Raw genomic sequence first — 72089 nt, 5'->3', positions numbered from 1 at the left:
GTAGATGGTTTCTTACTAAGCTCTTGAGCTTACAGATACTTCTTTTCCTTATACTACAGATAAAGGTAAAGGAAGGATGGATTAGCGGAGGCTGGAGGACAATGCTACGAAGATGTGTGTGGACAGGAACTTAGAATGAAGACCCTTGGGAACTAGCAAATTTAAAGAATTAGAACCTTTTGTTCTTTTTAATGTTTATGCACCTTTAGATTGGTTAAGAATTCTGAATTGTGAAACCATGCTTATGCCATGCCTAGGACACTAGTTAGCTTATTGATGAGTAGTAAATCATGCATAATGTTAGTGAAGACCAATTACAATGTTCTCTAGACATTTTAGGTTTATTATATTGAGTTGTGTATAATTGAGCTCTGAAATCAGAGTTCTGCAGCGAAATCAGAAACTCCAATCGATCGACCGATCGATTGGAGGGACCTCAATCGATCGGTTGATCGATTGAGAGCTAATTTCGCGAACAGTAAGCTTCTGGATCGACCAACCGATCGATTGGACTAAGTTCAATCGATCAGCCGATTGATCGGAGCTATTGTCGCGAACAGTAAGCTTCTGGATCGATCAGCCAATCGATCCGGTAGTGTGCCGTCGCGAACAGAGAGCTTTGGAATCGATCACTGGATCGATTGGCAAGCCTGGATCGATCAGTCAATCGATCCAGAAGTTACCCCCGTGCACAGTAGCATGTTGAATCGATCAGTGGATTGATCCAATAGCTTTCAATCGATTGAGTTCGATCCCAATCGATTGGGGAGCTGGGTTTCGACCAAGAAACCTTGTAGTTCAGTTCCTTGACCATAAGGGATGTAAGATATGACAGGTACATCATAGATTATACCCCTTAGCACATGAATAAAAAAAAATAGTAATTGAGTATTAGCTCCAGATTTGTGGTAGCAACTAGCAAAGTTTTATTTAGTGCAGCTTTCCGCACCTAGACTAACGCAAAGGTCAGGGAGTAAGTTAGCACAACATAATGTGACGGTCCGGCCTCGCAGCCTAGTTAGTAGGAGGGGGGTCGTTACAAAGCTAAACAGTTGAAAGTCCTGGTGAGTAAAGACATGCACGAGGAAATCCAGATGGATCAAGGCTGATCGGACATCTGGTGTTGGAAAGACCAAGTAGGTCAAAGGGATTGACCGGATACTTGGCACGAGGAGAAAAGTCCAAGTGAGTCAAAGGGATTGACCAGACACTTAGTGAGCGAGTCCTAGCAGGTCAAGGGTGGTCGGATGCTAGGCACGATGAACCAACAGGTCATGGTTGACCGAATGTTGGTTTAGGGGACTTTAGACTTGATTTTGGGAGAAATCATGAGCTGGATCGATCAGCCGATCGATTGGCTCATGCCAAATCGATCGGCTGATCGATTGGGAGAGTCTTCGCGACAAGCCTCCTCCCAATCGATCAGTGGATCGATTGGGAGAAGTGCGCGATCGCATAGAACAGCTCTGGATCGATCAGCCGATCGATCCAGAGCCCCCAAATCGATCAGCCGATCGATCCAGAGCCCCCAAATCGATCAGTAGATCGATTGGGAGGCACGATTTCACGCGATGGGACCTGGATCGATTGACCGATCGATCCAGGCGATTCCCAAGAGCACAGAGGCGCTCTGGATCGATCAGTCGATCGATCCAAAGCCTCCCCAATCGATTGGGAGTAATCCGATCGATTGGGATCCGACCGTCGGCGCTGGATAAAGACGTTGGCGTGCGATTTTGTCGTCAGTTCTCTCAGCCTTCTTCTCCACGAGCACAACGATCCTCTAGGGGTTTTCTCCAGAGCTCACCTCTAGTCTTGAAGCTTCATGGAGTAGCGCTTCCAAGGTCAAGAGGCATCCCAAGCAAGAGGAAGAAGCTAGCTAGGGCTTATTGTACACAATCTTGTAAGATTTACTTGTATTTGCTTCTTCTTCTCTTCTTGTTTGTTGTGTGAGTTTGTAAAGGCTTCTCCGCCTTCGGTAGTCATCGTAAAGGAGTGTTTTCATAGTGGAGAGTGCTCGTGTGTGTGGATCCTTGGATTAGTCACCTCATCTTGAGGTGGATACCAATTAAATCCTTTGTGTTAGCGTTGTATGTATTGTTTCTTGTATTTCCGCTGCATATCACTGAAGAAACAAGCAACGAAGAGCACGAGATTGCGCCGAGCTATTCACCTCCTAGCTACATAATCGGTCCCAACACCAATGAGTCACGAATGACTTTAGGATTAAGCAAAAACAAAACCCTAAACTCAAGTTCAGAGTTTAGGGTTGGGTAATTGATTAGCCCAAGGCCAATCGATTAGGTAGATTGCCTAATCAATTGAGACATATTCCAATAGATTAGTTTGATAGCCTAATGAAGTTTTCGCGAAGCATAGTAAGACTCTGAATTGATTGTCTAATCAAGTAGGGCTTATGTTAATCAATTAGGGGAATCAATTAAGGGTGTTTATGCATGAGAATAGAAGAGCTTGGAATCGATTGGGGTAATTAATTTGGGCTTCACCAATCGATTAGGGTAATTGATTAAAGCCTGTTCGTAAGAGCACAATATGTATTTGAATCGGTTAGGAAATTGATTGAAAGACTCTTATAAGAATAGAAAGCTTCTGAATTAATTGGGCAATTGATTAGAAGCCGTCGAATCAATTGGTATAACTCACCAATCGATTAGTTAAGCAAAAAAGAGTTGTTCTTTAGGCTTTGAAAGGTCGAGCTTGTAGGATCAGAAAGATGCTAGAGGGGGGGGGGGGGCTGAATAGCGTTCATCGAAAAAATTATGAATTAAAAATAAGTACGCAGTGGAAAGGGAAACAAAAGACAATGCTAATAAAGCGAAGTTTTACTTGGTTCAGAGGCTTCGACAACTCCTACTCCAAGACTCGCACTCGTCGAGTGCTTTCGTTGGACAATCACTATCAGTTTATAAAAAGTGTTACAAGAGTTGAGCACAAGAACTGAAAATAAAAGTTACCGACCAACAGAAAGGAAACAAAATGTAGTCTCTCATTCCGCGAACTTTGAAGCAACTTTTCGATGTTGTCAGAGCCTTTTCGGAGCAACACGCAAGAGTGAAACTTATAGTAGTTGTTATTTTGAAGCTTGTGGCCGAAGCTCTTTATATAGGCCCATTTCGGGTGCCTGGAACCCCTCCGGGAACCTAGACCACGTGGTTCGGCCAGTTGACATGCTCCATATCATCTTATGGATGAATTTTACGGTCCAAGCGTCTGGACAAACTCCGGGCACTCAGATCACCAGGGCACCCCAGGCACTCGCCTAAGAGAGACTGGTCCGGGCACCCGGATCCCCTTTTTTAGTTCATTTTCCTGCAAAAAATGATTAGTCCTGGTAACACAAATCGGTGTATCCTGCAAAACAAAGTTAGTGCAATTCAGCAGATAGGAGTAGTAATTAGATCCTATCTTCTCGAGACTAGGATATAGTCGAGATCTCAACTTAGGTTTTCTAAATGAACCTAAATTGGATTGACGCCTACAGTTCTCTTAATGGGTAACATGTCCTCATTGGATCTCTCCTCCAGTTGCTTACCTTCACTTACCAACTGCAATCACTTTACTTGCTTTTGACCCACCAGGTCTTCCCACTAGTTGTCAAGTCCGTAGACTCAACTGGACTTCGGCCAGTTGTCAGGTCCCATGGACTCAACCAGACTTCCCGCTAGATATCGGGCCCCGCAGACCTATCTAGACTTCCTACCAATGATCGGGTCTTGTGGACCTAGCTAGATTTCAGCTTGATGTCAAGTCCTTCAGACTAGTCAACTCTTGCACACTTGGTAGAAAGGTTAGACAAACAATACATCTAACTTTAACAAATTTGTTATACATCAAAACTATATTATTAATGTAACCTACACCAACAGAGTTGATGTGACAATCGATTGGGGGCAAACATAATCAATTAGGTGGCATCGAAGTAATCCTAAAATAGGAGTTTCACAAAGATTTGAAGTGTGACTTGTTTTGGCCAGTTCTTGGGTGTTTGGAGAAAAAGTGTTGCTGTATTTTCCACCACCAAGAGGCAATCCAAAGTAAGAAAAGAGCAAACAACGCAAGGTTCATGTTGTAAAATCATTTTCGATTTCCATTGTAAACTAGTTTATGTTTCTTGATTGTATTCTTATGCTTGAGCTTATACAAGACTTCTTTGCCTCCGAGAATGAGGTTTTCATAGTGCATCGGTAAGAGTGAAGAGTGGACCTTTGGATTAGTCACGTCAAAGAGGTGGATACCAATTAAAATGAAGGTGCTAACATTACTTCAAATTTTCTACTACAAATCAAATTCAAAAAAGCGATCGAAGCTATTCACCCACTCTAGATCTACATGTCCTAACAAGAAGTCTTAACCGGAGGTTAAACTATGGAAAATTCTAACTAGAGGTTATGCAATGGGAAGTTCTAGTGGGGATAGGTAGTAAATACCTAGTTGAGAACTAGGTAGTGCAAGTTCTAGAGGGGTTAAGCAATGAAAACCTAGTTGGGAACTGTTAGGACACTTCGAGAGCTAGAGGGAGGTGATTAGCTCCAATCATTTTATTAATGATTTGTTACAACCGAAAACTCGAAGCAATCGCTAACACTAGGATTTACTTTGTATCCACCTATTTGATGTGACTAATCCAAGGATTTATATAGTGCAGATACTCCACTATGAAAAATACTCCTTTTTGGAAATAATTTGGAGATAGAGAAACCTCGTATAAGTTCAGAACAAGAATGCAATGAAAGTAAGAAGTAAATACACAATATAAATGAAAACTTTGCTTGCTTGATTTCTTATTTCTTGTAAATGCCTCTTGAAACTTGAAAAATGTAGCAACACTTGTCTTCCACAAATAAATCACTGGCGATGAAGAGTGGAGAAGAAGAAGTTCATTAGAATCCTTGTGAATGCCTTTATATCCATGAATAGAGTTCCCAATCGATTGACCTTATACTCAGTCGATTGCCATATCAGATCCGAAAAAATCCAGCCGTCCAAATATCACAACAACTCTTTTTTATTTTTCCCAATTGATTACGAGGATTCAATCGATCATTTGATTGATTCAGAAATCCACTGTTTGCTCATGAACTTCTTCCAATCAATCAGCCAATTGATTCATTATTTATCACTGATTCTGTCTGAAGGCTATGAGATGGCACGCTGGCTCCGATGGATGGTTAGTCGAAGAGCAATAAGTTTCTCATGATTTGAAGGAACTCCTCAATGATCCTGTGCACAATTAAGCGAGCCAACAAAACGTTAGTGACCTAAGACCGGGATGAAAATCCCTGACTAGGTTCTTCGACGCTCAAGTCAGTCTCCTTTCTTGAAAGTGGAAGAAGAACAATGGAGAAAGTTCAAGAAAGTAGGACTTTAGATGCAAATATTTGTGTACCTTGCTAGGGGAGAGGATTCACCCTTTTATACCACCTCATATAACCTCTATGATCATGAGGTGACCCTCGGTTTGTTAGAGTTTATTAAGTGATAGAAGAAAGTACAACCTGAGTGTTTCATGATAGTTCAGAGGAATCTTTTTTCTATCCACAGATGTACCTCTTTTATCGTTTATGTTCTGCACCATTACTGAAGTTGTTGAAGGAGAACTCTGTTATAACTGACTCATTAGTGGGAAACCAATTAGTTTTTAAAGGATATTTCAAGAAATATTCCCTGACAATTATGATTGGTTGTCACAATGTTGTCTGATGTTTGTCTGCTGAATGTATCTCAGCCGCTCCACCAGACTGACCGCGTGCTACTTGTTATTGTATTAATCTGCGACCATACATTAAATATTGTAAAAACTTGCTCAGAAACTAATATAATACTCTTATTATGTCATAAGTTCACCTGAGGAGTCATATAATGAAGCACATATGTTAGAACTATATTTCAAGGGTACTATATTTGTTGGATCGAGATCACGCTAGAGGGGGGGGGGTGAATAGCGTGCGTGGCTATTTCTTTCGATTCGTAAAACACACGAGTAAAAATGCAGCAGAATAAAGAAATAATAAACACAGAGAGACAAGGAGATTTACTTCGTTCGGAGCCTAAGGCGACTCCTACTCGAAGGCCCGCGATCCTTGATCGCTTTCCGTGGGCAACAACTATAAGCACGATAAAGATATTACAGACTAAGTACAATTCAAAGTAGTGAACAGATTATACCGACAACAAAAGACTAAATCTAAGGCTCCGGGTTGTCGGGGTGTCGTTGCAGCACTTTCTGGATCGAGTCGTTAGCATCTTGTCGCAGGGAGATTGCTTAGAAGATTGTTGTATTCGTTGTTTTTTAGCTGCTCCCTTGACCCTCTTTATATATGATATTCCGGGCGCCTGGATCCATTCCGGGCGCCTGGAGTGTAACGTGGCCAACCAACCAGGATGCTCCATGTGGCGAAGTCGCGGTAGGGATAAAGTTTGGTCCCGGGCGCACGGACCTGTTCCGGGCGCTCGGACCTCCGGGCGCCCGGATCCATCCCGGGCGCCCGGACCACCTTTTTCCAGCAATTCCTTCTCCTGCAAAACAAGGTTAGTCCGAGCAATTGCATACCCTACAAGACAACGTTAGAAACTGATATTCCATACTAAAAAAAAAGCTGACAGTCTTCGAACTGTCCGAGTCTGACTTCGGATTTCCAACCGGAAACCCTAGGTCGACCCGACGCCTACTGTTCCCTCTACGGGGAACGCGTCCTCACCTACTCCACTCAGGAGATTTACCTTTTGCCAGTCAATCCTCCAGATTGACTGGACTTTTGCTCAGCACTCGACGCTTCCGGACTTCCTGCTGGACATCCGCTTCCCGGCTAGTCCAGTCTTTCACCTGGTTCGCGACACCAGGACTTTCCACCTAGGGTTATCACCCCCTAGGACTTTTGCCTGAAGTCATCGACCTGCCAAGACTTTCCGCATAGGGTTACCACCCCTTATGACCTAGGATTACCGCCCCCTAGGGTTTTCCCTTGCCTAACCGCAGCTAGGACTTTCCTGAAACACTCAGCAAAAGCTGTCAGATCACAACGCACCTTAACTTTGAATCCTTTGTCATTATCAAAACTCGGGTTCGATCATCGGATGCTTCCCGCACCAACAATCTCCCCCTTTTTGATTATGGCAACACGTAATTCAAAGTTAAGTTAAAATTATGCAGCACAAGAAACAAGATAAGCAAGATAAGCATGATAGCAAAAATAGGCATAAACATAGCTCCCTTTAAAATATTTTCTTTGAATTTATTTCTTTCTTTGAATTTCTCTACTCTCCCCCTTTGCCATACATCAAAAATGAGCCAGTTTTGAAAAACCTAATTTTCAACTTCAGAAATTTGTTAACAGAGTTTTCAACTTCAGAAATTTGTAAAAACAATTTTTTTTAACTTCAGAAATTTTAAAACTTTTCAACGTCAAAAGTTTGCTAACAAGATTTTCAACTTCAGAAATTTTTAAAAAATTTTAACTTCAGAAATTTTCTAATAAAATTTTCAACTTTAAAGATTTTCAAGCAGAATTTTCAATTTAAAAAAAAATTTCTTGAAAGAAGATATTCAGGTTTTTAAGCTCAAATTTCCAAATTTTGAAATTTCCAAATTTCGAAGAGGTTTCAGCTTAAATAAGGTATCAGAGCCCTACAGTCCTAGCATGAGTAAAGATTTGTTTTGATCAGGTATCAGATCCCTTAAGTACAGACATGCTTAAACTTATTATTTCTTCCATCAACTGTTTAACCGTTTAGCTACTTACTGATTGCCTAGAGGGCAACAGTGTTCACTTGGTTAGTCAAGTCAAGTCAATTGATCCAGTTAGATTGTATTTAGGCTGGAAGACTTGATTTGATTACTGTTAATCATGTATTTAACGCCCAGACTCATATTGATGCACAGAAATAAGCATTCTTGAGTCCAGGCTGTACCCTATGCATCTCACACCGTTCTATGTTTTACAAATACAATCAAGGTAAACCTAGGTGTTTGTGAGATGCTCTAGCTGAGTCCTGGGGGAACATGATTTCTAGGGGGAAATCCTAGGCTACATCCATCTTTCGAAAGTCTAGCAAAGTGGGGATTTTGGAAAATCAGTTTTTCCTTGAAGTTATAAAAAATAAGTAAGAATATAAAGTTATAGTATCTATTCTACCCAACACATACCTATTTGTCTTCTTAGTGAGCTGAACTCAAGTTCAGGTAAGGGTTTTGTGAAAATGTCAGCTAGGTTTGATTTTGACTCAACATAGTTGAGTATAATATCACCCTTAGCTACATGATCCCTTACAAAATGATGCTTCACCTCTATATGTTTAGTCCTTGAGTGATGAATTGTGTTTTTTGTTAGATTTATTGAACTTATATTATCAATTGAAAATTTTGTTTTATTATATTCTAGTTGATAGTCTTTAAGAGTGTGCATCATCCATAGCAATTGAGATGCGCATTCACCTAAGGCTATATATTCAGCTTCAGTGGTAGATAAAGCAACACAATATTGCTTTCTACTTGACCAACTTACAAGACATTGCCCTAGAAATTGACAACTGCCACTTGTGCTTTTTCTATCTAACTTGCATCCAGCGTAATCTGAGTCAGAATAGCCAAGAAGGTCAATGGTGCAAGTTCTAGGGTACCAGAGTCTTATATTTAGAGTACCTTTAATGTACCTAAGTATTCTTTTAACATGGGTTAAGTGTGACTCTTTTGCACAGGATTGGTATCTTGCGCACATACCTATAGCAAACAATATATCAGGTCGGCTTGCAGTTAGGTACAGTAAACTACCTATTACACTTCTATAATATTTTGGGTCTACTGGTTTTCCTACTGGGTCAGAGTCAATGTTGATGTTGGTTGCCATTGGAGTATTTATTATTTTTGAATTTTCCATGCAGAATTTTTTAATTAATTCCTTAGCATATTTAGTTTGATAAATGTAAATTCCATCTTTAGTTTGTTTTATTTGTAAGCCTAAGAAAAAATTAAGTTCACCAACCATACTCATTTCAAATTCATTTTCTATTAATCTAACAAATTCTTTTAGAAATTTAGAGTTAGTGGATCCAAAAATTATATCATCAACATAGATTTGGGCTATGAAGATGTCTTTTTCTACAGTTTTTACAAATAGAGTTGAATCTATTTGACCTTGGTTGAAGCCTTTGGATATTAAGTGATTGGATAACCATTCATACCATGCCCTAGGGGCTTGTTTAAGTCCATACAAGGCCTTTTTTAACTTAAATACATGATTAGGATTGTTTAAGTCTTCAAATCCTGGGGGTTGGCTTACATAGACCTCTTCTTTGATGAAACCATTTAAAAAGGCTGACTTAACATCCATTTGGTATAATTTAAATCTTTTATTTGCTGCATAAGCTAATAACATTCGAATGGATTCGAGTCTAGCTACCGGTGCATAGGTTTCATCATAGTCTAATCCTTCAACTTGACTAAACCCTTTGGCTACTAGTCTGGCTTTGTTTCTTATGATATCACCCTGATCATCCAACTTATTTCTAAAAACCCATTTGGTGTCTATTATTGATTTATCTATGGGTTTAGGTACAAGGTCCCAGACTTGGTTTCTCTCAAATTGGGCTAATTCCTCCTGCATAGCTATGATCCAGTCCGGGTCAGGTAGTGCTTCTTCTATTGTTTTAGGTTCGATTTTAGAAATTAGGGCAATCTGACTATGAATTCTATAGGAAGATCTAGTTCTGACTCCTAGGTTTGGATCACCCAAAATTTGGTCAGGTGGGTGAGAAGTACTGGCCCTAGTTGGTCTTATAATCGGGTCAGGGGTTGGTTCCTCTGGTTTATTAAGATTTGGTTGAATTTCATCATCTTCTATATTTCTTGGATCAAGATTCTCATTTATATTTGGTAGATTATTTTCTTCATCAAATATTATATTAGTTGTTTCTTCAACTTTTAGAGTGTTTTGATTGTAGACTCTATAGGCTCTACTATTTGAGGAGTATCCTAAAAATATTCCTGGGTTAGATTTGGGTGTGAATTTTCCTAAATAATCTTTAGTGTTTAAAATGTGAACTTTACACCCAAATATTTTTAAATAATTTAAGTTAGGAATTTTATGATAATATAGTTCATAAGGGGTTTTCTTGTGAAATTTGTTGATTAAAATTCTGTTTTGAATATGATTTGCAGTATTGCTTCAGCCCAAAATTGATGATTTAAATTATATTCATTTAACATAGTTCTAGCGGCTTCTTGTAGTGTTCTATTTTTACGTTCCACTAGACCATTTTGCTGAGGGGTTCTAGGACATGAAAATTCATGTAGGTATCCATTTATTTTACAAAATTGAGTAAATATATGATTTTCAAATTCTCCCCCGTGATCACTTCTTATTCTTTTAATTTTAGTATCTTTTCATTTTCTATTATGCAATACTTCATAGGTTTCATATTTTGTTTTAGGAATCTTACCCATGTAAACCTAGAGTAGTCATCAATTATTACTAAGCAATCTGGTTCTTGCTTAGTGACTTGGCTCCATGTGAATCAAATAGGTCAAGGTGAAGGAGCTCAAGTAACGAGTTGGTTCTTTCTAGATTTGTTGATTTGTGTGTTGACTTAGTTTGTTTTCCTTGTTGACAAGCATTACAGATTGAGTTTTCAATGAATTTTAGTTTGGGCAAACCTCTAACTAGACCATTATGACTCATTTTTGAAATGAGTCTAGTGTGAGTGTGACCCAGTCTTCTGTGCCACAAGTCAGTTTCCTCTTCCTGTGTTATAAAACACTTTATTGAGGATGTGGGTAGATTAATTGAGTACATATTGTTTTTCCTAAGTCCCTTAAGTGTGATTTCAGGATTTTCAATATTTTTGACTAAACACCTAGCTTTGTCAAAAGTGACTAAGTATCCGCTATCACACAATTGGCTTATACTTAGTAAGTTGAAATTGAAATTTTCAACTAACAAAACTTTTCTAATAATAAAATCGGAGTTGAGTTCGATATTACCTCTTCCGATTACCTTAAGTTGACCATTGTTGCCGAATGCAACTGATCCTAAATTTTTTAGTTTGAGCTTTGAAAACTTCAATTTATCTCCAGTCATATGTCTGGAACATCCACTATCCAACATCCATTGATCCAACTCCTACACATAAAGTGAATGAATTGGTTTCTTGTTAATGGATAGAAAGATAGTTTGACTGAAGTAGACTCCTTAGAATTTTATCTTACCCAGGCTAAGTTAACAATAATATTGTTATAATTGTTTTGAAAAGTGTTTTAATGTTTAATTTAAAAGATTTTTGAAAGATGAGTTTTAAAATAATTTTGAAATTGGGTTTAAAATAATTTTGAAATTGGGTTTAAAATAATTTTGAAATAATTTTGTTGAATTAACTTGATTTAAGTCAATTTTAATTTAGTCATCTCACCCGATCTAAATTTTCAATCAGGGAACCCTATAATTGTTGTGAGATGAATTGAGGTTCAGTTTAAGGAATTGGTTTAACTTTGTGTTAGATTCAGGTTTAGCTTTGGGTTTAACAAGTAAGCATTCTTTGGATAAACTTCTGGGCTATGGTGAGTCACAAGGAACTCATTAAAGTAACCATGCCTTCGAGGTTTTCCAAATAGTCCTACCCATTGAGCTTAATACTAAACCTTGGTCTAACTAGTTAGGATCCATTTAAGGGTAGCTTCGGTCAGTTCTACTTGGCCAAATGCACCAGGTCGAAGCCATATCTTCCTAGACATGCGATGCCCAAGCTTCTCTAACGTACTATCATCCAAAAAACTTCACCAGTATCTTGGGTCAAGTTAAACCTAGCCCTATTTTATCTAACCTTAATTACCCTGCCGGGTAGTCTACTTTTGGTTACCCTTATCGGGTTGATTAAGTTTGGAGGTGCCAGATAATCTGGAGCCTTCCTTTGGATTTTAATTTGATTTAATTAAATTCGAATTTAACTTTAATTTCGATATTTTAATTTCGAATTTTGAATTTAATTTTTGAATTTATAATTTAATTTCGAATTTTGAATTTAATTTTTGAATTTATAATTTAATTTCGAATTTTGAATTTGAATTTATAATTTAATTTCGAATTTTGAATTTAATTTTTGAATTTATAATTTAATTTCGAATTTTGAATTTAATTTTCAAATTTTGAATTTAATTTTTGAATTTATAATTTAATTTCGAATTTTGAATTTGAATTTTCGAATTTTGAATTTAATTTTTGAATTTATAATTTAATTTTGAATTTTGAATTTATAATTTAATTTCGAATTTTGAATTTATAGGTTAATTTTGAATTTTGAATTTATATTTTTAATATCGTTTTTCTTTTTGCTCCCCCTGGATCACGACCTCGATATGGTCTATCGAGGTAGTGTATTTGATCCTTCGGGACCCAGTATTGACTAAGTCCAACTTGATTGATCAATTTAGACTTGGGGACCCATGCTTGGACTGAGTTACTATTTTGTTTGTTTATTAAGGATAAGTAAGATTTATATTTACTTTTATATCCCAGCCCAGTTCTATTGTAAATGACCCTTTGTGTCCCAAGAATTAAGTCCAAGTTCTTGGAGCCCAAAGAAAACCGTTCTAAGGTAGTTTTTAAATCTTTAACCTGATTTTTTAGACTTGAATTTTCTTCCTCAAGTTTTTGAACTTGAGTTGGAAATTCAGTCTGACTCTGGTCAGGTAAGGGTTTAGTGTCAGCCCCTTCTTTAAGGACAGTTACTTCCTTTAGAAGTGACTTAACTTTCAGGTTTGACTTAGCTAATTTGCGCAATAAGTAACTAACTAAAATGTTTAACCGGGAGATACTTACAGCGGGGCCTGGTCCTTCGGAAACGGATACGGATCCGTGGCTTTGCTCGGACTCCGCCTCAGACTCGCTCTCGCTTCCGGATTCGACGATTTGGTCCCGGGCCATTAATGCGAGTAGACTCGTCTGTTCGAGCTCGTCGTCGTCGTCCTCCGATGAAGATTCGTCCCATGTTGCCTTAAGGACCTTTTTCCTTCTTTGCTTTTTGACCTCCTTCAGGTTAGGGCAGTTGGATTTGATGTGCCCTTTTTGGTTGCACCCGTAGCATGTCACTTCAAACTTCATTTTTGAGTTCTGTGAACCTTCCTTCGTTTTCACTGCCTTTTTTAGATCTCTTTTGTTGAAGCCCTTCGTCTTGTAGAGCTTCTTTACGAGGTTTACCAGCTCGGTTGTAATTTCAATGTCTTCATCGTCTGAGTCTGGTTCAACTTCCGACTCCGGCTCCGTTCTTCGTCGTGATCTCGGCTCCCGTGTTCGACTTGTACCTGCAACCAACGCAATACCTTTCTCGGTTGGCTGTGCATTAGTCTGCTCATGAAGTTCAAACTCACAAAATAATTCTTCTAATTTTATTGAAGACAAGTCCTTGGAAACTTTGTAGGCATCTACCATTGATGCCCACAATGTGTTCCTTGGAAACGAGTTTAAAACATACCTTATGACGTCCCGATTCTCTATCTTCTGTCCGATTCCGTGAAGAGAATTGAGGATGTCTTGGATTCTCGCATGTAGAGAACTCGCCGTCTCGCCTTCCTGCATCTTTAGATTATATAATTTATTAAGTAAAAGATCTCTTTTACTTACCTTGGTGTCGTTAGTGCCTTCGTGGAGTTCGACTAGCTTTTCCCAGAGCTCCTTTGCGGAAGAGAACGGGTCGACCCTATTGAGTTCTTCTTTGGTAAGGCCGCACTGGAGGGTGCAGGTAGCTTTGGCGTCGGCTTCCACCTTTTTGATTAGAGAGGTGTCCCACTTCTCGCAGGGGGTTGGTTTGCCGTCGTCATCGGAAGGTAGCTGAAGTCCCGTCTTAATGATCATCCATGTTTCGAACTGGATCTTCAGATACGTCTCCATTCTTCCCTTCCAGTAGCCGAAATCATCTCCGGAGAATAGTGGAGGACGAACAGTACTGAACCCCTCTTGTTGAGCCATTTGTAATATGCAACAAAAACAAAAATATATGTTCCAAGACTAAGTCTTGGATTAGTAGTGCGGGAATAAAGAATAGTAATAATTACGAGCTCGAGTGGTGTTGCACCAACTTCGGGCAAAAGCCGATTCGATAAAAGAATTAGAATAAAGCTATAAGGCTAGATTCTAATTGACTCCGAAAAATATAAAATCGAAAGAAAATTTTGTTTTGAAAGGTGGTTGCACCAATTCAAAACAACCCCGCTCTGATACCAATTGTTGGATCGAGATCACGCTAGAGGGGGGTGAATAGCGTGCGTGGCTATTTCTTTCGATTCGTAAAACACACGAGTAAAAACGCAGCGGAATAAAGAAATAATAAACACAGAGAGACAAGGAGATTTACTTCGTTCGGAGCCTAAGGCGACTCCTACTCGAAGGCCCGCGATCCTTGATCGCTTTCCGTGGGCAACAACTATAAGCACGATAAAGATATTACAGACTAAGTACAATTCAAAGTAGTGAACAGATTATACCGACAACAAAAGACTAAATCTAAGGCTCCGGGTTGTCGGGGTGTCGTTGCAGCACTTTCTGGATCGAGTCGTTAGCAGCTTGTCGCAGGGAGATTGCTTAGAAGATTGTTGTATTCGTTGTTTTTTAGCTGCTCCCTTGACCCTCTTTATATATGATATTCCGGGCGCCTGGATCCATTCCGGGCGCCTGGAGTGTGACGTGGCCAACCAACCAGGATGCTCCATGTGGCGAAGTCGCGGTAGGGATAAAGTTTGGTCCCGGGCGCTCGGACCTCCGGGCGCCCGGATCCATCCCGGGCGCCCGGACCACCTTTTTCCAGCAGTTCCTTCTCCTGCAAAACAAGGTTAGTCCGTGCAATTGTATACCCTGCAAGACAACGTTAGAAACTGATATTCCATACTAAAAAAAAAGCTGACAGTCGGATTTCCAACCGGAAACCCTAGGTCGACCCGACGCCTACTGTTCCCTCTACAGGGAACGCGTCCTCACCTACTCCACTCAGGAGATTTACCTTTTGCCAGTCGATCCTCCAGATTGACTGGACTTTTGCTCAACACTCGACGCTTCCGGACTTCCTGCTGGACATCCGCTTCCCGGCTAGTCCAGTCTTTCACCTGGTTCGCGACACCAGGACTTTCCACCTAGGGTTATCACCCACTAGGACTTTTGCCTGAAGCCATCGACCTGCCAAGACTTTCCGCATAGGGTTACCACCCCCTATGACCTAGGATTACCGCCCCCTAGGGTTTTCCCTTGCCTAACCGCAGCTAGGACTTTCCTGAAACACTCAGCAAAAGCTGTCAGATCACAACGCACCTTAACTTTGAATCCTTTGTCATTATCAAAACTCAGGTTCGATCGTCGGATGCTTCCCGCACCAACAATATTTTCAGGTAATTTAAACCCGTCCTACCTTTAATAGGCCAGACATATACAGAGGGCCATATGTTCAATCTATCCTCATCTGAACGATAGTGTATGTATAAAGAGTTTTATGAGACGAAATGTTATCAAATCCACCAGGCTTTATCCAACCAGGTGTTCACAGAGAATCTTATGTCCGTTCAGCCTTTACCCGTCCAAACGCGTACTAAGAGCTATATATAAGATTAAGTATCTCTGGGTTCGTCTTGGCCTTGCCCGACCGAGTGTTCAAAGAGAATCTTATATCCATTCATCTTTTACTTAACCGAATGCATACCAAGAGCTATATATAATATTAACTATCTCTGGACCCGTCCTGGTCTTGCTCGGCCGGGTGTTTACAGAGAACCTTATATCTGTTCATCTTTTACCAGGCTGAACACGTACTAAGAACTATATATAAGATTAAATATTTGGCCTTGCCCGGCCAAGTGTTCACAGAGAACTTTATGTCCATTTAGCATTTACCCAATCGAATGCGTATCGAGAGCTATATGTAGGATTAAGTATCTCTAGGTCCGTTTGGGCCTTGCCCGACCTAGTGTTCAAAGAGAACCTTATGTCTGTTCAGCCTTTGCCCAGCCGAACACGTATCGAGAACTATATATAGGATTTAGTATCTCTGGGTCTGTCCGGACCTTGTCCGGTCGGGTGTTCATAGAGAACCTTATGTCTGTTCAGTCTTTACCCAGTCAAACACGTATCGAGAGCTATATATAGGATTAAGTATCTCTGGATCTATCCGGGCCTTACCTGACTGAGTGTTCCCAAAGAACCTTAATATTCATTCAGGTTGACCCCATCCAAGTATTTCACACTAGAGTCATCTGAGCAAGACCCAACAATTAGGTGATCAACTGACCCAGATGAGGATTGCTTTCCTATCTCAACTTTAACCCCCACACTATCTTAACCAGAATCTTCCCATCATCTCCGAAACCTTCTCAATACAACTCGTATCAATCATGAACTTCTTCTCCCAATTGATTACCTAATCGTTCGAGTGGATTTAATTAATCACTTGATCAATTCAGAAGTAACTATTTGTCATGAGGAACCTCCCAATCGATTGGACTGATCTTAATTGATTATCTAATCAATTAACACACCTTTTGCACTGTGCTTCATGAACCAATCGATTACCTAATTGACTGACCCCCAATCAATTACCTAATCGATTGGTAAGTAATAAAAAGTGTAGAGTTCTAAATTAGCTTCATTTCATATCTAATATTACCTCATTCTGATATCCAAGTAAAAAGTTATTGCCTTTGGAAGTTTGCTATATGTCAGAACTTCCTCATTTCATGCCAACTCTGTGTTGGATTTACAATCGCCAAGTGTTCTGTCAACTTTTGACCCACTTGGATTTTCACTTTGCTAACTTCCTGTTGGACTTCTGATCACCAAGTATGGTCCTCCTTGACCCACTTAGATTTTCTTCTTGCTTAACCAAAGTTTGCCAACATGTGACCCTCTTTGATTCACTTAGACTTTCCTTTGTTTAACTATAATTAGAACTTCCATTTATCAATGTGTAATCCTTCTTGACCCACTTGGACTTTCCTTTGTCTAACCATATTTAAGACTTTTTTTTGCCTAACCCTCAAATTAAGATTTTGCCTTACCTAACCTCTAGTTAGGACTTTATTGCTGGGTTGCAAAGTTACAAAAAAGTGCCATATTGAAAACACATGGGAAATATCATAGGTTTATAAGGGAAAGATATCTCAATTGGTATGAGACCTTTTAGGTAGAGCCTAAAAATAAAAATCATGGGGGCTTAGGTCCAAAATGGACAATATCATGTCATTGTGGAGATATCTAAATTCCTTTTGGTCATAACAATTGGTATCAGAGCCTAGACTACTAGAAGATCTAATCGATGACTGTGCACAAGGGCAATAGTCTAATTGAGCCATGTGAGTAGAATATTGACTTTGTATAAAGGAAGTGGGAACTCCCATGTCCGAATCAAGAGAACCAGACACCAGACAAGAAGTCCTAGTTGCAGCTAGGTAAAGAAGTCCTAGTAGGTCTGGTGGACCTAGGGGCAGGAAGACCTGATGAGTCAAGAATCAAACGTGGAAAGCTTGTGATTCTTCGTTTGAGGGGGATTGTTAGGTTGCAAGATTGCAAACAAAGTCCCAAATTGAAAATACATGGGAAAGATCATGGTTTATAAGGGAAAGATATCTCCATTGGTATGAGGCCATTTGGGTAGAGCCCAAAAACAAAAATCATGAGGGTTAGGCACAAAGTAGAGAATATCAAGTCTATGGAGATATCTAAATTCCTTTTGGTCCTAACATTTACCATTGCCTAACCCTCAAGTTAGGACTTTGTCTTGCCTAACCTCCAGTTAGGACTTTTCCAGTCAAGTATCTGATCCTTCTTTACATACTTGACTTTCCTCTCACATACCATTAAGTATTCGATCAACTTTAACCTACTTAACCTCTTCTCACATATTGTCCAAATATTGAAAATCGAGCTCAAATCCACTCGAGCTTAGTTAAATTGATCAACCTTAACCTGAAGATGATTGCACCAATAATCTCCTAACAATCTTCCCTAACCTCGAGTTAGACTTTCTCAGTCAAGTATCTGATCCTTCATGATCTACTTGACTTTCCTTTAGCATATCATCAAGTATCCGATCAACCTTGACTTACTTGACCTATTCTCATATATTATCCAAATATCGAAACTCGAGCTCGAATTCACTCAAGCTTAGTCAAACTGATTAATCTTGATCTGAGGAAGATTGCATCAACAATATCCCAACAGAATCTAGGCAATGAAAGTCCTAGCTGGGCTATGTAGTGGAAGACCTAGTTGGGAACTAGGTAACGAAAGTCTTAGCAAGGCTAGGTAGTAGAAGATATAGTTGGGAACTAGGTAACGGAAGTTGATAAGGGAAAGTCTAAGTAGGTCAAAGGTTGGTCGAACACTTGGTGATTGGAAGTCCAAGTAGATCATGGAGGATCAGACATTTGGCACGAGACGATAAGTCCAAGTGGATCAAAGGCTGACTGGACACTTGGTGAAGAAGTTATGGTAGGTCAAGGATAACCGAATGCTGGACAATAAAAAGTCCAAATGAGTCATAGATGACTTTAAGATTGAGAAAAGGAACCCTAAACTCAAATTTAGAGTTTAGGGTTAGATAATCGATTAGCTCATGTAGAGCCGTCAATTTGGGTTGGGCCTGTCAGGTTGACCTGCCCTGCCAAACAATTTAAGCGGGTTGGGTTGGAATTTTATCAACCCAGGTCCGTCGTGGGCCGACCCGCCTAGGCCCGCAACCCGCGCGGATCGGCCCGCTTGGGCTTGGGTTGGCCCGCGAGTTGACAAACACATGTAAGCTAAGTTTTAGGTCAATTTATTATCTTTCTTTATTATAATTTTGAAATAAAAATAGTATTTTTCATCCAACATAAGTACTCGTTTGTGTTCATTTATATTTAAAATACATGTTTATGTATACATTTAATTGTAGAAAACTTTTTCGAAGTAAAATGTTAAAGATATGAAATATTTTTTATTTTTTTTTTAAATTTTTGATGGGCCCGCGAGTTGGCCCACCAAACCCGCAACCCGCCTTAGAATGGGTTGGGTTGGAAATTTCCCAACCCGCCAAGTTGGCGGATTGGCCTGCCCCGCCCCGCAAAATGATTAGCTCGCCACGGGCCGACTCGCCCCGCCACGGGATAGCCCGTCTGACAGCTCTAAGCTCATGGTTAACAGATTAGGATAATTGATTAAGTGCTTTTCGTGAAGCACGATGATATGGTGAATAGGGGGCCTAGAAGGCAGGTCAAAGTCAAGGGAGATGGGTGACATGGCGATCAAAGTCAAGGAGAAGTTAACACTTGGGGATAGCAGAGTTAAATGACCTTGGCCAAGTGGCCTAGCTAATTGGACCAGAGGTCTGATCGGATCTTGAGTCCCTCAAGAACAATAAAACCCTAAGCTGCATTAGCACCCTTCAGAGCCGAGTCCTTTGGGTCACTCAGAGATTGCTCGACCAATTACCTCGACCCAGTGGTCTATTCTCTAGGACCTAAAGTCTGATTGAACGTGCGGGACAGATGGCCTGATTGGACTCCATGGTCAAGTGAAGAGGCCGAGCAGAGATTGAGTCCTTGGGAGGGTATCATTCTATAATCGACCTGACCCGACCCCATCGACAAATGAGGTTCGATCGGACGACAGAGGAGGCTCGGTCGGCCTACCAGCAAAGCATATCAAGGGCCCCATAAATCCAATGACCTAAGATTTCTTTTTGGCATATTGTGTAATAGTTGTCAGAGAAACAAAAAAATATTCCCTATGTATTCTTTATGAGAGAAGCTTTCATTATGCAAATTACGTAAGTAATGGGTTCATTTTTGAAAAGTGTGAAGAATAGTTGGTCCTTATTTTTTCGTTCAGGGAAGTCTCCATCAATAGACACAGGTAAGTTACATTATGTGAGGTTACTCGTTCAGAGTTCATTGTTCTTCACTATTCTTTTTTCGGAGATCATCTGTCTAACTTGAGCGTCGAAGTGTCTGAAACGGGAACCCCTCCCTAACCTAGTTGGTGACATTTTTTCCTCTACTTTCTATTTTTGACACGCAAGAGTGCTCAATGTCACTTTATTCCAGCTCATGGTCTTCTAGCGGTCAACATCGAAGTCACTTTCCCAATGCACCATCTTCCCCAATTTTATATAGGATCACACGGTAAGGCTCGAAATCAATTGGTCAATCGATTGAGCCTTATGTTAATCGATTAAGGTTGTGTTTGCAAAAACACAGAATGTGCTAGAAATGATTCATTAGGGTTAATCGATTAGGAAAATCGATTGAATATGTTTTCTCGAGCGAACAAAAAGGTGAGGAATCAATTGAGGCAATTGATTAGCTCATGATAATCGATTGGGGTAATCAATTAGTCATGTTTTCTTGAAAGAACATAAAGGTTCTGGATTGGGGCAATCAATTAGAAGTTGTCGAATCGATTTGTATGACTCACCAATCAATTAGATAGGCGAAAAGAGCTATTCTATAGGTTTTCAACGGTCAAGTTGACATGACAATCGATTAGGGATAATCTAATCGATTAGGAGGCATTAAAGTAACCATAGAAAAGGGGTTTTCATGAAGATTTGAATAAGACTTGTTTCAGCTAGTTCTTGAGTGTTTGGAGAAGAAGTGCAGCTGCATTTTCCACCACCAAGAGACAATTTAAAGCAAGAAAAGAGCAAACAATGCAAGGTTCCTCATTATAAACTCTAAAAATCATTCTCAATTATATTTTGTGTTTGCGTTCTTGTTATCTTTTTGTATTCTCGTGCTTGATCTTGTACAAAGTTTCTCTACCTCCTAAAATAAGGTTTTCATAGTACATCGATGAGTGAAGAATGAATCCTTGGATTAGTCACTTCAGGAAGGTGAATACCAAGTAAAATAGATGTGTTAATATTGTTTTAAGTTTCCACCATAAATCAAGTTCAAAGAAGTGATCGAAACTATTCACCCCCTCTATCTCTATGCATGTCTAAACAAGTGGTATCAAAGTGAGGTCGCTCTTCATCGGACTAATCGTCGGAAGAAGCAATGAGCTAGAGGAAGAAGAAGAAGAAGTTGAAAGTTGAAGTTCTAAATTTCAAAAGTCAAAGGACTCATCATTAAGAGAGCCCAAGTTCAAAAAAGGATTTCTATGATGGATTCAGATATGACATCCGAGCACTTCCACCCTTCAGATTGGGAGGATTCGACCAATGGAAGGCTAGGGTTGATAATTTCTTCATGATTAACATTGAAGAATGGTTCATCTTAATAGAGGCATTTGAAGCCCCAATTGATTGTCAAGGAAGACTCCTCAAGAAAAAGAAATGGACCGAGGAGCAACTTAAAAAATTTGAGACAAATGATAATGTAACTAAAATTTTGGTTAATTTATCGCCTAACAATATCTTGTGTAAGATAGAAAATTATAAGGATGCAAGTGAGTCATGGAGCAAATTGATCAAGCTCCATGAACATCTAACCTCAATATAAAGTGAAGAAAAATTAAAGAGGAAGACTCATTAAATCGAGAATAAGAGGTTTTGGAAGTTGAAAGATTCTCAACATTTGAAGATGAAGTTGAAGAGGCACTACCTCAAGAATTAAGGGGGACTGTAGTTTATTAACACTGGAATGAGAAAAAGCCTTGACATCTAGATCAAATGAAGAATCATATGTCACCCCTATAAATAAAGAAAGTATAAAAATTTTAAGTTATATAAAAAAAATCATTACAAGAGAGTGTCCAAGATTAGTCAAGAAGAATACTAAAGTGACACCTAAGATGAAGGAGAAGTCAATGAGGTCGGCCTTATGATACAATCAAGAGGGACATTATCAGAACCAATGTCCAACGGGGAGGATTCCGATCAAGAACAAAGGAGGAAGCTCAAGTTAAGGGGGAGCTTCTAAGAGCAAATCTAAGGTATCATTAGTTAATGGTATTCCTTCATATCATGATAAAAAGCATGTTAAAAATATATTTTATGATTTTGATGCTATTTATTATGAAAATAGGAATAATGATAATTCTAGAAAAAATTATAGAGCATATCATACTAGAACAACTTTATCTAAGGATAAGAAGGTAGAAAAGAATTTAGACAAGAATTCTAAAGAAATTAGATATATGCCTAAAAGGAAAATGCTCTAGGAAATCATGGAAAATTCAAATTTGAGGAATTAAGGATTGAGAATAAAGTCTTGAGATCAAGATTTGATAAATTAGAAAGACCCTTAAGAAAATAACAAATGAAGTCAAGGGGTCTAAGAAGAAAAACCTAGGCTTAGATAGGCAAGAACCATCTAAGGGCAAGAAAGGTTTGGGGTACAAACCTAAAACCAAGGAGGATGTGCCATTATATCAAGTGTTCCATATAGATATGAAATTAATCCTAGGTCTAGAAGTCAAGTCAAAATTACAAGGGAAGCTATTCCTAGAGTTGACTTTGAGAAGATTAGTATGACTAAGATTTCTATGAAGTCTAGGAAAGTTATTAGGAAGATTTTTAGGGAAGTTATCTCTAGTGAGTATCTAGAACACAGAAGGAGCACCAACAAATTTTAGATTCCTAAGAGTGTATTCTCTACAGAGTAAATGGGTTTAGAGTATATCAACTCTAATTGGAAGGGTAGTTAACCCACCCATAGTGAAATTGACACTTTAGAGAATTTTCAAGGTATTATAAAATCTTGAAAATAAGAAGTTATCATTTACTGTCGAAGAGTTTAAAGAGTGACAAATGAAATATGAAGGAGCTTAATCAAATTGACACAAATATGATAGAATACAAAGGAATGCTAAGTTGAGATTTTTTGGTAATTTTTTTTTTGAAAATGGGGACAACTTATGCATATTTTGGATTAGCGATTAGTCAATAATACTTAGATAGAAAATCTAGATACTTTGCTTATAAGCCATAAATGTCATGTTTGTTAGGGTCTTGATCACCGACTAGAGGGGATGAATAGACGGTCATCCACTTTGTTCACTTTCCTATACTTGTTAGCACAACTAGCAAAAATACACACAACCAAATATGAAAGCTAATCCTAGAGACAAGAAGAAAGAAAGTAAACCTTAACACATTTAATTATGTGGTTCCGAGATGATGCTCTTAATCCACAGCTATTCGTAAGGTGGACAATCCCTCAATCCGTCGATGAATTAGTCCCAGAACTCCGACTGGCTCAATCCTCTTTGTTGGTGGAGAAACCTCACCGCAAACTCGATCAAGAACTCCTGGATTGCTCTAAGCTTTAGAAACTCTATTAGGGGTTAACCACCTCTAATTTCATCATTAAAGCCAGCTAATCCGAGTTCCATTATATAGAACTTGGAAGGAAACACCTCAGCTGTATTTCCTCACCAGTCGATTGCCATACTTGTTGGGTCACTCCAGGAGCTAGAGGGGGGGGGGGGAGGGTGAATAGCTCGTCTCGTTTCGTCGATAATGATTTACAGCGAAAAACAAGTAGCAAAGCTCCACCAATGCTAACACTAGGTTTACTTGGTAGCCACTTCAATATGAGGTGACTAATCCAAGGATCCACACTTGAGCACACTCTCCACTATGAAAACAACTTATTCTCAGAATAATTCGGAGATGGAGAAACCTCATACAAACCTTGTATTTTGTGTTTGCGTTCATATTTTCTTGTTGTATTCTTGTATTTGAGATTGTACAAGCCTTTTCTACCTCCAGGAAAAAAGTTTTCATAGTGCATATGTGAGAGTGAGGGGTGAACCCTTGGATTAATTACCTCAAGGAGATGAATACTAAGTAAAATAAAGGTGTTAGTATTGTTTCAAGTTTTTCACTGCAAATCATCTTCAAAGAAGCGAACAAAGCTATTTACCCCTGCTAGCTCTCTACATGACCTAACAGCCCAACATGGAGTTGGTAAGAGGAAAAGTCCACGTGGATCATGGTTGACTAGATACTTGTCGGTCGAGAGTCTAATGGGAGTTGTCATGAGACATGAAGTCTAAATAGATCAAGGTTGACAAACACTTGGTGATGAAGGAAGTTTCGACAGGTTAAGGGTGTTCGAATGTTAGGCAAAGAAAATCTTGATAGGTCAAGGGTGACCTGATGCCAGATAATGGGAAGACCCAACAAGTCAAGATTGACTAGATGTTGAATTAAGGAAGTCTTAATAGGTCATAGTCAATCGAATAATAGATAAGAATGAAGCCCTAGTAAGTCGGGGTTGATCTGTATTAACCATATGGGGAAATTATGGAGACATGAAGATCCCTTGGCATAAAGGTATTTGATGTGAATAGTATTTTCTTATAAACCATGTTTAAGGTATGTTATAGTGTTTGTGTTTTTTTCTATAGTACTTATGGTGCGTTTGGTTGAGGGTTATTCTAGATAACCTTGGTTATCCATCCAATGTTATCAATGAAAATCTTATTTGATTTAGGTAATCGGTGATTCCCGAGTAATGATCCATGCATGATACGTCAGCAAAAGGGGCATGCAACATGAAATCAGAAAACCTCATAAAATTGAGATTTTTCTTTATTCTGAGGTTAACCATTTTTTTTTACTAAAAATACCCTCTGATATTTATACTATAGGATAAAAAATACCCCTAAAATTTTTATAACAAAAAATTTATTTTAAATTATAAATGTTAAATAAAAAATAAAAATATCTGTTATTTTATTTAAAAAATAAATTTATATTTTTAAAAAAATAGTAAAGTTAAAATAACGTAAAATACTTAAAAAAACGTAAACTTAAAAAAAGCAAAGTTTAATAATAATAATAATAATAATAATATATTAGTTTAGCAACATAGGGTAATACAGTAAAATATTAAATTAAATTATACATTAAAATTTTCAAACAAATAAGTTTTTATTATATTGCTACATTGAACCAAACAATATTAGGTTATATTTTATTTCTCATAATCTTAATTACGTGATTACAACCAAAGTCATATATGATAATTTGAACTAAACAGACCCTTAGTAATTAAAACCTTCTATTGTGTTTTTTCTTCCGTGGTAATGGTAGAATATTATTGTAACAAATAGAAAATTAGGAAATCGATTGATTAACTTGACTGATCAATCGAGTTAGGCAGTTGACTATTGTTATTGTGGCAAATAGAAAGTTAAGAAATCAATTGACCAACTTGATTGATGTTGATTAGCAGAGTTGGATAGTTGACTAATATTACTGTAGCAAATAGAAAGTTAGAAAATCAATTGTTTAGTTGAGTTGGGTAGTCGACACATTACTGTTGGCACTATTATAGCGAACATAAAATTTCTCAATCTAATATAACACTCGACTATTTGAGCATCAATCGATTGATAAATAATAACAATTGACTATTCATGGTCAAACCAGAGTTGGTGAGAGCTCTTCTATAAGTGCAATGGTCTTTTTAATGGAGCAATCGGCTATTGATTTATGAATAATTGATTGATAGATAAAAAAATAACCTCGACCTGAAGGCTATAAAAGAAGAGTTTTAAGGAGATTTTCGGAGATAATTTTTTAGGGTTTTAGAGACAAATGTTGTTGCATTTCTAGATCTCAGAAGGCAATACAAGAGCTACAAACATCCATTAAAGCAAAGTTTTTTAGTGTAAATTATTCATTTCAATTTCTTTTGATATCATGTGTATACCTATTTTTGCTTTTTATTTGTTTATAAAGAACAAGTATTGTAAAAGGTTTTTCTACCTCCGAAAGGTACATTGGCGGAGCCAGCCGGAGTGATCCATTCGGACTGTGGGCTATACTGATGCGGACGCTCGGACTGTCTTCCACTATTGTTCTATATTTTTTCCTTTTTCCATAGGAAAACCAAGCTTTTTTCTTCTTTTGACTACCGTTGGTCCCCGGGCTACAACCCTGAGTACAACATCACTTGGCTCCGCCATTGGAAAGGTATCCGATAAAAAAAAATATAATGAGTATCGCTAGCACTAGACCATGGAATAGGAATCGAGGGTTCTAAACTACTTAAAATTGATTTGTTGTGCATGTGTTCTCTTTGTGTTTGCTTCTTTTATTTTTTCACTGTGTGTTAATACTTTATTGACGAGCACAACAAATGATGATCAATAAATAGAGGGAATCATTATTCACGCTCCTCTATAACATGAATGACTATATATATATAGGGTAATGCTAAATGGCCAGAATCTGGCCAGCTAAAATGCATACATGTATGCATATACAAGGGCATTTTAGTAATATCAGATATGTATATTAATTACATGCATGCACATGCAGGTATTATAATTGGGGGATACAGATTTCTAGCTGGCCAGATTCTGGCCAACAAGATTTACTGATATATATAGAGAGAGACTTTTAATATATTGCACACCGCTCGGTGTGCGCCTCCACCGCATGGGTGCCTAGAAGTGATTCGAGCACCCTGACTCTTACTCCATTATGGCATTCAGATCACTTTTAGGTGCCCCGACTCACTCAGTCGTGCAACATAGTCACAAAAATTAAATGTGTAGCATATTAAAACTATATATATATATATATATATATATAACCCTAAACCCTAAATCATTACACCACAGCCAATATAATTTCTCATAATTTTGAAATGCACTTTACACAGCCAGGGGCGGATGTATCGGGGGGGGGGGGGGGGGGGCCCGCGGCGGTCGCCCCCCTTGCTTGCGGAGCAAAAAAAAAAAAATTGGGGAGCAGGGGAGGTAAGAAACTCTTCACAAGCAGGCGGTAGGCCGCAGCAGCCGCCAGCCGGAGAAAAAACACGAGCGTCGACCATCGAGCGATTAGCGAAGAAAACGATGTCGGTTCCTTTTTTTTAATTGTGAACCACGTGGTCCACGTCCACGTTGACACGTTTCCATAATTCCATATATAAAGGTTTTTTTTAATATTTTTATTTCTCTCCTCCGTTTTGTTAATTGTGAAGCATGTTGTCATGTTGACATGTTTCCTCAATTTATTTTTTATATTTTTGATGTTTTTATTTATCTCTCACAGAACCTTGTGATTTGCGATTTGCCCTTTGTTTTTTTTCTCCGCCGAGCGCCGACCAAAGCGGCAAAGTTGAAACTGAAAGCCCTGCGCCCAAAGCTTTTTTTCTCTCTGCCGAGTGCCGATCAAAGGAGGAACCTTTCCAGATCCATCTTCTTGCGCCTTTTTCTCTCTGCCGAGTGCCGACAAAAGAGGAACCCTTTCTGATCAATCTTCTTACTTGCGCCAAAGTCCAAACGCCTTCAGCCTTCATTCAGGTAAGTAGATTTTATTTTATTTTATTAATAATTGTTTGATTGTTTCTTGATTACAATGTATGATACAATTAACAAGTTAAAATTTTGATTGTTTAAATGTTTAGTTGTTTTTTATATTTGATTGTTGGATAATTAAAAATTTAGATTTGGTATATTTAATGGTTGGATAATTTGTAATTTAGTTTTTGTATAAACTCTAAATATGTAATTAGTTTTTTTATTAGTTGTTAGTTAATTGTAATTTGTGAATATTGATAATTTATGTTAAATTAATTTTATTTTTTAAAAGAATTGTGTCGAATGATATTAAATAATTTAATTGTGTTATTGTTAAATTGTTCACATCACTTTATATTGATAATTTTTTCCCATACATTATAATTTGTAGAAAATGTTGAAATATTTTGCAAAGAGGCCTAGGAGTTCAATTGAATCGTCTAGTGTTCCGGATGAAGAATCTACTCCTGCACCACAACTACCACCACCTCCTCCTTCTCCGCAAATTTTATTTGAAAATATTGAAAATCTGAGTAGTGAAGTAGAAATTGTTGCTGATCGTGGTTTACGAAAATTGATTGAAGAGTATGATGTTGGTGCTAGAGATCGTATTCGAAAAGAATATGTTGCTATGGGCCCTTGTCAACCTCGAGGCCATAATTTTCCAAGAAAAAAAATGGGTAAAGACAATAGATGTTTCAGAGAGATTTGGTTTAAAGACTGTGATTAGTTGGAGTATAATGTTTCAAAGGATGCAGCCTTTTGTTTCTGGTGTTATCTTTTTAGACCTAGTAATATAGGGTTAGGAGGAGATGATGTGTTTACAAGATTTGGTTTCATAAATTGGAAAAAAGCAATTGAAAAATTCAATGAGCATGTAGGTGGAGTTGGTAGTGCGCACAATGAGGCAAGAATACAATTTGAAGGTTTCAAGAATCAAAGACAAAGTGTGGAGTATTCATTTTCATCGGGGAAACATGAGCTTGAAGTTGCTTATCGCAAACGCTTGACTTCCATTTTAAAAGTAATTCGATTTTTGTTGTTACAAGGATTGCCTTTTCAGGGGCATGATGAGTCTTCGACATCATCCAATAGAGGAAATTTTTTAGAATTGCTCAAATATTATAGCTCAGAGTGTCCAGAAGTTGCGGCAGTTGTTGGAATGAATGCACCTGGAAATAATCAAATGATTGCCCCAAAAATTCAGAAGCAATTGGTGAATGCTTGTGCAGTTAAGACCACAAATGCTATTCTAGCTGATCTTGGAGATAGGTGGTTCACTTTACTACTTGATGAGGCTCGTGACTGTTCAGTGAAAGAGCAAATGACAGTTGTTATTAGATATGTGAACAAATATGGAGAGGTGATTGAACGATTTATGACTGTAGTTCATGTTGCAACAACTACAGCTGCTTGTTTGAAGGAGGCAATCGACTCTTTATTTGCTAAGTATGGTTTGTCAGTGGCGAGATTGAGGGGTCAAGGATATGATGGTGCTTCAAATATGTCTGGAGAATTTAATGGATTAAAGTCACTGATAATGAAAGAAAATCCGTATGCATTGTATGTTCATTGTTTTGCTCATCAACTCTAGCTAGTGGTTGTAGCTGTTGCTCAAGCAAATCAATATGTTTGTGATTTCATGTGGATTGTTGGTTCGATTGTGAATACATCTGCATCATCTTGCAAAAGGGCCGACAAACTTCGATAACTTGAACATGACAGAAAAGTTAAACTTCTTGAAAGATGAGAGATTAGTTCTGGTAGAGGACTAAACCAAGAAACTAGTCTAGCTAGACCTGGAGATACACGATGGGGGTCTCATCATTCAACTTTATGTCGTATTGAACAAATGTGACCATCTGTTATAGAGGTTCTTCAAAATTTGATTGATGATGGTGATCGTTCTTCTAAGGGTTTAAGTAGAACTTTGGTTGAAAGAATGGAGAGGTATGAATTTGTGTTTATTCTACTATTGATGAAACGTATATTGGCAATCACAAATCATTTGTCAACCGTTCTACAAGAGAAAGATCAAAATATTGTGAATGCGATGCGTTTGATCAATAATGTGAAATGCAAATTGCAAAAGTTGAGAGATTCTGGATGGGATATTTTACTTGAGGATGTGAAGAAGTTTTGTAACACTCATTCCATTGAAATAATTAATATGACAGATAACATCAACAGCCGTAGTCGTTTGAAGAGAGATGGAAAAAATGTTAATTTTTATCACTACTACCATGTTGAAATCTTTTGTGAGGTAATTTCATAATTCTTTTTTTGTTTACCGTCAATTAAATTCTTTTAAACAGTAGTATATTTATTAATTTTTACTTTTGTTGTTTGATTTTTAAATTGTAGGTTATCGATATTATTCTACAGGAGATGGATAGCCGTTTCTCTGAAACAACTACAGATTTGTTGATTAATATGTCATGCCTTGATCCTATGAACTCGTTCTCTAGATTTGATGCACAGAAGTTAGTGCGTCTGACTCATTTTTATGAGGATGATTTTTCTTGGAATGAGCGTATGTTGGTTGAACAAGAGCTTGAAACATATATTGATGACGTCAGATCAGATGAACGGTTTGAAGGCATTTCAGATTTGAGAGCTCTTGCAAAGAAAATGATTGAAACAATGAAGAACCGTGTGTTTCCTTTGGTTTATCGGATGATTGAGCTAGCCTTACTTCTTCCAGTTGCTACTGCAACCGTTGAAAGAGTGTTTTCGGCAATGAATATTGTCAAAACAGATTTGCGAAACAGGATTGGAGATGAATGGATGAATGATAGTTTAGTAGTCTATATCGAGAAAGATGTTTTTAATACTGTCGACAATGAGCTAATTTTACAGCGTTTTCAGAACATGGAATCTCGAAGAATGCAATTGTCACGTATTCGTTAGTAGACTGCTTTAATATTTTAATATTATTGTATGAGTTTTTTTCATAATATTATACCTTTTTTTCCTGAATGTCAAGTTATTTAAATTATTTTTTTTAATTACATAGAAGTTATTAACTGTTAAAAAAAATTCGCCATGCTCAGATCACGACCGTCCCTCCATGATTCAATTCCTAGATCCGCCACTGTACATAGCAATATTACACAATTGCCATAAGATTTCAATATTTACCAAACAAATAGAATTTATCTATCAGCTTACTCTAAGTCAACTTTAAATTCTTTGATCAGCACTGTTTTTATTCATATCATTAAAAAAAAACTAACCACTTTTAAAAATTATTAAAATAACATTTTTTCTATGTATTTATTTTCTTTTCTTTTCCTTCCTTTTGTAATTGTCTATAAAACAAAAAAAAATCCTTTTTTATTAAGGTCTTCTATGTAAATAAAAAATAATAAAAATAAAATAAAATAAGTTGGAGTACTTGGAATTGCTTGGGACAAAATAGTTCCAAGATAAATCACTATGGGATATGGATAAAAAGAGTGTCTTTTGATGATATAGATAAAGAAGATGCTCATTTAAATTTTCGACTATTTTTTTTTTTAAAAATATTAATTTAATGATACAAATGATTTCAAAGTAATTAATAGTTCTAGTTTTGTCAGAGCATGCAATCTAGTCTTTAAAACATTAATCAATCAATCTATAAACAATCTTGACTTCAGTCGAGTGATGACGAAGACCCTTTGGCATAGATCGAGCACGCAATACTTAGCACATGGACACACTGCCACTTCAACAAACAGGACAATAATTAGAAGAAATAAATGCCTGCCTCAATATATATAAAAGTAAAACCACCTAACAAATCACATTAATCTCATTCCGGATCTCCACCGCGATTAACGTCCGAAGAAATCAAGCTTAGAAAATCCGCATTTTTCGGAGTTGAAAACCCCCGTCCCATGCAATGCATCGTCACTCATTCAATTGACGTGTTGCAGTCAATTTCGCTGTCTGATACTCCTGTTGTATTATTTATCTGTATTCTGTTTATTATTATTATTTCACTTGTAAGTGCTGTTCTGTAGTGGTGGCCACTGAGCTACTGATAATATTCAAATGGAGACTATGGCTTTGTTTGTTAGCTAGGGAAGTTAACCTAATGGGAGCAACTCCTCCTTAATTAATGGCGAGCAGCGAGATTTGTGTGCGTGGATCGTGCATGCAACAACGCAATTAAATTGTACAGCCACTATTTCTCGGTATCAATTTTCTATACAGATTCTTTTTTTTTTTTTTTAAAAACATCTTTTGTATTTATATGGTTATTACGAAATGGATCGAGCTTCTAATTCAATCCAAAAACGGTAACAGTTTGTAATACTAAAGTTTTAAATTTTTTATTTGTCATTATTTGATCAAACTCATCCGCCTACTGGTCTACAATAAATTCCCTTAAATCTCAAATTTAGAATTTAGAGTCATACTATTTATCAAATTTGATCAAACACATAGTTGATTGAAACTATTTATCAATTGCATGGATGACTCCCATTAAAATATTGTTCACACGGAATTTAACTTGTACTAAGGGATTTTTAATGTCTAACTCCCTCGTAAGATTAGTAGTAGTTAATCCTAGCATATTAGAATCTTATCCTTGCCCAGTATCCAATTAATTTCAATCTATTAAGATTTTACCCGCTTAATATTCATTTAACTTTGATCTATCAAGATTTCTCATCTTATACTTAATATCCTATCAACTTTGACTTATTAGAACTTTGTTATTACCAAACATCCTCCCTTCTTGACATATTAAAATTTTATCATTTGACATGCTAAAATTTGGACTTCTCTTCTCATGTCTAACATCTAATCCTTCATGACTTAGTCAAAATTTTCACCATGTCAAATATCTGATTAACTTTAACCCCTTGGATTTCATCCTTGTAAGTGTTCAGTCTTCCATGATGTACTTGGATTTCATTTTTGCCAATTTTTTATTGAACTTTTAACTACCAAGTATCCGGTGAACCGTAACCTACCTACCAACTTCTTCTATTGAACTTTAGACCGTCAAATATTTGATTAATTATGATCCACTTGAATTTTTTCACTATCAAATATTTAATCAATCTTGACTTATTTAATTTTTCACTCAAATATCCACATCCATATTAATTTTAATCAACCAAATTCAGAATGATCTCCCCCTCTAACCAACTCTCTTTCTATTTATAGTCTTACTTTCGTCACTAAACATCTTGATCAAATATAAAAATTAATAAAACTCAATTTGAGCCAACTTGAATTTAGTCAAACGAACTCGACGAAAGTCAACCTTGACTAGAGATAGATTGCCCCAACACTTTTGATTCTCTAATTTTAAATTAACAAGCCAAACAATGATACCGCAATCAATTCCAAACAAACACCACCAAAATTGTAAAAGCAAGTCAAGAATCATCCATTCTCAACATTCAAATCACGTTTCGATCCGTCAGCAAATCTTTCTCCCTATATATAATAAAGAATCAATCAATTACACAAAAAAAGGAAAATGTAGAAAAAATAATCAAATTTTCAATAAACAATGGAAATTACATGATCATCCGTCATGGTAATCATATAGTGAAACAATAAGGGTCAGCAAGTGTCGTATTCCTAGGGCTCTATCTTTTCTGGATCATCTTCTGAAAATGTAGGCGAGGCTAAACAGACAACGTTTCCCTCATCAAGCACCTGATCTGAAATCTGTAAATCAAGATCCCAGGGAGCATCAAATCTAGCATCTGTTCCAAGAATGTTGGAATCATGAGCAGTGCCATACCACGTAACTGATTTCCACACTTCTTCCTGGTCAAAACTTGCATCCATCAATGCAACCTCTGCAGCCATTTTGTCCTCCAGAGGATCTTCTGAATGAAATGATATCAGATAATCAGAAGCACCTGAGGCGGTATCGGGACTTGAACTGGCGACACTCTTTCCCTTGAAGGCGAGACATTTTGCATCTGGCATTCTACTTTCACTTGAAAGGCCTTGACTATCAGGATTCTTTTCCACCAATGATACTGTGTTGGCATCAAGAAAAAGTGGGGACAGTGTGTTGCATTGGATTTCATCCAAGCCTTCAGTAAGAGTTTTTTCATTTACTTGAAGTCCAAGTTTCTCGATCAAATCAGACAAAATATTATCGGGAATTTCTTTGTTCCCCGCTTGCTCAGTACCTTCCAATGTACGAGATGAAGAAGCATCGGCAGCGCTCTGTCTGTTGCTCACACCTGAATCCATCGATCCAATTGAATCTGTGCTGATGGAGAGAGTGTGCTTAAGGAACTTTCTTCTCACCCTTGAAGAAGTTTTACTGTTCTGTTCCTTTTTCTGTCTGAGATGATCCAAGAATTCTGGGTTTCGAAATACCTTTGCCAAGAAAGAAACCATCTGCTTCTGCCTCATATCTGCGGACTGCATTCTCTGATTCAGTGAATCCATCAGTTGAAGTGTGGTTTGGTTTTCCTGCTGCAAACTCACAATCTCTTGTAGCAATTCTGTCTTATCACTCCTAAGCATGTCGATTTCATCTACCAATCCAGATTTCACCATTTCACTTGATGAACCTACTTGAATGCCTAATTGGTGTGCCTGATATGATGACCTACGCCTGTTTATGCTTCTTAATAAATATTTGTTTCCTTTTAAGAAGGATTCATTTGCAAACTCCCATCTATCTGTGTCAATCTTGTGGAAACCCTGAAGAAAAACATTAAACAAAAAAGCTACAGCCTTTTGGTTGCTTTCTGGAGTAAATAATAAATTGGAAATAAAAGAACGAATTAACATTAGGTTCATGATACAAGCATTAACCCTCTTCGACTTGAGGGATGAGTCCTTCACAAAACAAAGGAGCCGAGTTGAGAAGCAGAATTGTGAGATGTGTGCGTACAGCAAATGCACACCTTAATCACATACGAGAACAAAACTTTTTGAGGAAACAACCAGGCCAGAAAACAGCCTACCCTAGAGTGGTATAGCCTAAGTAATTCAAACTCGTTCGATTACGCATCAAAATTAGGTTTTCCAATCCATTTCAAGCAAACAAAAAGTATCAGATTTTGATAGTAGTTCTTTTTTTTTTTGAAATACAGGTTAGCAAAACCAATGCTGTCAGGTATTTAGTAATATGTAAAGGAGTCGTTGGTTTGTAGAACATTCCAATTGAGAAAAGAAAATGCAAAGCTTGAAATACTCAAAGATGAAGAACATGGAAACAGTGTGCAACTACTTGTAGTTCTCAAAAAAAACTGACTGATGTCACATTGTAGGTTTATAGGAATAAGGAAGTTTTGTCAAACACTATATCTATAATACCTCTCCACTGTTCGACATGAACTTCAGATTGTAAGTGGTCAAATAGTTTAGCCATGTTTTTTAGACTAATCTCAATAAAAGATCCATCATGCACCATTCTCCAAACATCAACAACAAAATCCATCATTTACTCAATAGTTCTCCCTCCCTTCTCACAAGAACAATGCTATTTACTTTCACAGGTTTATGGTTGGATGCATTACTTAGACTTATGTTTTTGGTACATTCATATAGATTTTGATATCCGTGTCTTCATCTACCCCATCCATGTCACACTGACATTAACACTGTGTACTAAGCCACACCCTCATTGATCACGTGTGAAAAAATTTCCAAGTAGTTGTGTCAGACACTTAAATCCATATACTAGTCAAAACTTTTGTCCCTAATCTAAGTTGCATACCAATAGAATCTTAGACTTTATGTTTTCCATAACCAATGATTAGGAATATACATATATGTAAGCATTGTTAGAGAATGTTGTCTTGTCACAAGACTATAAAGAGTTTACTCATAAATTTTTCTAGAACTAATATACACTGTGCATGCACATTCATGTGGTTGTGTGTGAGAAAAGAGAGTGAAAATTGTTCAACGATGGAAAGGAGGAGCTTGCAGATAGTCAAGATTTCAAGGTGGAGTATATGAGTTGTAGAAACAACATGCTTTCACCATTGAGCAAATAATTCTCTGTACAACTTCCAGAAGTATTAAATTCTAATTCATTAGAATCAAGTACATACCAGAATTATTAAAGTTGTATTAATATAATTTAAGAGACCTGCCTCTTCACTTTTTAGAACTTACACTTAGAACTAAGAACATCCCTTTTTCATTATTTATATCTACCCTTAATCATATAATTCTTGGAAACTGCATATGGAACTGCCGCAACAACTGATGAAATAAGAACTGGGACTTATGTAAAGATCTTGAAACCAGTATCCAACTAAGATGATTAATTCATATCCTCAGAGTCTATTCTTTAGCTCGTATTGCATACAGATCTGAATTTCAACCACCAACAGCAGTCCCTAGCAATTACATCACAGTGCCATCATGAACAACATTTCCAATTGATATATCAAAACACTATGCCTAGTGTCATTTTAGAGAATTAAATCTTCAGATTCTCACCACACATTTCTTTTATACTCTCATTCATTTTTTTTTAATCTCCTCCAACATAGCAAGCTAGATTTTTTGATTTCTATGTCTACAGAGAATACTAAGAAATTTAAAAATCAATGTTCTCATATATGCCGTGCAATGCTTTCTTAGGTATGGCTATTGCCAACCATTCCCCCCCAAAAATTAAATATGTCAAGGTACATTCGTAGGGGTGTCAATCAGACAGAGCACTTGCAAAAGAATATGACGGCATAGTATGGGTCGTGGTCCATATGCCAAGCTAAATCTTCGAGCTGGGCTAGGTGGTAGACTTAAGTCAAGCCCGACATGGTCTTTTTCTCTCTTTTTTTTTTTTTCAAAATTTTATTTATTTTTCTAATTTTTTTGTGTATTTTTATTTTCCCCTTTTTTCTGATTTATTTTTTTATTTTTTCCTTTTACAAAATTTATTACTATTTTTTTATAAAAAAAATAATTAAATATTAATACAACCACAAGCTTTGGTCGGGGTCAGCATGGGCATGAATGGTCCAGTCCCAAGCCAAGCAAGAAGGTAGGGCTCTCATGGGTCACGCCTAACATGATGTGTTTGGAGTCATGCCTAACCCAGTACAACACAACAATCTTGAGGATCCAATGGGCCCATGCCATGTTGGTTTTTAGTAATCATATATCTTCAAATTATTCCCAAACCTAAATTGAAGAATATGGTAGAATTTCATTTCAAAGAGATCATCATGTCTCAGCGCAATCATGACAGTTGACAGGTATTTTTTTCAGAAGAAAACCTATAACATCTATGAAAAACTTCTATTTCTCTTGTGTTGTTCTATGATAAAGCACTTCCAAATGAACCACCATCTGTTTCAACTCAGTCACTTCCTAGATATATCAAGTAACTTGTTTACTTTCTCTCCGGACAAGTTTTCATACTACGGGACGGTCATAAATCCTATTACAGTATCACATTAATTAAATTCTTCCTTATTTTTTGTCTAATTCCATCCATACAAAAGATGTGCCAATAACAGCAACTTATACATGAAGACTAAATCAAAGAGACGAGATCTTTCATAGACTAGGTGACAAGAACCTGAAGAAGCTGAGTTCTAAATGCCTATGGAGGTAACTAGAGAAGTGTTAGATTAATAATCTCGGTTTTAAAGAACCCACATTGAATGATGAAAAATTTGCAGAATCATGCCCCATATCTGTAAGAAGAATGAATTTTTTTCCTCGAAAACATACAAGAATACTAAGATGATAGCACCAACTACAAATAAACAGTTCAACCAATCATCTATTGCAAATTTTGAAGCTTACCTCATGAGAAGATAAGCCACACTCCAAAATTCATTGCATTTCTACCACATCTCTTCGGCACCATGACAGATGTCATTTCTGATTGTTTGTCTTGTTAAGTACAAAATAAGACTTACAGGAAGCGGAGAACACGCTCTTTGTTTATTGACATTTTGCACAATATAATCCAATTCAAAACTTCACTAAAGTTCCCACTAACCGGGTGCTAAAAGAACCAAGTTTGTTGTGGTGATTCAATCAAACATTATTTAGAAAGAAAAAAAACTGCAAAGAATAATTGTTGTATGATACACAATGAATCAGCAACGCATGCCAAACTGCTAATGAAGGATACAATGTCATCTTATTACCCTCTATCAAATTATCCCTCGGCAATAAGCAATCTACACCGCAACAATCATCCTTCAAAACTCAGCACCAATAAACATCAAAATGAATACAAAGGAAGAACATTTGCGGGAGAATTACAACAGTATAGGAGGAGCAAAGGAGAAGGAAATACTCAAAAAAGAAAAAAAAAACCGATACGCACATAAGTGTTGAGCTGGCGGACGAAGCTAGAGAAGTTGTTGTGCTTGAAGTGCCGGGGGAGGACTGTGCGGGAGAACTCCAGGGGATCCCACACCACGAAGCTCCGGCCGGTGGGGGCCCAGGAAAGAATGGAGTCGAGGACGGGGTCATCGACAAGTTCATAAGTCTTGGATAGGAACGGAGGAATAGGGGCAACCCGAAGAGCCTCCAGTGGCTGAGGGATTTTTTCCCCATCGTCGCCGCCTCCGCCCGATTGGAAGGAGGAAGCAGCCAAGGGCAAAGGGGATAGCGGATCCTCTCCAGGAGGCTCCTTCTTTGGCAGAGGGCGTGGTGACTGGGAAGAGGAGCCACTGGAATCCATCGGAGGGGGAAGAGGGCGGGCGATTGAAATGGGAAGTGGGAAATGGTAAATGGGAAGTGGGAATGGAGTGAGCCCCGTGCCACTCGGCTCGCCCCCTTCTATATATACTCCTCGTCAGAAGAAATCGTCGCCTATGCCACTCAGCGCACAGCACGTCATAAGGACCAATGGAGAAAAGACACGTAGGCGAAATCACAGTGGGACCCAGTGGATTAGCCGATGTGATCGGCAGATATTTATCTGTGTCTTGGTAGCGAAGGAAGGGAGCGCTCGCCAGACAATGACGGGAGATGGCGGTGGAGGGTGGACCGTGGAAAGCCGGTTTATAACGGACGTTACCTGATGACTTTATTGGCTTCTTTCGGCACTGGCTGATATCAGTAACCGTTATGACGGTGAATTTAACGTGGTTATTTCATATGTCTGGGCTGATCTCTTTTTCAGTGTGTACTTTTCAGCACTAATCCAATACAATTTAATTGCCGTCGCTTTATTTAGCTGGAGTGCGCGATATCATAATAATTGTAAATGTATCATCATTTCCTATCGCATTAAATATTAAAAAAAATTAAAAAAAATATTTTCTATAAAATAAAAGGAGCTTGTATTGGTGTAAAATGCCTCGCTTTCTCTCTCTCTCTCTTTTTTTTTTTTTGTTGATAACTACGATTTCCAAATATCACAACAAAATTGGCATCGTAAATAGAATATGGTGACTTGTGAATAATATTTGAAAGTCTTAATGCCTGTAATTTGTAAAAGCACTGGATTAAAAAAGGGGGAAAAAAGAAGTGGAGTGGTATGTAGTTAAATGATACAAAAAAGGCGGAATCCGCCGCCCCCTACGCCTGTCCCACGGTGATGTAGGAGGAGGGTTAATCAGGGTGAATGCTGGGTTGACAAGTGGCTGGGATTCGAGGCTTTAAGTCGGCAGACGGGGATATTATCCCACATTGCAACCGTCGACACTCGAACCGCTGCGTCATGATACAACATCCCAGCCACTTACCAACTGATCCAGCCCCTGGGGGCGGAGTGGTATGTAGTTAAAGGGGATATGGCAAGTATTCATACTAATGATAATCGCTAAAATCTTGTACTCGTTTTAGTTTAGTGGTTCTTTTTTACATGCAATAAAGGAGAAAAGTCTAAAATGGATGCCAATACAAGCAACTAGCTATGATGACCATTGAGAACACAGAGGATATGCATGGATACGGATGGATTCTATATCATCAAACATAGCATGCCCTTTTAGCTGTAAAAGGAGATGCAAATAACGAAGGATAGGTTGCACTGCCTTTTCCCCATTGCCAGTATGGTCTTTATAACTGAAGCAAATTTTAGTCTTAGGGAAGTAATAGCATTTCATGGCACTCTTCCATCAGTCGGCAAGAGCATAAACAACTGCAGTTCTACTTGGTGCATATACTGAGAGCGAGCAACGCCTGTTGTCGTAAATACCTTCCTGAATATTCACAAAGATAGTGAAGGTTATTTCTAAGATATTAGAATCTAAAAGATATCAGATAGGTGAAGTCTTACATTAGTAAAGTATTCTGCTGTATGATCAATTCTGTTGAATCCACCAAATAGCTTATCATCAGAATCCAAAACTACCTGAAAAGAACGTATATCAACAGTCATGTCCCATTGAATGGAAGGAAGAAAACACTTGCACCAGTCTCGATATGAGCAAAAGTTCAAGACTTCCAAGTATAGTTACCTTGTATTTTCCAGGTTTTAAGCAACCAATGCGGTAGTCAAAATAGCTATTGGCCCAATGAAAATTGAAAACAAATACCAAGTCTCCTCGTTCAAAGACAAGCATCTTATCTCCCTCATTTTTTCGCGAAATATATTGGTGCTCTGATGTCATGAACTGCAAAATACATCCAAATCAACCAACATTCCCATGTAAAAGACCTTGCAACACAATGAAGAGAAAGATCCTATGCAACAATTTGCTGGTTAAACAATGCTTAATCATGGAACATTTGGTCCATGTAAATTTTCTATTTCAGTTTTATTTTCCATAAAAAATCATTTGCAAACTGAAAAGAAAAATATCTATCATAACTTTTTGACACCATTCATCCCTAATAAATTCAAAGGCGCCAAAAAAGCTAATGATAAATTTCTTTTTATTATTTCTTTTCAATTTTCAAATTTTATTTTCTTGAAAAAAAACAGAAAACAGAAACTTTTCATAAAGTTCGAGACAAGAAAGAAACACAATAATTGAGAATGTAGTCACTGCCAGCAGTGCATAAGTTTTTTATAATGTTTTTCGATTTTATATACCAAAGAAATATGTATCTAGAATTATTGCTCCCTTATTTTGCCAATCACCTTCTGGAAATATACACTGCTTTATCTTGATAAGATCTTAGTAGCCTGAGTCCTTGTGCTATTTGCAACATTTTTGCATTTTAAGTAGCACAAACTTAGAAAGGCTGTGTCCTTGATTATTTAAAAAAGAAAATAAGTAGACATGATTTTATGTAATTGTTATCCAAACAATATCTAAAACTTGCTATGCTGCTGAGCAGAATAGTACGTACCTCATATTCCTCCTCAAGATGTTGCATTGCTTGATCAAATTCTTGCATTCCACGATACCTGAGATAATCTGCATCACCCTGACATCATGAAAAGATGGTTGCTAAGTATTTGTACGAAAATGACAGGATAACCTGAATGAGTAGTTTGACAGTAAAGTGAAACTAGATATAAGTAAGCACCATCTACACATCCTTGACCACACACAAGAAACCAACCCTAAGAATCCATATCTATAAAATCTTCATTAATGGTAACAAGTTATTGGTGTATACATAGATATTGTTAGAGATCTTAGATTTAATTGAGTTATTGGTGTAGTCAGTTTTGCTGCATATCAGTAGTACTAGATTTAGGGTATCATGCAATATGCTATTTTCCCCTAGACTCTTCATGATGTCTAAAACCCCTTTTCTAAGGTTAGGGTTTTCCAAATGAGGTTTTCCACTCAGGAGGACAAGAAGCCGCCTCCTATTTTTTAAATTCTCCTCCTCTGTCTTTCCTTTATGACAGAAATTAATCTTTGCAGAAGCCCCCCTTCTGCATGCTGCTCTCCTGCACATTGGTATAAAAAAACTATCCTCTAAGTCACACAAAGGCAACATCTAACAAGAAGTCACATAATACCATCGTTCATCACATGAATCCTAGATGAGAAGTCACACAATAGCCTTGATTTGATGAACACAAGGGATTGCCCATGTCAACACCCGTTGGGCACAAGCACCCTATATGAGCTGCCTCTCTGTGCTTCCCAAGCTCTCCACTTAGGCTTCTTTGCTCAATCTCACCACCTTCAATCAAGGTGGGAACAACTGAAGCAAGTATTACAAATCAAGAGGTGACACTGCCCATCTTCCGCAATAAATAAACCACAACGTTCAGCTACCATCTTCTTCAGCAGATCCGCTCCTTTGCTCACAGGTAATGAAGCCTCTCTTCCAGGTGTCCTCTTCGATCATTTTGTTCATGAATGTTTCTAGATCTTTGCTTATATGAGCTCAATGGGAATGTTGGTTGCAAGCTCCATTAACTCCTAAGTTATGCGAACCTGTATGTGAGTATTATGCTTTCCTTTCTGTATTCTCATATCTAGTTTATCTTTTTCTTATGAGAAGTTCCTAGTTATGTTGAACAAATATTATTTATATTCCTTGAGAGAAGTTCTTATATGAGCTGCCTCTCTGTGCTTCCCAAGCTCTCCACTTAGGCTTCTTTGCTCAATCTCACCACCTTCAATCAAGGTGGGAACAACTGAAGCAAGTATTACAAATCAAGAGGTGACACTGCCCATCTTCCGCAATAAATAAACCACAACGTTCAGCTACCATCTTCTTCAGCAGATCCGCTCCTTTGCTCACAGGTAATGAAGCCTCTCTTCCAGGTGTCCTCTTCGATCATTTTGTTCATGAATGTTTCTAGATCTTTGCTTATATGAGCTCAATGGGAATGTTGGTTGCAAGCTCCATTAACTCCTAAGTTATGCGAACCTGTATGTGAGTATTATGCTTTCCTTTCTGTATTCTCATATCTAGTTTATCTTTTTCTTATGAGAAGTTCCTAGTTATGTTGAACAAATATTATTTATATTCCTTGAGAGAAGTTCTTATAAGGTTATTGATCTAATTAGGTTAGTCACAAATTGGTAGTCAGATTTTATCATGAGTCCATATAAACTCATGTATTGTATAGTAGCAATACAATAATGTCTCTTCTCCAACTTTCACAGGATTAAGGAAAACTTCTTTACATCAAGGAGTAACATGCATAGTTCACTTGGCATGTTCTTTTGATTTCCTTGAACACACTAGATTATTATTAGCCTCTCACATAAGCTACAAAATTATCAGAAAAAGAAGAATTTGGCCTAGAAATGCAAAAGTTGACACTCCCAGCACATACTTGGACCTAATCAATGACAGTGGAAAGACATATTTAATAGATGTGGAAAGATGCTGATTTTGTGTATGAATGAAATTTCATAGGGAAAAAAGTGAATGATTTAGCAAATGGAGCATTTCCAATTCTGAGCAAACCAACCTGATATTAATTATCCCTTTATGAAGATGAGCTCTGCTTTTATTTTTACTTCACTTTTTTTTAGTCAATTTTAGTACACTTTCAGGTGTCATCTCATAGTAAAATGCAATACTATCACACCATGTATATTTCAGGAAAAGTACAATCATCAAAAAATAGAATTTACTTATACAAACTTACTAGATCAAACATACGACGACATTTGTCAAAACTATTATTGTTCCCTGGCACTATCACCCCATTTGGAAGATGTTGATCACCTCTAGGAAAATCAATCCATTCTGCAAATGGAAGGATTAAAATAAAGGATTCTATCAATAAGTGTTCTGAAGTCTATGATTAATGCAAAATGAATTTCCAACAATTCAAGCTTAGAATACTTAAAGTAGCATATACCAGGATGCCCAAACTCATTTCCCATGAAGTTCAGATATCCTTCACCACCTAAACTCATTGTGAGTAGTCTAATCATTTTGTGTAGAGCTATTCCACGATCAATCCTTGGCGTTGATGGCCTATCCAGTGCCATAAAGTCATACATATCCTACATCAAGTGGCAAGAAAATTAGTGTAAAATCAAGAATCATATACTTCTTTTTTCCACCCAACAAAGATAAATCCACTGTAGAACATCCTAGTCAATGCCAGAGCAGCATCAGAATGAGGATTCCTTTGACACAAACAAAAATCAAAACATGGATATCTTTGTAGTCACAAAACATCAAAATCAAGATGAGAATCTCTATTTTTATTTTAATATGCGATAATATGAAGCCATGCATTACTCACTGTCATATTTCTTAACAAATGTGTTGAAATGTGCACTGCAACTAAGATTCGACTCTTAGATGCTATTGAAAAGGATGTAATATTTTCTCGTTAGACCATTGACAATCACAGTCATCTAATTTCAACATCTCGCATAATCCCCTCCCAACCCCTAGCCAACTTGGAAGTTAGCTATAAGCTGACCTCGTGATTTACCTACTTTCACATAACCTAGAGACAGACTATGAGAGGTGAGCGTAATCACCTTTTGCTACAATAAATTATTAAAGTGTTTTATATTTGAACCTCTATCATTAATTCTTATAAATCAGGTGTAGTAGCCCAATGCCGGTAAATTTATAGACAAATTAGATTCACTTAGGCAAACAACTGCACAAAACATGACAGACCTCAAAGTTTATATAATAAATTAATTTAATATTAGACAAGGGCAAAAAAACCCTGATGAGAGATTCATAAGAACCTTGTCCATTAGCCAGAATGCAAGTGTCTTATCACCAACAAGAGCTTGGTCGTGGCTTTCAGCATAAGCCACACATTTCTCTAGCCACCTCCTGTTAGTGAGAGTGTCAACAATGTTCCCTATCTTCCAGTCTTCATCCTTTAACCTGATGAATCAAAAGCATGTAAGGACTACATTTAAAATCTTTGTAATTATAAAATAAATCAGCATGGGCGCTTAAATTTCCTAGATCAGTCATCAGGAAACATGTTCCAGCATGTTCCATACCAAGTATGTGTTTCCTTTGTAAGATACATTTATGGAAGGAAACAAGTAGGGATGCGAATCATCTTAACTTTTAAGCTACTTTCTACTATAAAATAAGCTACTTTCGAAGACTTGTAACATGATGATACCAAATAACTTATCAATAGAATAGAGCAAGACATGAAATAATGGAGACAAAGAAAACATATTCATCAAAAGAATGAAAGGTAGTATCTGAAATCAAAACTTGTAAAGAAAATATCACAAGTTCCAAAAAGCTTACTTCATAAATTCAATCCATTTATCTGGAATAGCCATATGAAGACGATAATCAAATCCTACACCACCATCTTGTACAGGTATGCAGAAAGTAGGCATTCCACTAACCTATTTGAGTTAATTAAAACACTTAATCAAAAACTATCAAAAATGAAAGAAATCAGTAATAGCTACTACCAAAACACTTAAAAATGTAACTGCTTTAATATCAGATTGCATATGATTTGTAAAATCTGCAAGACAACTCAAATAAAATCCTTTGCTGATTTCAAAATATCTGTTTTACAATAATATAGCTAATAAGTTTCATACTGTTTCCTGATTAAATTCATTCATACCAAACCATACACTTACATCTTCTCCAATAGTAACAGCCTTTGGGAAAAGTCCATGGATCATATCATTTACCAACATCAGGTAGACCATTGCATTCACATCAGTAGCATATCCAAAGTATTCATTTAAGTTTCCAGTAAATCCCACCTGTTATTGAGCAGAAATAAAAGGGAATAGCAAAAATCAATACAATAGATTTGTTGACATGCCAAAATAATTCAAAAATTTTATTTATAAAATATACATTCAATATCATAAAATATCAGAGAACACCAAAATAGAGCTTTTCCTCAGATGAGTGTACAAAATATTACATTCTTATAATAAACTCAGTAGCTTGAACATGTGGCTACCACTACCTCTGAAGCAGGGACAAGTCAAATTCTAACCATAATGGCAATACATAAGAAAGAAGTTGCATTTCAAATGGAAAACCCTGAACTATTATTGATAGTAAGCAAAGTATCATCTAACCGCAAGTCCATGGTGAGTGTACATCATTGAGGTTACACCATCAAATCTAAACCCATCAAACTTGTATTCCTCCAACCACCATCTTGCATTGGATAAGAGAAATCTTAAAACCTAGAAAACGAAGATAAGAAGATGAAATGTTTTAATTCAATGATAAAGAAGTATGGAAAAGAAAAAAAGTTTCCTCACTTCCCAATTTCCATAGTTGAAAAGACGGGAATCCCAAATCCAATGATAGCCCAGTGAGCCAGAATGGAAATAATGTGAATCAGTACCATCGAACTGATTAAGCCCATCAAGTACATTGTTGGATGCATGGCTGGATATGAGATCGAAGATGCTTAGAAGAAAATAGTATAGTATATTTCATAAACTATCTGGCAAAATACCTAAGAATATTATTAACATTCAAACATTTATTTTTTGAGAAAAAAGAAAAATGCACATACATTCAGATTTATGTATGTATGTGTGTGCACTAGTACCAAAATCATCCTTTCCGTTTAGATAGATGATGTCATATCGTCACAAGGATGTATGTTACATCTTGGCACAAAATAACAAATAGAAAAGTAAAACGATAACAAAAATAGATGAACAGGGCGAAGTTCATTCTCATCCTATGATCAAAGAGCTAGGATCAGATGAAACTAAAAAAACATCAATTTGTAGTATACAAAAAGCTACTTCAGGGGACCAAATGAGCAACTAATATTTTTCACCATATATTAAATTGACTAACACACTACAAGGTATTCTAGAAGTTCAAATGACAATTTCTGTAAACAAGTAAAGAAGAAAGCAAGAACTTAATGGATGGAAAACAAAATAAATGAATGTAGCAGCACATGAATGTTGCCTATGATGCAGAGTGTGCATATTTAAGTTACAGATTATGCAGGCTGTGAATATCAACCAACAACTATACTGAATGTGCCAAAAAGAATGATTTTTAAATAAAACATTTTGTTATATCACAATTCATCCTTCCAAGAGAAAACAAGAGTCACCTGTGAACAATATCCATAAGAACAATAAGACCTAGCTCATGAGCTCTATCAATCAAAGACTTCAACTCATCTGGGGTTCCAAATCGGCTACTAGGTGCAAAAAAGTTAGTAACATGATACCTGCAATCCAATGACTGGTTGTTAAAAGGAAAGGAAAAAAAACAGTCAGCACAGTATATCCTTCCACAGCATACTTTCTGTGAATCAAACAAAAACTATGCAATGAATAATTCAAGAATTCAGCATTATGCAGGATGATATCTGAAGAAACCAGAGTATTTCTATTAATATTATTGCTTTTAATGAAGACAGATTCAATATACACCAACTTATGGCTATTTCAAAATTTGTTTATTCAAGAAAACCTTTACCAAGAGTCAAGAGCAGACAAACTTCTTTATTTCTAAATTAAAAAAACCCATATCAAGATGAAGCTTCATGAATGTAGTATAAAGTGCATCAAAGTCAACTAAGAGAGAGAGAAAATTACAGCACTCGTCACTCAATAAAGGCTTTATGCTACGGACTTTATAAAGAGGTAGTAGACATGGATATAATGAAATATCTTCATCAAACATGTCAAAAAAAATTCAATGTAAACATGAATGTGAGTTCAGACTTCACTGAATGCCTGAGGACCTGAAAAGAGGAAAACTAAGTAACTATAAACTACTTCCAATTTTTCATCTTAAATTCCAATTTGCTAGTGTTTGTATTCAGAAGGGGAGCAAACCTGGCGCAAAGTTCAAGTTGTTGCCATGTGACCTTAAGGTCATGGGTTCGAGTCGTGAAAACGACCTCTTGCAAAATGTAGGGTAAAGTTGCGTACAATTGATCCAATGTGGTCCGACCGTTCCCCGGGACCCCGCATTAGCGGGAGCTTCGTGCACCGAATGCCTTTTTAGTATTTCTATTCCTTTGTTTAGGATTATCAGAAAAAATATATCAAATACATAATGTCAGCCTCTCAAATTCCTTTGGAATATGAAATGATACATATGCATACACAAATATCAATGCCATAGTTTAATGTTCTTGCTGACACACTGGTCACCAGAAGCAACAATCAGTAAGAATAATGGTGACACTTTGGCATGCTAATGATGCAGCACAACAAAGCAAATAAGGATATTATCCTCACATAGAGGAAAGTTACCAATTCTGACCTCAGAGAAAAGGAAATTGCAAATTGTATTAAGTCAGAACTTATCTATTACATGGGATCCTAACCCCTTTTATAGTTTGATGACACGACCTATTCTTTATAAATTAACAAACTTTCCTAACAAAATCCTAATTTTTCTAATAAAACCTAACTGACTTTTCTAGAAAAACTAAATAACTTTTTTTAAAAAACAAACTAATTATAAAAATTAGCAACTTAGACAACTATAAATAAAATTAAATTATTAACTACGGTATTTTCTTCGACCAAGAGAATGTCAAGTGGGAAGGTGGAATAATTATAAAGCAGAGGCACCCTTTTAGTAGAATCAAACATTATCTTTTTAATGTCGATGTGTTTGCTTATTTTGTCGAGTGGGAAAGTAGAATAGTTGTTAAGTGGAGGTACCTTTTGAGCCGAATCTGACAGTTGTTGGTTTATTTCTTTAATCATTGCCTTTTTTATGCCAATATGGTTCCCTGGTTGCATTAGCTAAACTCTAGCGAGTTCTACCTTGTAATGCATTTATACCAACATAACTACAAAATAATTCATGACTTACAACTTGAGATTAGAATGTTCATGAGATAAGGTAATGATAAAGCAAGGCAGATAGTGTGCTTATACCATCTAGCAAGCTGGAAAGCTAAAATCATCTTGAATATGTGTGTTTTTTTTCAAACTTGACAATAAATCACCAATGACTACATTTTTACTAAAATGCTAGCACTGGTAATCTTATGTCTGTTACTAATTCTCATAGAAGAAAAGCATGGACGTCCTTAAATATCTACATCAAGATAATCCTCATTCAACACTAAGGTATCTCCCTGTCCCTAAGCCTTATACAAGCAAAAATGATAATCGTCGCCAAACAACTCAAACTTAGACAAAAATCAAAATGGTAAATGCATTCACATAATCTAATGGAAATCAATGTAATTCACAAAGCATTCGGCATTTCTCAACCATGATACATAATAGAATAACAACATAAAGGAAAAGTGCAACAATAAGCATCAATGTACAAAAATATTACCCAAAGCTTGCATAATATGAGTGCTCTTGAATGGCCATTATCTGAACAGCATTATAACCAAGCCTTTTGATTCGTGGCAACACATTGTCCCTAAAGTTAACATATGTGTTAATCTTGGGCTCCTGCACATGCCTACATATTAGTGACAATAGCACCAATTTCTTGATATATAAATCAAAGCAACAACAATTGATAGCTGGAATTTCACATTACAGATACAATTTCTGTGTGGCTGGTGGTGAATTTTGCTTACTTAAGAAAGAATGCCACTTGATAATCTAAATAAAACAAAAAAAAAACATCACTATGCGCACAAGCTTTGATGCTCCATCTAATTAAATTTCTCAGTTTGTATTGGCACAAGGATCTCGATTATGCACCATGAAGGTCAATGATTTAAATTACTTGTCGTGTCGGTCAGCATGGGCAGAATGGTATATTTTGCACATGACCGGCACCAACACCGTGATCATGAGGTCGTTGCGACCTCTTGGTGGCCTCCGCAAGGGCGCACAGGGTGCCGCAAGGCCCGCAACCACCGCGACTGCATTTGCAGGATCACTACACTCGTGGCAGCTATCACAATATATATATATATATATATATATATATATATATATAATTTTAGGATTTGATTTTTTGATTTTTTAATAAGGTTTTTTTTTCCCTATTAAATTTTCCCTTCTTAATTTTTTTTCTCCTTTATCCATTTTTTTCTTTCTTAGTAATTTTTTTTCTTTTTCATTCATTATGTTTTTTCCTCCATCAAAATAAACAAAGAAAAAAAACCTCCTAAGGTAAATTGAGGGAAAACAAAACCTCTTAACCTCTTTGAAGATGATTATCCTTTTCCCTTTTTTATCCATCCATGAGAAAGCATAAAGGGAAAAAGCTTTTTAAGGAAACAAATTATTAAGAAAGATAAAAATAAATAAATAAAATATAATTTCTAAATTTATAAAATATATTACTACTAATAAATTAAATTTTTTATATAAAATTAGATTTAATTTTAAATTGATCAAAATAAATGTGAATTAAATATAGCTTAAGTCTATTTGATGAACTTCAGTTAATCTAAATGGGCTTTTACTCAATAAGAATCAAACATTTCATGACTTAAACTCAACATTCAACATCTCTAACTCGATAATAAACATCTACAACGATCAAATATTAATAAAAATATTTTAATTAATATATTTTATATTTAAAAAGTATTGAAATCGTATCGCCATTACATGATATGGTACTAAAATCATATCATTCTAGTCATAAACCGAAACTCCGGCACAACTCAAAATTTTAAACCTTAATGAAGGTATATAATCATCCTGCAAATATCAAATACGAGTTATGGCATTGTAGTAGTTGAATAACACTTGACAATTTATACAATTAAGAGGAACTATAGAATAAGGATTACACAAAAATATAAAGTAAAATAAATTATGAAACAAAACATTAGCAAGATTATTCATACCGGACTACTCATTCCAACATGTGATTCATAAATACGCAAGGACTTTGGGGCATTTGGTTGAGGATGTTCGAATACATATTTTTCCTGCACACATATCGAAGGTTATGGGAAAATAAATAGATCTCTTAATGAACTTTTGAAATAATTCAAGCAATGTTCACAAGAGCCTTTATGCATTTTTTTGAGATAGAAACAAGGGAGACAAAACAATAATGTGAATAAGCGTAAAAAAGGAATAAGCATGCCTGTAACTTGCCAATTGCCACAAAAGTGGAAAATAGTAGTCCATACCTCATCAGGTGGATCATAGTATATTCCATTATAAGGAATTTCATTTGGGGCCTGTACAGAAAACTTGATCCAAGCAGGAATCGAATCCTTGATGCCCGAGGGCGTATCCATGCGTATCTATCATGAATGTTAACATTTAATTAGCAAAAAAGTCATTATATTAATTAAGTGCCACATAATATGGAAACAATTTTCATAATGTTCAAGTGTCTTTAACATATTTCAGAGTACATATCTTCATTAAAGGATTTAAAATATGTGTGTGTCGGCAAACATCTAAAAGCAAGAGTGGTATGTTAAGCACTTTCACACCAATACTAAAACTGTCGTTAATATTATGTACTCTCTCATAGAATCACACGGTCTCATTCCAGGGCTTCCTTTCAATAATGTCTGTATTGTGCTTTTAGTTTTACTAGTGAAGTCCAAGCTGTATGAGAAGCATGATTCTCCAAACCATGGCATCTTAATTTTTTATTAAAACAAAAGTGATGGTTTAAATCAAGGATTATAATTTTTTTAAGTCATTGAGTTTCAATCTCTAGATAGAACAACAGACTCAGTACCATATTGTGACAACATTCAGCATGCTTTGATATGATTCAAAGTGTGTAGAAATCAACTGAAATGAAATGAGTTTTCATCCTATAATGTGCTTCTTGACCAGTTAAAAATTCAACAGAATAATTTTTTTAAAACAAGTTAAACAATCAAACAAACAAACAAACATAATTGATTATACCTTACTAATACCAAAATGAGTGTTGTCCATTCAATGAGAGCATTTTTTTTTCTTGTAGCTTTTTGTTGAGATTAACACCATTATATTTGAAGACCCAAATTAAATGATGCCCTACTGTTTTTTGTTATCAGTGTTGCAATTACTTCCCCGTCCCTCTCTTTTTACATTGTTTCATCTTAGATGGTTATAATTTGTCTCGCTCCAATATAACTCCTCTTTGTTATTATTAGTATTTCAATTGGTAGTTCCCCTCCCTTTGTACAATGTTTCATCTCCTTTATATGAAGGACAAATGGAATTAGACAAACAGAATTAAAGGATGTGAAATAGGAAAAAACACTTGGTGTCTTGTACCCCTGGTTTAAAGTGCCATGCCGAGACGGTTGAAACGGGCGAAACTGTTAGGTCCAAAAGTAGCTAGAGGGGGGGGGGGGGGGGAATAGCTCGTCGCGTTCGCTCGTTGCTCGGCGTTGCTTGTTCCTTCAAAGATGTGCAGCGGAAAATACAGAAACAAACACACAACGCTAACACGGTTGGTTTTACTTGGTATCCACCTCACAAGAGGTGACTAATCCAAGGATCCACACCAACACACACACCCTCCACTAAATAAAACTCTCCTTTATGGTAACTACCAAGGGCGGAGAAGCCCTACAAGACTCAATACAAGAAGAGAGGGAAAGGATACAAGAAATACAAGCTTACAAGCTTACAATGAGTACAAAACCCTAACCCTAGCTTCTCTTCTTGGCTTTGATCCGCCTCTTGACTTGGAGAGCTTCCAAGATCCTTCAAGAACTGACGATCTGAGCTTTGTGAGCGCTGTGGAGGAGTTGGCGAGAGCTCTGGAGTGAATCAGTGAAGTGATACCGCAGCCATCACACGCCTGCAGCTATAAACGACGCCAACGGTCGGATCCCGATCGATTCGAATGTTCCCAATCGATCGGGGAGGCTTTGGATCGATCCACGGATCGATCCAGAGCGTCTGCGATAAGCGCTGGATCGATCCACGGATCGATCCGGCGCTTATCGCGACAGCGTCCCAATCGATCCATCGATCGATTGGGACCTCTGATCGATCCACGGATCGATCCGAGTCTCTGGAATGGCCGGATCGATCCATCGATCGATCCAAGCCTGGATCGATCCATCGATCGATCCGATGATTTTTGCCAAAACCAAGTCCCAAACCTCCCGAACCAACATCCGGTCAATCTTGACTGTTGGTATGTCATGCCTAGCATCTAGTTACTCTCTTGAACTGCTAGGACTCCCTTACCAAGTGTCGGTCAATCCCTTTGACCCACTTGGACTTTTCTCGTGCCTCCCTTTGACCTACTTGGACTTTTCTTCATGCCAAGTATCCAACAATCCTTCGACTACTTGGACTTCGACCGGATGTCCGATCATCCTCGATCCATCCGGATTTTCCTGCACGGCTTCACTCACGGGACTTTCACCTAGCTTCACTCACTATTGTTTCCCAGCTTCACTCACTAGGACTTTCACCGGCTTCACTCACCAGATTTCCATCCGCCTAGCTTCACTCACTAGGACTTCCTTTGCCTCACCACCGAACTTCCTCGCTTCACTCACCGGGACTTTCATAGCTTCACTCACTGGGTCTTCCATTGCCTAACATCCCGTTAGGACTTCTCAATATCCAATCAACCGTGACCTACTTGACTCTTCTTCAATCAATATCTTATTACAAACATCTAAACCCAAACCAAGACTCAGCTTGGTTACCCAGGTCAACTGACCGAGGGATATGCACCAACAATCTCCCCTTTTGATGTTCGACAATACCACAATAACACTTACAATCCCATATGTAAGTTAGGCTCTATAGCCTCCTTCTCCACGCCACTAGGTAATGAAAGCATAAATTAAGCTCTTCATTCTCCCCAAAGAGGGAAAGACTAACTTACTCCCTTTCACGAGTCCTTTCATTCTCCCCTATGACCTTCCATGGTAATGAAGGACTAAGCTTAACCATACATTCTCCCCTATTGGCACACATCAACCCATCGTTGGACACACATCAACCTATGCCGATTCAGGCACACTTCAACAAATTCATTTGTTGAAGACTCTCCCGAAGAATTGCTCATCGTTGTTCACAACATCACTCGTTGTGATCAACACGATAATGAAGGTCCCATACCCTTCATTTATCCTTAACTTCTCCCTCAATGTAGACAACTACCCAACCTTGAGCATTATCTACCACTTGAGTGTCCACTTGAAATAATGAGGATATCCACTCCCCATTTCTCCCCATTTCAAGTTTAAATGCTCAACCTTGAGCAAGTTCACAACAGAAGGTTAACCACCTTCCAAGATTCATGAAAAATAATTTTCATGTCTTTAAAGAGTCCCTCCCCCTAAAGACATGGTGGTAACTTCTGTCATTGCACCAACAATGACTTGGAATCCCTAACACATTAGGAAACCCAAATTTAGAAGTTTTGAGGTTCAAATATTCAAAATTTGAAACAACCTCAACCTAAACTTCTACTTAGTCTTCGTTAACCAATCCATCCTTGTTTTCAACATGAAAACACCCTTTGTATGTATACAAATGTATTTAAGGGGTTTGGAATGGTTACCTAGACTCAAAGAGGTTCAAAGATGCTGAAATCAAGCCTTCCCAGCCAAAATCAGCAACTTGGATCGATTGGAGTTGGGTTCCAATCGATTGAACCTTTCTGAATCGATCCACTAATCGATTCAGACTCTGATCGATCGGTCCATCGAGCTTCTGCTCGCTGGAATTTCCGGTTGAATCGATCCATGGATCGATTCAGAACTCAATCGATCCATGGATCGATCGAGACTCGATAGTTGCTGAAATTCCATTTCGATCAACTTCGAAACCCTAGAAAATTCTACAAAAATCCAAAAATTATGAAATTTCGTGTAGACATTATTTAGGGCATACTTAATCATGGAAAAATAGCTTTCTATGAAAATACATCATATTTTCAAAGATTGACACAAACTTGAAAACTTGCAAAAACTTTAGTGTTTTTCTTCAAGTTTGTGTCTAACTATTCAATGGTGATTACTATCAAAAGATAGCCTTCACCAAGGTTTTCCAAAAACATTTTAAAAACATTTTCAAAACCAATATCCCATCATGTTCCTTGGGCTTAATGCACATGACTTGTGCATTAGCTTTCCCAATGATGGGAAAACACATAACTATGTGTTTTGATGAATTTAAAACTCAAAGGAATGCACTAAATCAACATCTTGAGCTTTGTTCATCATCCTAACATCTCACTTGTATATAATATGCACTAAAACACAAACAAGTCACCTTAGAGGTCTTTGTGAGATGTAAAATTTGGTTTTGCCCTATTCTAGGGATCATGCATATCTATCTAGGCATTTTAGAGATATTAGACATCCACCCAGGATGTCACTTGTTAATAAGTGTCGTTAAATGCCATTCGTCCTTAATTACAAGGAATTAAACTAAATGCATGATTATGTTATGGCATACATCAACAGAAAATAATTTTCAAAAGAAAATATCCTATTACTACATGATGTATGAATGTCATGACATGGTATTTTTGGATTTTCCATAATAAGACATGAATGCAAAAACTAGACATGATGTCATGGCATATGATGGGCAAACAATCATGGCAAGATTTAGCATAAATAAAATATACCTAGATTAACTATCTAAGTATCCTTAAAGTCTTAGCTAAACTTACAACTTAAACCTAGATTGCCCTAAAGTGCTACAAGAGAATGCCAAAGCCTAAATTTGGCATTTCTACTTTCCTTGATTTAAATGTATGCCAATTGAAAATAAACATGTCCTCAAATGTTGACATATTCCATATTTTCTTCAAGAGTAGCACTTTTAAATTTAAGGCCCGGATTGCCTTAAATTGCCTAAGAACATACCAAAATCCCAACTTGATAGTTCTTATGAATTTCCCAATATGTGCCATTTAAGATTAAAATCAATTCTTCCACTATTAGGCACATTTTTACTCTTTCAAGGAGTAAACAATAATTCCATTTCATTTTCAAAGGTTAACTAAAACCTTGAAAATGCTCCTTGAGTGTCAATTTCCTCAAAGTTGGGTTAACTACCCTTCTAATCGGAGTTGACACTCTCTAACCCATCTATGGGGTAGAGATGCTCTAGGAACCCAACACCTATTGGTGCTCCTTGGATGCTCTAGGTACTCACTAGGGATAACTTCCTAGAGACCTTGTTAGACTTCTTAGAAGTCTTGGACCTTGTTTACTTCTTAGAACCTAGGATAACCTCCTTGTGACCTTGTTTGTGACTTTCTTAGACTTCTTAGAAGTCTTAGTCACATTATTGCAAAAATACTCTTAGGGATGACTTCCCAGCATTTTGGCTTGACCACTGACCTAGGGTTTGTTCCATAACTATATGGAACTCTATGGTAAGAGCACATCCTTCTTAGCCTTTGGTTTGTATCCCAAACCTCTATGGCCATTGGATGACTTTTGTACCCCTAAACCTAGGTTATGCTCATTTTGCCCTAATAGGATATTTTCCATCCTTTTTAGGGTCTTTTCCATTTTATCAAGCCTTGATCTCAAGACTTGATTTTCTATCACTAAGTCCTTAGTTTTTGGTTTTTCATTTGATCCATGAGCATTTTTGTTTCTAGGCTTGTATCTTACATCCTTAGAGTTATCGCCTAGGTTTTTACCTACATTCCTAGCCTTAGGGATAGTAGTTTTGGCATGTAGGGCCACATGCTTTTCCTTAAAGCCCTCATGCTTCCTATTCTTATGGTAAATCGCATTAAAATGATAAAAATTTGACCTAGCATGCTTTTTACCATTTTGCAAGGGAATAGGCTCAATGAAAGTTACCTTCTTTTTTACCTTGGAGGCTCCCCCTTGACTAGTGCCTCCTTGAGCCTTGACCATCTTCTTCCCCTTGGGGCATTGACTTCGGTAATGCCCTTTTTGTTGACACAAGAAGCACACAATGTGCTCCTTGCTCTTCTTTGTCCCGGGGGTGGTCTCCTTGGGCTTCTCCTTGCCCTTTTGTGCCACTTGGCCCTTCTTCTTGGCCAAGTTGGGACACTTGCTCTTATAGTGCCCATGTTCCCTACACTCAAAACATATTATATGATTTTTATTATTAATTGAAATATTTATACCTTCTTGTATAGGGATGGCACTTGCTCCTCCATTTGATATTTCTTGAATTTCGGAGGTGGCACCATCTTCTTCTTCTTCACTTGACCCGGATGTAGAAGCTTCTCCTTCGCGTCACCAAGAATTGCTCCCCCTCAATCCTAGAGGTGGAGGCTTCATCATCTTGAATATGAAACAAGGAGTATGCTCCCTCCTTGTTCCCTTCGTTGCATTCCCTTGAGGATGAAGCTTCTTGGATCTCCTCTTCTTCGGAGGTTGAGCATCTCTCAACCTCGGAGTCCTCCTCTTGGTCTTGATCCAATGAGTCGCCCTCTTTGGATTCTCCTTGATTTGATACAGTGGAGGGGATCTCACGAATTCTTGCCAATTTGCTCCAAAGCTCCTGGCATCTTCAAACTCTCCAATTTGTTCCAAGATGTTGCTTGCCAATAAATTGGTCACTTTGTCCTTGGCCTCACATCTTTGGATTTGGTCTTTGCTCCACTTGCTCCTTTTGAGTACTTTGCCCTTGGAATTTGTGGGAGCTTCAAAACCTTCCATGAGAGCAAACCATTGCTCTATCTCCATCATAAGAAAATTTTCGATTCTTGATTTCCAAGAATCGAAGCTTGTAGATGAATATGGTTGAGCCACCCTTGTGTCAAATCCAAGTCCATCTTGGAATTGCATCTTGAAGTTGAGCTTGATAAAGTCTTGAACTTGAAGAATTTGCTTCAACTTCTTCACCCTCTAGCTTTTCTTGTTATGCTTGACCCTTCCGGCGATGATTCCGGTGAAGAGCGGCCTCGCTCTGATACCACTTGTTAGGTTCAAAATAGTCACTAGGGATAGCTTCCCTAGCTGCCCTGCTTGTTCCTTCAAAGATGTGCAGCGGAAAATACAGAAACAAACACACAACGCTAACACGGTTGGTTTTACTTGGTATCCACCTCACAAGAGGTGACTAATCCAAGGATCCACACCAACACACACACCCTCCACTAAATAAAACTCTCCTTTATGGTAACTACCAAAGGCGGAGAAGCCCTACAAGACTCAATACAAGAAGAGAGGGAAAGGATACAAGAAATACAAGCTTACAAGCTTATAATGAGTACAAAACCCTAACCCTAGCTTCTCTTCTTGGCTTTGATCCGCCTCTTGACTTGGAGAGCTTCCAAGATCCTTCAAGAAGCGATCGAGCTTTGTGGCGGAGGAGTTGGCGAGCTCGAGTGAATCGGTGAAGTGATACCGCAGCCATCACACGCTGCGGTCAAATACGACGTAACGGTCGGATCCCGATCGATTCGAATGTTCCCGATCGATCGGGAGGCTTTGGATCGATCCACGGATCGATCCGAGCTTCTGAAGAAGCGCGCTGGATTGATCCACGGATCGATCCGGCGCTTATCGCGTGAAAGAGCGTCCCAATCGATCCATCGATCGATTGGGACCTCTGATCGATCCACGGATCGATCCGACCATTCCAATCGATCAGTGGATCGATCGATTGGAATGACCTGATCGATCCATCGATCGATCCAAAGCCTGATTTTGTCCAAACCAAGTCCCAAACCTCCCAAACCAACATCCGGTCAACCTTGACTGTTGGTATGTCATGCCAGCATCTAGTCACTCTCTTGACCTGCTACTAAGTGTCCGGTTAATCCTTTGACCCACTGGACTTTTCTCCTTATGCCAAGTATTTGATCAATCCTTTTCTTGTACCAAGTATCCGATCGATCCTTTGACTACTTGGACTTCCACCGGATGTCCGATCGTCCTCGATCCATCCGGATTTTCCTCGGCTTCACTCACGGGACTTTCACCTGCCACTAGGGTTTTCCATCCGCCTAGCTTCACTCACTAGGACTTTCACCGGCTTCACTCAGGATTTCCATCTGCTAGCTTCACTCACTGGGACTTCCTTACGCCCGGCTCACTCACGGACTTTTCTTACTGGCTTCACTCACCAGGACTTTCATCCGCCTAGCTTCACCACTGGGTCTTCTTCGCCTAACATCCCAGTTAGGACTTCCCAGTCAAGTATCCAGTCAACCGTGACCTACTTGACTCTTCTTCAATCAATATCTTATTGTCAAACATCTAAACCCAAACCAAGACTCAGCTTGGTTACCCAGGTCAACCTTGACCTGAGGGATATTGCACCAACAGAAACATCTCGTTCCGCTTGGTAACTGGCACCGGCACGACCCCGACACCAGACCCGCAACGACTGCGACATGTTACGCGACCCCATGGCCACAGCGGAGGGGTCTCTCAACCCTGCAATAGCAGCGGAGGGGTCGCATAGCCCTTCTGCTGCGGCCGCAGAGGCGTTGTGCGACCCTGCGGCCGCTACAAAAGGGTCGCATGACCACCGTAGTCGTGCCGAAGGAGTCACACGATCCTTGTGGTCATGGCTTAGAGGTCGCGCAACCCCGCGACAGCGACGAAATCGTGTGAGCTCGCGAGTGGTGTTGGATTTAGGATTTTTTAAATTAAACTTAGATTAATTATTTTAATCAACTCCTAGTTATGATAGAGATAATCTAAAGAGACTTTATTAAACCCTAATAAAATTATCTAATTAATTTTATATTTCATTTATTTTAATTTAAAATTTTTAATAAAATTTTTATTTATTTATTTATCTATTTTCATGCTTTTTCCTTTTTTTAAGGTTATTTTTATATTGTTTATTTTTTAATATTTATGTTAAATATTTTATTTTTTAATTAATATATTTTATATTTAAAGAATACCGAAATTATATCGGCACGACACGATATGGTACCAAAATCGTATCATTCCGGTCCAGGACCGAAACCTCGGTACGAGTTGAAATTTTAAACCTTACTTGTACCATTAGAAAGGCAAGTCCTTTCTTGACCAGTACCATTCGAAATTGTGTTAGAAAGTGAAACAAAGTGAAATTTACCCACATCGACACTATATTGACATCGATCGGAGAGGTCGCATAACCCTTCTGCTGTCGTTGGGGAGGCGTCGTGCGACCTTGCGGCCGCTGCACAGGGGTCACACGACCACCGTGGTCGCACCAGAGGAGTCACGTGACCCTCACGACCATGGCTCGCGCAACCCGCGACAGCGCCGAAGTCGAGCTAGCACGCGAGTGGTGTCGAATTTCGGATTTTTTTTAATTAAACTTAGGTTAATTATTTTAATTAACTCGATGGAGATAATCTAAAGAGGCTTTATTAAAGCCTAATAAAATTATCTAATTAATTTTATATTACATTTATTTTAATTTAAAAATTATAATAAAATTTTTATTTATTTATTTATCTATTTTCATATCTTTTCCTTTTTTAAAAAATTATTTTTTATATTGTTTATTTTGTTTATTTTTTAAATGTTTATGTTAAATATTTTATTTTTTAATTAATATATTTTATATTTAAAAAATACCGAAACTATATCGGCACAGCACGATACGGTACCGAAATCGTATTGTTCCGGTCCAGGACTGAAACCTCGGCACGAGTCAAATTTTAAACCTTGCTTACAACCATAGTTTAGATCAACATTTAAATATCATTTCAGGCTAAAATTTTGATTTTATATAGGAAGGTACAATTTTAATATCACATAGATCAATTTTAAATAAATTTTAATCCCCTAATCCAATTTCACATAGATCCATCAAAATGTAAACCAATAGCAATGTGAATGTCAATTAAATTAAATTTTAAGAGCAAAAATTTGCAAAAATACCACAAGCATCTTAACTAGTTATCATACCTTAGTAATATACCAAAAAAATATGGTCATGCATAGACCATTGATTCTCATAGCAATCTAATGTGTCGACCCTATATTAATGAAAAAATCAATGAAGTTATCAAAAGAGCATACCTTTACCCGTGAGGCATGTGGAATAGGTGGAGAGCCATCTGCATTGTTAGGTAGAAAGACCTCCCAAACGCCAAATTCATTCTGAGCATAATTATTCAGTAAAAGTTAGCAGAAGAAACAATTACAAACTTCACATATGTGAGGAAAATCCTAAAGTGTATTATACTATTCTGCAGGAAAGTCCAACAGAAACCAGATTATATAGACTATATATGTAATTGCTAATAAATAATTATTTAAATAATCAAAAGCATGGGAAAGACTCTCAAAGTGTTTGTTCTCAAGGCTTCAACAGAGTGGGATGCTAAAGACACTAACACAACAACCTATTGCCAGTTTTATAGAGGTTTGACTAACCTCAGTATTTCAAGAATATGTATAACGAGTTCACACTATAGGTTACATTATGTTGTCAATGATTTAAAAACCACATAACAGTTCAAACAATGCATCATCATATGTTGATAACAAAAACAGAAGAAAAGATTGCATGGTATCAAAACAAAAGTTTTAGGACATTCAAGGAAAGAGCATTTAATTTAAAAAAAAAACAAAATACGATAAAAAGGTTTTAAAAAAAACTAAAAAAATCTCTGGAAACATGACCTCACCTTGGTCATGACATCTGCTTGGGGGTTCCAATTATTGAAGTCACCTATGAGTGTTGCCCACTGAAACCAAAACCAAAAATTTACTTTTCTAAAAGAACAAGATACACACAATAACAACAATCAAGCCTTTATCCCACTAAGTGGGGCCGGCTATATGGATCTTCCTACGCTATCAACCTCAATCTCCTACTATATTATTATCTACCAAAAAAGATAAATAGAACAAGATATGTAGAAGTTAAGAAAATGTAGGCAAAGCATCATTCACCCTTAATACATATCTTTCCATATCCAAGTCCTTATTTAACAGGTATGTTAAACAAGCAATATATTGGGACACAACAACCAAACAGCACACCAAGATGACTTTATTTAAGAAATACACGTTTAAAAGGAAAAAAGTAATATAGATAATTAAGGGATACATGGTAACATATCACATAGGAAATCTACACTTGCACATTTAATAAATTTAATTTTGACATGCAAGTCGTTTTGTTCAAATCTAGCAACAGAGATTCATTAATCTACACAGCAGCAGAGTCAATTTCAAGAATCAAAGAAAATTATATTACACAACAACAGCAATATCACATATCTCCCAACTATTCTGCCATTTAAGAACTTCCTGTCAACTGGCTACATATTGTGCTCTAAATCTGTAAAAAATAAGGACAAAAGTCAAAAGGACCCCCTTTTTTTTGGAATCATCAAGATGGCGCCCTATTTTTCATTTTTTTTTATCAAAAGGACACCCAACCCCATGTACAATTACCCAACTACCCTCCACCAACTTATTCTCATTATTATCTCTCCTATTTTTTCCCGCCTAAATCAACACATTGTAGCAACTAAAATTTCATAACTACTACAACTAAGCTGTCATGCCACACAATTGTAGCAATAACTATTTCTTTGTAGCTACTATAACGTGGAAAAAAAAATTAAGACTAAAATTATTCGGAGCCTCCGAAAAGGATTTAAACTACGTTTTTTTGAGTTTGAAATATGGCCGTTATGGGTCCCGCCTCATAATTAGTTGTAGATAATGAGCTTCGATTTAATATATTATGTGCCTGTGGTTCAACCCAAGTTAAAAGTTATGACCTTTCAAAATTTAGGGTTTAACATTTACATTGTACCAACTACCAAACCGTAACTGCTATAGTGCCACAGCTACAATTTGTAGCTTGTAGCAGCTACAAAATCGTAGTTGCTATAACATGAATGTTAAACCCTAAACTTTGAGAAGTCATAACAGGGGACGTATAATATCAAATCGAAGCTTGTTGAAAGATCTACAACCGGTTACGAAGTGGAACTTGTAACAACCCAGTTTCAGGCTAAAAAACATTGTTTAAATCCTTTTTGGAGGCTCTAAACAATTTTAGTCAAAAAAAAAAATCCATGTTGTAGTGTAGCAACTACCGTAGCTGCTACAATTGTGTGGAAGTTTCGGTTTCGTAGCTGCTATAATGCACTCGATATAGAGGGGAGACACGATAATAATGAAAGGACAGTTGTGTCATTTTACAGGGGTGGAGCACCTTTTTGATAAAAAATCAACATAGGGCACCCCTTTAACGATTCAATCAAAAAGGGGTGCCTTTTTGACTTTTGCCCCCAAAAAATACTGCCAAATCTGGTAAACCCTAAAAATCAAATCCATTAGAATATACATAGGTCATTTTATCATTATGCATATCTAATCTTAATTCAGATTTTATGTTATGGAGCATGAATTAGTCCTATCACTTCTAAATTACAAGGATAGTTCCTCTATTAGAAAGAAATAAACTTGAGCAATAGTCACTAAGTGAATCATTTACCTTCTTTGTTCAATGTATCAACTTTCTTAATTCAACTTCTTATAATAATTAACAATCAGTAGTTATTATAATCAAGCAAAAGATCTTTTGGCCATGAAGTAAGATGCACAGCAAGTCGCATATCAGTTATTCAAACTTTTAACTCTCATGTTAATGTTATATGAGCTTGAACAATGGTCAAAAGGACCCAAAAATGAATAAAAATGCATAAACAAAACTGGCACAATAATTTAGATGATATGATGAAAATAATTTAAGAACTAAAATAAAAATGAAAAGTTAGGATATGCATGCCAGAAATAGATCCAACCAGTTGGAAGTATCCAAGAAATAGTAATTAATTAGACATTTAGAATTCAAAATGCCTGAGAAACTTAAGCCGAACAGCGAAACTTCAAGTTTGAGTCGAAAGTCCTTGAGGTTTAAAACCTACAGAGGTTGTAGGTACTAGCTTACTTTCGAAAAAAAAAATATTTAGTCAGGCTCAAGTAAGGTCTCAAACGTTCACATCAGCTAAGCCACCAATGGGTTCTCCAATAATTTCATAATAAGGGCATGTTTTCATTTTGATGCTCAATTTTAATTTTTTTTGAAGAATTATGTTCTGTAGAATGTAGATAATCCAAAAAATAATACAACATCTAACACAAAGTTCTATATAGAAAAATCATTGGCATTCCATCAAATCAGAATACCAGTAACTTTCAGTTCACTTAGACAAAAAAAAAAAACATAGACACACAAATTTGATTTTCCATTCAACCACACACCAATCATTAAATAGACAGAGTTCAAAACAGAATTATAACAAGAACTGGAAAATGAAAGTATGGTTTAGCTAACATGTTAAAAAAATTTGTCAATAGACTCTTACAAGACTGCAAAAGTTTAAAGACATTGCCAAAACAAAAGATCAACCTTTGCTCCAGGAGCCCATTCCCGGTAAGTGATGCCATTAGCACTGCAAATTACAGAAAAAAAAAAACAGGCAGGTACAAGTATCATAAGTAAGTATTTAACTAGTTCTGACCAACACAACAAGCACAGAATATTAAAGGACTATCACTTTTAGTAAACAATACATATGATAGTATGTAATAATATGTAATTACTTTATTTTTTATTTTTTTGGAGTAATCCAGGATCTAGCTCTTTGAACCGATTAATCCTAGAGGTAACGGCCCGGCTCCACGGAAGTTTGTCACCCGTCACCAGGGTAAATCGGGAAGTAGTCATGGAGGCATATCCAAATGGCCAGCATTCTTAGACCAGCTTCAGTGCACCATAGCTAAGACTCAAACTTTAGATCCCTTGGTTATCCATTGGAGGGCCTAACCATTGTGCCATTGCCTAGAGCTGTAATTACTTTATATTGATACATATGATAGTATCTATTAAAATATTTTATTAATAAAATAAGATTTATTATCTATGAAAATTTAAAATATATCCATTTAGTTTAATAATATAATATTATTTCATATTTCTAGAATATTATTATATTGAATAATAATGATAACAATATGATTTATTAAACTAATAATGAAGTTGATATTAACTCATTAATCTAATCAATTAATCCTTATATTTGTTATTTATATTGCATTTGATAAGAGAAGATATATACCCTTATTAGGATTTTAAATCATTTGTCATCTTATCTCAAATTATTTAATTTTTCTCTTCTTTTATTATCCCCAATTATTTTAAATTCATATGTCGTTCTAATCCTTAATGCTAGGATGTTCCCCGAAAGGAACGCGTTGAAGGATCCGACTGTAATGTCTTGGCAAAGACCGCTATATCTCCAGAACTCAAGTTCTTTTAAAGCCGACCACACCTAGTGGAATAAGGCTTAGCTGTTGTCGTCATCATTCTAATTCAATACGCTTGAGAAGACAAAATTTCTATTGATTATATAAATTAAACTTTGATACAAATCATGCATCCCTTCAAGGATTAGATAATGCCAGCCAAAGCTAGGAGGCCACTTTAGCACTATAATAGATAGGCAATACTCCCAAATGTAGTTTTTGTGCATAAGAGTCATTTTGTTGCAGCTCTAGAAGATAATTCTAGATCTGTATCCACGCCATTTAGGGTGGCATATTACCCCATTTAGGATGGCATGTTGATTATTGGGCATGTTAATATGCATTTTGGGTTGATAGGTAGAACAAAACATTGAGTCCATGTGTACAGTCAACTTTGTACTCCAACTATGGGAAATTCAACAACAACAACAACAATCAAGTCTTTATCCTACTAAATGGGTCAGCTACATGAATAATTCTATGTCATTGGGTTCGATCCTCTACTATATCTTCAAATATATTTAAATAAATTTTAATCTATTTTATTGTTGTTAAATTATAGGAAGTTCAAGGGTAGAAAAACATTCAGGGTTCTTGTGGTTATGTTGCAACGTAATTTGCACATACATATGTTTAAGAAGATTTTAATTGGTTTCTTCTAAGCCTAAGGAATTATGATGAAAACCTATGAAAAACAATAAGGATACTCAATTGAAACTTACAAGAAAAACTTAGAGTCACTAAAGCATCTAATTGACAAGAAAGGTCAATTATACGTGAGTGGGTCATCCCAAACCCAGTATCAACATAGCATTCTGAATTGAAGTTACATTTTACTTTATTTGTTTAGTACAAAAAGGACCCCCTATGTTAGTACTTGGTTAGAGATCAGAGTTGTGCCTTAGTAGGGTCAAGCTTGTTCAAAAACCCCATTAAACAGGTCAGGGTTCAGTAATGATAATTATTTTAACCTCCATATAAAACTCAAAGCAACCAACCTGACCATATTCAATTTGTTGAGAAGTCTTACTGTAATGTGAATGATATACAATATCTATGTCCTACGACTTGGCTTAACCTCATAAGGTGATACAGCACACAAAACTTGTCACATTCTCAATTAGAATAAGGTAGTGAAACAATTAGTTCATCATAAAATGAGAAGAACATCTCACAGTCAACATGGGAAGTCAAAATTAAGAACCACAGAATAATAGTCAAGATGAGGAATGATGACCCATGGCTTTCATCAGGTGCCAAGATAATACCTGCGTTGAAAGCCAAATTTTTCATAGCCACGGGAAAACTTATCGAGACCACCTTCATGTTGGTCAATAATCTCGCGCATTTTCTTGTACTCGCTATATCTGCAATAAGAGAAAAAAAATAGCACATCACTCCCTATAATTAATTTCTTGATATAAACAACAACATAGATAGAAAAGAGAAAAAGGAAGAATAACAATTTCTTCAAGCACTAAACAATTTTCGAAGAACACCATGTATGGCAGTTTGACTGGGATGAATAAGAAGCATCTGAAGTGTTGCATCCTTCAATTCATTTATTCTAACATGGTAAAAAAACTAAAAACATAATAGTAATTATCAGAATGTTGTCTTCATCTATTATTCTAATGCCCAAAGATCAATAAGAAGACAAGGGATATATGCCTACCGGTGATCAAGATGTCCTCTGAAACCCTTTAATTTTGGATCAATTTCATAGATCCTTTTTCCAGAACCAGGTGGAGGAATGGATCTTGGCTTTCCTTCAACCTCAACATTTCCTTCCTCTTTAGTCTTTTCACTAATGATTTGAGAAGCAACTGTTGTCTGCTCTGCTTCAGGGTCAACCTTCTCCTCACTTATAAGATCAGCTGTTTCAGGTAAAAACTGAAAAGGAAAGATATATGTCAAGTTAACAATCACACAAAATGCCTTAGAATGATGATTTGGTAAATCAGATAATCATGTAATGTATGTCCTCAAGAGTTCAAAGTCAAGCAAACAATCATATTGAACTAATAATTCTGAAAAAGGAATCAGCCAACACTTTCCAGAGCAACCATCAGCTAAATTGCCCAGACTTGGTTATGTGTATCAACATGAGTGTAGATTGACCGACATGGCTCTTTCTAAAATCTTTGACACATGAACACCACAGGTATCTGCTATCCACTCAAAGTGTCTCTATTTGAGTGATGGTATCCAACAAGGGGGGTATAGAGATGATAAATGAAAACACCGTGTGTGGGCCAGTGGGAAACTGATGAATAAGCTTGATGAAATATTTTGATGTTAATTAACTGAAGATTTTGAGTGTAACATAAGATTACATTACCAATGCCATGAGTAATACTTATGCCATGTGAAACAATCATTGCAATGCTACATACAAGTGAAAATAAGCCATAGCTATGTTTAATCACCTGTAGACCACTAGATATAGTCTCTATGTTTGAAGATGTGTCAGTGGAAGACAAATCATCATTTTCAGCACCTGGAACTAGCACATTGCCCGTTGAAGATACAAGGTCAATATCATGAGAGCTACCTGTAATTTTTTTTTGTTTTAAGTATATTTAATATCCATAGTCAAAGAAAATATCATCTTCCCATCAGATTAACAGTAAAGAATTATTGTTTCAACACAAAGGAACCTTTCATGACATAGAAAGTGGGATAAAGAAAGATTGAATGACATTCGAGGTAAGAAAAGAGTTAACTTATTGTACAGCTAACAATTTACACCATTATAGTTGTATACTACCCTATATTTCTCAAGCATAATTCTGCAAGTAATCAAAGAACGTAAAAGTGGAGTTTTTAACTTTCACATAACTGTTCTTATAAACTCAAGGTGCCCCCTATAGAATCTATTTTAGCAGCTCACATTAACTATCAAGAAATATGGCCATTGCATTGTATCACAGCTCCATCTAATATACACAACTTATTGCAAAAGATAAAAGTTCTTTGGGATTGAATTCACATTATTCATTAATCCCATTTTCAGCTCATAGTGGACAACATTTCATCCATTTAAAAAAAAAATGACAGCTAATTCCAACATTTCATCAAATATTAGACACGTGTCCATAAATCTCATGTTCAGATTGTAATGAACAGCATAAAGAATGACCAATTGGAAAGGACTACTCAATTCGATACGCAACTCATCTCATACTTGTTGTGTCATCAGTCATCAAGAAACTGAAAATTTGTAAGACTATATTATTTCCACAAAACCAATTAGAGAATATTTGTAATTTTTATCATGTCAATATCATCGCCAAACACTACATCCTGCCTAAAAAGAATGATCCTGAACTAACTTAATATGCAATCTCTCTCCCGAAGACCCCAATGAAACTTCTGCAGTTTAACATCTTCTGGACTGTTCAAGCTGGGAAAAAGAAATATATGCATCGTATGGTATTAAATGCATTATCCCAGAGAGCCAGAACAATTTTATTATTCTTCACTTTTGCAAGAGCTAAAAGTAACTCTGACATCTTGAATTCGTAAATTATCCTTTGAATCGTCCATCCACACACAAATCTCAATTAAAGGGGAGAGAGGCGCATTGCAAACCCATAGCATTCTCAAAGAAATGACGGCGACCCAAGTCACATCTCACCCAATTAAAACGCCAAAACTCGTCACAGACGTAGCCTGATTACGTCGTCAATATAAGAATAAATTAACTTAAAAATCTCGCTTCTCCTCCATAGTTCTTTCGCGATCATCTATTGGTAACAGTTACTAGCGAAATGCGATCAAGTGACAGTCCAATAAGTAAATAAACAACCAGGAAAAAAGACAGGAAAAACGCATAAGGAGAGAAGAGAAACCGAATCATGAGAGCCAGAATAACTGAATCAAACAAAAGGAACTCTACAATCACACCAAGATACGAATCGATCGACAAGGCAAACAAATATCTCACCAGATGCCCGCGCCTTCATGGTCGGTTTCCTACAGACGCAATCGAGGCGGACACTGCTGCCCCTCCGCTGGCCCCCCAATCCGGATCCCGCAGACAGCCGCGAGATGCGGAGTGTGGGGAAACGTGTCCCGGCCAGAACGAACGCCATCCCGAACAAAAAGAAACGAAAACGAAAACGAAGCCGCAGCCGCCTCTTCACTGAACTAAGGTTTCGTCGGAGAAAGATGAGCTCGCGCTACGAGAGCAACCGAATACGAAAGCAATGGAGTGAGGACTGAGGAGGAATGATACATACAGCGCAGTAGACCTGAGAGCCCTCGTTCGATCGATCGATCGATCGACGACGCGAGCGGGGCGGAGAGAAGCGAAGAAGTCCGACGTCGTCTTCCTCCTCTCGAATGAATCTCGACGCACTGGCGGCAGACGCGAGTGAAGTTGGCCGGATCGGTCGGAGAGGCGAGAAGCCAAGAGAGCGAGTCCAGAGATAGAAACGAGTGGGCCCACCGCGCGCGTCGTAAGGCACGAGGACAACAGAACGCAGAGCCGGGGATGGGAATCCGCCACCCACGTCATCGAGTGCGAGAAGAGAAAAGGAGATGAGTAATGAACGGCTTCCTTTCCTTCTAGGCACGTCACCAGGGAACAGTGCAAAAGGCCGTTGCCTTTCTTTGTCATTTTATTTATTTTTAGACGCCTTTTACTTATTTATCCTCTGAAACGTAAAGGAACTTCTTTAATATGAAACTAACTTGTCCATTCATAAGGCCAGTAATTGGATAAATTTGTGCTGAAATAAATTTAGGAAAAGTAAGCTTAACAAAGAAAGTGGCATCGGGACATTTTAGGATAAAAAGAGCACACTTAATTATCATTTTAATATTTTTTTTAAAAAAAAATAAAATAATATTTTATTATTTTTATCCCACACAACAACCATAATAATAATCAATAATTATAACATGTTAAAATAAATTATATATATTTTAATTTTATTTATCAAAAATAATATTTTTGTATAAAAAATCTTTACTGATTTATTAAAAATATTTAAATTTAATCAAAAGCGTTTCAATATAATTAAAATCATTTTAAAACTGTTATATAATTGATATCATCGAATTTAGTCTCTTTCATCCTCTAAGAGATAGCATGCTAATACTAATATTCATATATTATCTATAGATTTGATTCTCGCTAATGATTGTGCAACTCAAATAAAAATTTTCGATTCTTTGTCACAACTTCAACAGCATCGTAGCTGTCACTATAATATCAGAATAATTTTTTAATAAATAATATATTAGGATACCTTTTTTAAAAATAATAATAATAAAAGAGGTATTGATTTTGATAATTTAATAATCAAATAATTTGGGATGTTCTTTTAAGAAAAAAAAACCCAAAGTGCACTTTGTTTTTAACAAATCGTCACGTCCAACATTGATTTATTATTAAAAAGACATTTCATCCTCTTATATATTTAGTCTTCTATTCCCAATCTACTATTTGGCCAACTTTGATTAGTTTATAAACTAGTTCATGTTAAATCCTAAATCAGTTGGCTAGCCAGGATGGGTGGAAAAAAAACCCCATACATTTAACATTTTGTGCTTCTAAAAAAAAATCTAAATATTTCTTGCCCTCCTTCGAATTCTCTCGTTCGCCCTTCACCATCTTCGCCAATCAACTCCACCGCCTTGCCTGTCTGTCTGCCTACCTGCTTGCCTACCTGCTGCCTCCTAAACTTCCTTTCTAAACTTGTCTAAAGCTATTTGACATATAAGAAAAAAAATTCAATACATTTCATATTTTGTGTTTCTTGAAAAATTCTAAATAATTCAAACTCTTCTCCTTCAAAATCCCTCATTCATTTGTAATGCGTTACCCCCATATATGTGATAATCTTCTATTGTTTATCTTTTAATTGTCTATTGCTGCCTCATGTTATTATTTAGGATTTAGATTTTATAGTCTTAATTCAATTTCCATTCGAGTGCTTGAACATCTTCCTTCTCTGTGGTCTTAGTACGTTGTAGTAGTTACAATATTCTAGTGTATAGTCTTAGCACATTATAAGTATGATTTTGTAGGTGCTACAACGTAGTTACCAGAATATTATAACAACTACTATTTGGTAGTTGCTATAATATTATAGCAACTACGATTTCATAGTTTTTATAACGTGCTTAGATCAAAATGTTGTAGCAGCTATGATTTAATAATTGCTACAGCATTATAGCTAGTAATGCTAAATTATAAATTATTCGTTGTTCATAAATAATTTTATATTATCTCACTTTATTTATTTTTAGGAACTCATCAATTTCTACTGATTTACTATCTTATATTGATAGTATCGAGCAATAGTGGATTTCTTCCTCATCCATTAGGCAATCCAACCAAGGACATCATTGTAAGTCAAAAGCACAAAATGTACAAGAAGCTGCATTGTATTCTAATACAACACAACTTGACATTAATATTACAATGGAGGAAGAAGATGGATCATCGCATCAACTAGATGAGGACACATGATTTAGAAGAAGATGAAGATTATTTTAACTTTGTGTCCCTAGAAGATGAAGACCAGTTTGTATTTGAGTAGTTAGAAAATGATTACTCAAACACCAATGATTTCTATGCATGTGATGTTGAGACTAAAAACTTTAGTGCCAGTGTGAATGAGTCAAACCAAATTGAGATGATAATCCAACCTAATGTAGTTGAGGACACTCACAATTGATTTAGCTGATGCATATGAGGAGAGCAATGAGAAATCACCAAAAGTTGGCCAAGTGTTCTTTGATGGAAAATGGTTTAGAAAAGCTTTAGGGGATTATGTGATATATAAAGGCTTTGAGATTAAACACGCGGAGATAAGAGGTTATAAAATGAAATCTATTTGTAAGGTTTAGCCTTATGCTTGGAGAATTGTTTCTAGAAAGCCTAGAAATTTTTAGATCATTGTGTTTGATAAATTGCACACATGCTGATTATCAATGAGGAAAGGTAGAGGTCATAAAATTGCACTAGTTCTTGGGTTGCTGGTGAGATTTAAGAACAAGTCATGACTAATAAGAAGTACACTTCAAAGATGATTATAACAGACATTTTTAAAAAAAAATGGAGTGACAATATCATATCATAAAGCATTGAGAGCTAAACTCCAAACAATAATTAATGTACATGAGATTATGTTGAATCATACAATAATATGTATGTATTTAGTAGAGAATTAAAGATTGGAGATAATCAGACGATAGTGCACGCAAGGTCTATGCTTGATGATCATTTTCAACGTGTCTTCTAGTCTATTGGGGCTTGTATGTGTGCATTTGTTGAATATCTACGTCCAGTTATTGATATTGATGTATGCCACCTTACAATGAAGTATCCTGAAGTTCTTATAATGACAATTGGTGTGGACGAGTCTAATAGATTATTCCCAATAGCTTTTGCAGTTGCAGAAATTGAGAGCAAGCTTGCTTAGTCTCTTGGGAATGATTTTTGTCCGAACTTCGAAATAAGCTAATAAGGGATAAGTGTATATCAATTATAAGTGATAGAAATCCTAACATACGACATGTTGTTAAGGAAGTATTCTAGGGTCACGCTACGATTACTGTCGTATGCACCTATCCAAAAATTTGGTATCAAATTGTAAAGATAGAGAGGTTACAAAGTTGATATGGGATGTAGCACGAGCATGCATTGAGTTCACTTATAATGTGTGCATGGATAAGATGAGGATGTACCACAAAGAGAGCTATGAATGGATTGCAAACTAATGCCTATTTTCCTTAATTCATGTGTAAGATTGTGTACACGTGGGAGGGGGCGAATCATGTATATTTTAAAATGCTTTCTTTTTCTTTGACCCTTTTTAAAAATGACTACGCAGCGGAAGAATAGATGAAGTGAGCAAAAGAAAATATGAGAAAGTCGAACACAAACGTTTTATTTGGTTTGGAGCCTTCGACGACTCCTACTCTACAACTCAGGCCCTTTAGGCCTTTCCGACGGCTAATCCACTAAGATCAATCGAATAAATACAAGGATATAGAAAGTTAAA

The 72089-nt window shown here is 36.9% G+C and overlaps 3 protein-coding genes and 1 long non-coding RNA gene across 8 annotated transcripts; 2 read left to right on the top strand and 2 right to left on the bottom strand.

The window, feature by feature from the left end:
- The first annotated feature begins 19795 nt into the window (after positions 1–19795).
- On the top strand, positions 19796–30134 carry LOC122010651. The gene is made up of 6 exons (XM_042567160.1): positions 19796–19874; positions 26977–27227; positions 27616–27832; positions 28274–28717; positions 29096–29445; positions 29589–30134. Exons 1-6 carry the CDS (start codon positions 19796–19798, stop codon positions 30132–30134), a joined length of 1887 nt encoding a protein of 628 aa, XP_042423094.1.
- Positions 30135–32646: 2512 nt separating this feature from the next.
- LOC122008247 (heat stress transcription factor A-2e-like) lies at positions 32647–37933 on the bottom strand. 2 transcript variants are annotated; one of them, XR_006119239.1, is made up of 3 exons: positions 37504–37933; positions 32751–33899; positions 32648–32663 (listed from the first exon to the last, which is right to left on the bottom strand). XR_006119239.1 is itself a non-coding variant. In XM_042563910.1 (2 exons), the coding sequence occupies exons 1-2, from the start codon at positions 37861–37863 to the stop codon at positions 32811–32813; spliced, it is 1449 nt and encodes a 482-aa protein (XP_042419844.1). In that variant the 5' UTR covers positions 37864–37933; the 3' UTR covers positions 32647–32810. The 2 variants fall into 2 exon arrangements, 1 of the variants encoding a protein (XP_042419844.1); XM_042563910.1 differs by having other exon boundaries at positions 32647–33899.
- Positions 37934–38937: 1004 nt separating this feature from the next.
- LOC122008244 (1,4-alpha-glucan-branching enzyme 1, chloroplastic/amyloplastic-like) lies at positions 38938–68612 on the bottom strand. Of its 4 annotated transcripts, none has more exons than XM_042563906.1 (23): positions 68313–68612; positions 68018–68220; positions 66498–66622; positions 65744–65961; positions 65337–65435; positions 63173–63215; positions 60426–60485; positions 59815–59895; positions 50041–50157; positions 49750–49833; positions 48267–48388; positions 46063–46182; positions 45242–45371; positions 45053–45163; positions 44597–44725; positions 44247–44350; positions 43718–43862; positions 42862–43009; positions 42646–42746; positions 40428–40505; positions 39590–39745; positions 39409–39483; positions 38938–39331 (listed from the first exon to the last, which is right to left on the bottom strand). In XM_042563906.1, the coding sequence occupies exons 1-23, from the start codon at positions 68588–68590 to the stop codon at positions 39248–39250; spliced, it is 2811 nt and encodes a 936-aa protein (XP_042419840.1). In that variant the 5' UTR covers positions 68591–68612; the 3' UTR covers positions 38938–39247. The 4 variants fall into 4 exon arrangements, with proteins under 4 accessions (XP_042419840.1, XP_042419841.1, XP_042419842.1 ...); XM_042563907.1 differs by having other exon boundaries at positions 66498–66574; XM_042563908.1 differs by having other exon boundaries at positions 66498–66568.
- On the top strand, positions 40635–42017 carry LOC122008245. Its single transcript, XR_006119238.1, has 2 exons — positions 40635–41482; positions 41624–42017. It is a non-coding gene; the product is annotated as an uncharacterized LOC122008245 (long non-coding RNA).
- Positions 68613–72089: the final 3477 nt, after the last annotated feature.

The sequence above is a fragment of the Zingiber officinale genome, chromosome 8A (genome assembly GCF_018446385.1).
Source record: "Zingiber officinale cultivar Zhangliang chromosome 8A, Zo_v1.1, whole genome shotgun sequence".
Classification (NCBI taxonomy): Eukaryota; Viridiplantae; Streptophyta; class Magnoliopsida; order Zingiberales; family Zingiberaceae; genus Zingiber; species Zingiber officinale.
The sequence above is the reverse complement of the archived record's forward strand: the minus strand, read 5'-3'. Positions and strand labels throughout refer to the sequence as shown.

What these genes read in the sequence shown, in the direction of transcription:
- LOC122010651 (XM_042567160.1), top strand. Translation starts at nt 19,796, where the DNA reads ATGGGTTCATTTTTGAAAAGTGTGAAGAATAGTTGGTCCTTATTTTTT. An exon ending in CGCCTTCAGCCTTCATTCAG is followed by an intron (nt 27,228 to 27,615) that starts GTAAGTAGATTT and finishes TATAATTTGTAG; the next exon opens with AAAATGTTGAAATATTTTGC. An exon ending in GAGGGGTCAAGGATATGATG is followed by an intron (nt 28,718 to 29,095) that starts GTGCTTCAAATA and finishes CATCTGTTATAG; the next exon opens with AGGTTCTTCAAAATTTGATT.
- LOC122008247 (XM_042563910.1), bottom strand. Translation starts at nt 37,863, where the DNA reads ATGGATTCCAGTGGCTCCTCTTCCCAGTCACCACGCCCTCTGCCAAAG. An exon ending in TCCGCCAGCTCAACACTTAT is followed by an intron (nt 33,900 to 37,503) that starts GTGCGTATCGGT and finishes GTTTTTCTTCAG; the next exon opens with GGTTTCCACAAGATTGACAC.
- LOC122008244 (XM_042563906.1), bottom strand. Translation starts at nt 68,590, where the DNA reads ATGACGTGGGTGGCGGATTCCCATCCCCGGCTCTGCGTTCTGTTGTCC. An exon ending in CATGAAGGCGCGGGCATCTG is followed by an intron (nt 66,623 to 68,017) that starts GTGAGATATTTG and finishes AAAAAATTACAG; the next exon opens with GTAGCTCTCATGATATTGAC. An exon ending in TAAAACCTGGAAAATACAAG is followed by an intron (nt 39,484 to 39,589) that starts GTAACTATACTT and finishes CGTTCTTTTCAG; the next exon opens with GTAGTTTTGGATTCTGATGA.